We start from the raw sequence: 71,916 nt of genomic DNA, 5'->3' as shown, positions 1-71,916 counted from the left end.
CCTCTACAAGCAATGGCCACAGAGATGGCCTCTCTGAAGAGCAAGTTTGAATAGAGGCATTGCTCTGCCCTCACCTCGGGAAGCGAACAGACTTCTCAGACGGTCCAGAGCAAGTGAACCCAGGGGACCAGAAATAAACAGATAGTCCACCAGCTTCACTGCTCAGGTGTCAGGCAGGATGACTAGTTCTCATTTATCTTGGCTTCTTGAAGACGCCCCAGGAATTTACAGCTTATGTTTGTTTGTTTATTTGTTTTTCTTTTTTTTAATTTATTTATCTTATTTATTTATTTTTGGCTGGGTTTGGTCTTCATTGCTGCACGCAGGCTTTCTCCAGTTACGGCGAGCAGGGGCTACTCTTCGTTGCAGTGTGCGGCCCTCTCATTGCGGTGGCTTCTCTTGTTGCGGAGCACAGGCTCCAGGCTCACAGGCTTCAGTAGTTGCGGCATGTGGGTTTCAGTAGTTGTGGCTCGCGGGCTCCAGAGCGCAGGCTCAGTAGTTGTGGCGTACAGGCTTAACTGCTCCACAGCATGTGGGATCTTCCCGGACCAGGGTTCGAACTCGTGTCCCCTGCATTGGCAGGCGGATTCCTAACCACTGTGCCACTAGGGAAGCCCCTGTTTGTTTATTTCTTAACCTCTTCTAAGGAAAAGGAACACTTTTTTCCTCATGGAAATCTGAGGGCCCGGTGGCATCTGATTATTTTGACTAAACTCCTCTATCAGGATTCCTCAGGGTCTACATAGGAGCTTTAAGTCCCAGGCATTGTAAGGACACTGGTGTCACTGCCCAGATTTATGATAGGCCCGGGCTGGCCAACAGCGTCTAGAAGAAGCCAGCTATGGGAAGGAGAGGCTTTTCGTTCCACTCTTGCCAGCATCCACTGTAGGTACCACTTGGCATTTTCACTCTCAAGTCTGAGTCCCAAGGCAACCTAGTGTCTCCCTACCTCCTCACTCCACAGAGAAGGAGCTCAGCTCAGAAGGGTTATGGAATCTCCTGAAGTCACATCGCAAGACAGCAGCAGAGCCCAAACTCTCCATCCAGCAATGGCAGAGGAAGAAGAGAAGGAGGTGTAGAATGAAGAAGCCTGGTTTTGGATCCTGGCTCCGCCACTTACATTAGCCAGGATTCCCTCACTCCTCCCCTCCCGTGTTTTTGAGACGCCCAAAGGGAGAGGGCGTGCTAACACACTTGCCAACTGTGATGTCTTTCCCGGAAGTGGGACATCGGTCCTCAGCCCAGAGGGAGCCCCCATCATTTAGGTCTAAAGTCGAAAACGACAGTAACATGACCATCTTCTCAGGTCTTGGGGTTGGGACTCTTGTTAAAGAAAATCCGTGTTGATTTGGCAGAAGCCTGGAAAGGAGGCGACCATGCCCGCCCATCATAAGGTGTGCTTGTACCGCCTCAGTGCCTGGCCAGCATCAGACCCAGGATGCGGGCTCGCTTGGGAACTGCCAGGCTGGCAGATCAGCCAGTAAGGACTGAAGAAGGGACACAGAGGAGATCAATAAACTCCACTGTCTTCTCCCAGCCCCACCACATTATTCCATCCCATGGCCCCTCCCCTGTCCCACCCACCCACAAAGCCAGGCTTATTGCTGTCCAGTCCAGCCCTTTCCCTGCTCCATGGAGGTTCATATTCGAGGGACTCTGGGGCACAAGAGGGACAGGACAGCAAGGGGCCTTGAGCCCAGAGGCTTGCTCCACGGTCTGGACTTGGGGAGAATGCCTGGGGGCCCTTCTCTCTTAGACTGTGTTCCCAAACTGTGGGGATCCCAGTTGAGTTTGAAGGTTAGATGATGGGCAGGACAGTTTCCTACCCCACATGCCTTACAGTCCTTGGGTCCCACCCAGAAGTGCTGCTTGCTAATGTCCTGACCACCTAGTCTCCCCAGACAGCCCATGAGTCGTCCCCTCTCCCACCACCCTCACCCCTCAGCTTCCAGACCCTCTAGCGCTAGATGGCAGAGTCCCAGAACCCGCGCTGGCTCCCCGTCTCACCACAGGCCCATTTGTAGCCAGAGGGGGAATGTGGGCTGTTTTAGGGCAGGTCTTGAAATGGCAACCAAGCAACCGAGTAAGGGAGAGGTGAGGGGGCTTTAGATGCTTAAGCCTGGAAAAGCAGGCAGGAAGGCGACCTCAGTAGCGCTCCATTACTGAGCCGTCTACAGTATCACCTGATTTAATGCTTACCACGGTCCTGAGGAGGTATCATTACCAACTTCATAGCTGAGAAAATGGAAGCTTGGTAATTATCCAAGTCAAACAGATGGCAAGTCACAGGGCTGGAATCTGACCCCAAGTCTGACTTTAAAGGCCTACTCCCGACCACCATGTTACACGACCTCTTACGTAGGAGAAAGGCTGCCAGAAGGAAGGTGGCTGAAGCTCACTCTGCGTTGCTTCAGAGGGCGAAAAGTGGGATGACAGTGTGGAAGTTACTGGGAGAAGTTTTGAGCCCGGGACAAGGAAGATGATTCCAGCAGGTAGAGATATGAGCTGTTCAGAGGCAGGGAGCCTCTTGTTTCCAGATGTGTTCAAAACAGGAACACGGCTTACCGTCTGGGAGAGAGGCAGAGACAATTCTTGCCTTTGGTAGCTTTTAAGATCTTAAGAGACTGAATACGCCAATGGGCAGTGGCCAGACCATATATAAAAAGAGAACTCTGACCGCCAATATCTGAAGCCACCAGCCCAGGAACTCACCCCTTAGCTAGAGTAACTGGCCCAGGAAGCCGGTTAGAAGTCAGGCTTGTAGGAAGCGTGCTTGCTGTCTCTAGCAATAGTCCAACGATAACCTGCGTAAACAATCAGCTCCAGATGCCCAGGATTGGATTAATAACGAACAGCTTCCCTAATTTTTGACCAACCAGAGAAAGTTAAATATACCCCCCTAGCCAATCACACAGGATGCCCCCTGTCGGCTCACCTACAGCTTCCCTCAGCCAGCGGTCTCCAAACAGGGCACACCTGAAGCCTTCTTTTTCCCACTATAGAGCTTTCCCACTCTTCTGCCTGCCTTTGTGTCCCTGCCAAAACCCAAGGCTGGTGGCTGACTCCCTTGCAATAGTAAGCTCAGAATAAATAGTCTCTGTTTTCCTCCTTTGGTCTTTGTTCATTTCCATAGTCCTTGCGAATGCTAAGGGTCAAATGTCTGAGTGTGTGTATGAGACAGGGAGAGAGATGTGTCTGTGATTTTATGTCTGTGTCCGATGGTGCACAGTCGGTTACATAGGCAGAAACCTCCTGTTATTCTTGCTTGGTGAGCCCTGCTCCTAGGCCCAGCTCACTGATTTTCTTGACCTTGGACAAGTCCCTCATAGCAGGCTCTGTTGGGGCCTCATGACGGATGTCACATCCCCTGGGCTTGTCTCTGATTTCAGGGTCAGCTGAGATGGAAAGTTCCACACAAGCTCAGATTTACCTGTGCTGACAGGGTCGGTCTCCGGAAGACCACTTCTTCCCATCTGAGACCCCAACATCTCCTCTGCCCTGCAGGAGCTCAGCCTGCAAGTACAGGGAGTTAATTTCCACCCAGTCCCAGGAAACCTTCAACCAGGAGGGTGGGAGCCAGTCGATAAATGCTCCGACCAACTTAGAAGACCCTGGAAGAATCCAGGCTGCATCAGAGAGAACACATTTTTCATTAGCATTCCCTCCTCGCCTACCTCCTTTCCCCTACTCCTCACTCCTATTTTCTAGAATCACCCCCCAAATAAACCACCAGCAACCACATGTCTCAGCCTCTGTTTCTGGGGAAACCCAAGCCAGGTTGCCACTCACCATGTTCAGACTTCACCTGCATCCTCCACAAAATAGGAGTTTGCAGACGCTGTGCCTCAGGGACTCTCCTGGGGGAGGGGGAGCTCCCACGGCTAGTGAGGTCCAGCCAAGGGCCCCTATCCTGTCCCGCAGAGCAGCTACCCTCAGCCGTCACATCCTGGAGTTCCATGTCAGTTCACTTTTTCAAAGGACTTGTGCTTTGACTTGTTAAAAGACCACTGGGCAACTGGTCTTGAATTGTCCCTTAAAGCCCTAGAGGCAGTTCTAGAAAGGAGAGCCCAGTCCCCCAGGACACCTGCTGAGGTGGAGCCCCCCTCATCTGGGTGGCATTACTGAAGCCTCCTCTCCGTGGACATGCTCAGAGCCCTCTGCCTGTCTCGTCATGAGGTTACATCAGAAATACTGTATGCTAACACATATATATGGAATCTAAAAAAAAAAAAAAAGGAAAAATATGCAGACGTAGACAATGAACTTGAGGAGGAAGGGTAAGCTGGGACGAAGTGAGAGAGTGGCACGGACATATATACACTACCAAATGTAAAATAGCTAGTAGGAAGCAGCTGCATAGCACAGGGAGATCAGCTAATGTTTTCCCTGTGGGGCGATCAGCCCACCGCATAGAGGGGTGGGATAGGGAGTGTGGGAGGGAGATGCAAGAGGGAGGGGATATGGGGGTATACGTATACATATAGCTGATTCACTTTGTTATACAGCAGAAACTAACACACCACTGTAAAGCAATTATACTCCAATAAAGACGTTAAAAAAAAAAAAAAAAAAGAGGAAGCATGGGGTTAGTATGTGCCCTTGGCTGGGCATTTCCAACAAATTTCTGAACATTCCTATCTGGGATGGATTTCTTCTTCCCATAAGAGTATCTCCCAGGCACCAGAAATCTCTCTGGTTCATGAACTGGTTGGTTCCCCTATGTCAAAGCCACCCGTCTATGGGAGCCTAGCAATGTCTTTGAAGTGGCAGCAGCCATAAACAGGCTTGAGCTGCCTTGCTAACAGCAGGGCAGGGAGGTCTGGGGGACAGTTGTGCGACTTCAGCCTGCTTGCCCTCTAATTACTCCCAACTCAGCAAGAGGATGGCCCAGAGGTGGAGGACAAGGAAGGCAATTGCTAACAGCCAGAGGCCCAGAAACAGGGAAACCTGTGGTGGGCCAGACCCCCTTTCCTGGGCAGCTGGAGAGATTTCCTCCCCTTTGTGCAGGTCAGAGCAGGGACCTCTGGAGAGGAAAACCCGGCGATCAGTACTCCCAGACAGTTCCCATCTGGTCCGGTCCACACAAGCAAATTCCTAGGCATAGATGGAGCTTGAGCCAAAGAAAACTCAGGGTCAGGAGGAAGGTGGGTAGAAAGCCCCTGAGTGGCTAGAGCCCCTAATCCTGCCCCTGAGTTCTCAGAGGGGGGTCTCCTCTGGTCCTTGGTTTTCCATCCATGGAAAGAGGTGGACGTCCCTCTGAAAGTCACAGACTGTTAGGATAGCAGCAGCTCAGAGGTCTTCCTTCACTTTGACAAGAGGCAGGGGACTTGCTGGGCTGGGCTGTGCTGGAAACTACAGTGAGGGCCGGGACTCCTGCCCCAGCCCGGCATGCCTCCGCCTCCCAGCATGGACTTTCCTGAGTCTGACTCTGCCGGCCAGCTTTCTTCTTGCCAGACTCCTGCTCAGCCGGCACTCCCAGGTCACTACCAAAAACCGGTTTCATGGCCCTTCTTGTTAACTCAAGGCATCTGCCCTAGCCTCTCATCACCTAGCCTCTCAGGTAGGTAGGTGACACCCAAACCAAGGGACAGCACTATTACAAACAGACCTCCTTAAAAAGCTATTTCGGAGGGCTTCCCTGGTGGCGCAGTGGTTGAGAGTCTGCCTGCCGATGCAGGGGACACGGGCTTGTGCCCCAGTCCGGGAAGATCCCACATGCCACAGAGTGGCTAGGCCCGTGAGCCATGGCCGCTGAGCCTGCGCGTCGGGAGCCTGTGCTCCGCGACAGGAGAGGCCACAACAGTGAGAGGCCCGCGTACCGCAAAAAAAAAAAAAAAAAAAAAAAAAAAGAAGCTATTTCTATGTGAAAAATGAATGGTGCTTTTATTTCACAATGTATACAAACATCAAATCATTACATGGTACACTTGAAACTAATATAATGTTATATGTCAATTATACCTTGAGAAAAAGAAGAAAGAAAGAAAGAAACAAAGAAAGAAACAAGAAAGAAAGGAAGAAAGAAAGAAAAAAGGAAAATGATCAGTGCTCTAGAGCAGTTTTTCAAACTGTTTTACCATGATCTACCTTAAGAAATAAATTATAGCCCAGCACCCACAACTATGGATGTATGTTTATATAAAATTGAAAGCTTTCATTCAGTAATACTCATTCTTGTCACATGCAATGCACTCTGATATTTTCTGATACTCTAGTCTGTTTCATCCTTTAATGCTTGTTGCAACTCTCTAGTCAGGGATCAGCAAACTTTTTCTGTAAAGGTCTAGTTAGTAACTGTTTAAGGCTTTGAGGACCATATAATCTCTGCTGCAAGTACTCAAGGTTTCCATTGTGGTGGGAAAGCTGCCATAGACGACAGAAAAGAAATGGACCCTGCTGTGCTCCAGTAAAACTTTATTTACAAAAATAGGTGGTGGGCTGAATTTGGCCTGTGGGCCATAATCTAACCTGATTTCATGACCACCAATGGGTTAAACCATAGTTTGAAAAACACTGCTCTAGGAGACCATTTCCCACATCTTTCCTCCTAACAGAAACCAAATTTCGTTCAGTGTGTACCTCTTCTCCACGTAGCACAACCCCCAGGGAGCTTATAAACTGTGACTCAGGAAACTGACGGTTACTCCTCGTACCAGCGCTGGGTATACATAGGTCAAATCAGCCCATCACGTCACTCATCCAGTAACCACTGTGGTTCCAGGGTGGATGCAGGACTTAAGATGGCCCAATCAGCCTAAAGAGAAGGACGTAAAGTCTGTGCTTGGAGAGTGTTTTCTTTCTCCCAGATGATACCCAGGAGCATGGTGCCTGTTTCTCCCGTCATTGAGATTGGAGGATTGGGCCTATCGGGGTAACCAGTCTTCAGAAAAACCCGGTGCTGAGGAAGACAGAGCGGAAAGATGAAAAGACTCTGGATCCCTGATTTGACCACATGTTAAGTTGCTTTAAGTCAGTGCTTTCTATTTCTGGTGGCCAAAATTACCCTGACACCAGGGGGCTTGGGCCTCCATCCACAGATGGAACCTTGCTCCATTCCAAACAGGTTCAAGCTTCCTGCGAAAGATCCATCCTCGCTCTAAGCAGCTGAGGCCTCAAGCCTCCACATGCACGGGCCAGTGCCCCTCTCCCCCGGCGGTACCCGCGCTACAGAAACCAGTGGCCTTCAGGGCGTTGTGGGTTCTGAGTCTTCCCTTACACATGCTGGGAAGAGTAGGTTGGCACACTCTGAAATCAGGACCAACTCACTTCAACTTTTTATTTGAAAAAATAAAAAGGCCTCCCATTAGCCTTCAGCTGATGAAAGACAGGCTCAGCAGGAAATTTACATCTATCAAATGGGCTATTATTGGGTAATTAGACAAGGAGGCCATTAGATTGGGGTGGTTCTGATGCCTTGGTAGCTACATAAACACCCCCAAGCCTAAGTCAGAATCGATGTACTCGAACCTGAGAAAATGACACTTAGGGACAACCGATCACAAACAGCCAATTGAGCTTTCCCAAGTGAGGCAACTGCTTCAGCTACAGCCAAGCAAATAATTCCTTCATTTTGCTTCAGCATCTTCTCTATAAAAAGTTTGCCCCTAGCTCCTGTCAGGGGTGTGCTCTGAACCACCTTTGGTCTTGTGCTGCCTGATTCGGATGGATATATGTTCAAATACGCTCGAAAATTTTTAATGTGCCTCAGCTTCTTTTTAACACGGAACGGAAACTCTTAGTTTAAATGGGAGACATGGGACATCCAAGCTGACTCTCCCCTTTGACCCAGGAAAGAGTTTCTCATTCAGGCTGCTAAGAGCAAGGATAAAACAGAGTATTTAACACCACTGAGTTGTGCATTCAAAAGTTAATCAAAATGATAAATTTTATGTTATGTATATTTTACCACCAAAAAGGAAAAGGAGAAGCAGGGAAAAGAGATAAGTGAGGGGCTCTGAGGGCAGCAGGGCAGGGGGCAGCAGGGCAGGGAGAGAGCATGTTGACATCCTACATAACCTCCTTAGAAAGGCAGCCATGAAATACTCCTGTGAGTCTGTTGATGTGACTTCATTTCCAGGAAGGCCTGGGTGGGGACTGGCTCTGGGGACATTAGGCTGATGAACTGGAAATACGGGGAAAGGCCTGGGACTGAGTCAGTAGCAGCAACCAAAGCCAGACCCTTCCAGTAGGCCTCTTGCTCCCACGCCCCAGGCTTCCACATCACACCCCTACCCCTACCAACACTGCCATGAACTGGGAGGCCAGGAGGAGCATCCTTTTATTTATTCATGTATGTAGGTATGTATGTATTTTTATTGAAGTATAGTTGATTTTCTATGTTGTGTTAGATTCAGGTATACAACAAAGTGATTCAGACAGATAGATACATACATACATACATACTCTTTTTTCATATTCTTTTCCATTATAGTTTATTGCATGCTATTGAATATAGTTCCCTGTGCTATGCAGTAAGTCCTTGGTGAGTATCTGTTTTATATACAGTAGTGTGTATCTGTTACTAATCCCAAACTCTTAATTTATCCCTTCTCCCTCTTTCCCCTTTAGTAACTATAAATTTGCTTTCTATGTCAGCGCCTCTATTTCTGTTTTGTGAATAAGTTCATTTGTTTTGTTTTGTTTTGTTTTTTACATCTTTATTGGAGTATAATTGCTTTACAATGGTGTGTTAGTTTCTGCTTTATAACAAAGTGAATCAGTTATACATATACATATGTCCCCATGTCTCTTCCCTCTTGCGTCTCCCTCCCTCCCACCCTCCCTATCCCACCCCTCCAGGCGGTCACAAAGCACCGAGCTGATCTCACCATGTATGCGGTGACTTCCCACTAGCTATCTATTTTACATTTGGTAGTGTATATATGTCCATGCTTCTCTCTTGCTTTGTCACAGCTTACCATATTTTAGATTCCATCTATAAGTGGTATCATATGATTTTTGTGTTTCTCTTTCTGACTTACTTTACTTAGTATGATAATCTCTAGGTCCAGCCATGTTGCTGCAAATGGTATTATTTCATTCTTTTTTATGACTGAGTAGTATTCCATTGTATATGTATACCACATCTTCTTTATCCAGGAGAAACAATCTATTGGGAAATTACTGTCAGCAGGCGCCATGACAGGAAGGGCAGGGAGGATGGAGAGGACTAAGAAAAATGCCAGGCTCACCAAAGCCCTTGACTTGTTTCCACCTCTAACTTGCAGGTTCCTACTAGGGCCAGGAGGAGGGAAAGGAGGAAAAGGACGCTCAGGTCCCAGCCATCTGAGGCAGGGGCTCTCTGGTTTCACTCAGATACTGATGCTTGTGAGGGACATCAGAAAAAAGGCACAATCTCCCCTCACTCCACCCAACAGCCCAGCCTGGCAAATGCGGGTCTCTAAGGGGATGGGCTCTGGTGTGCGAGCAGCGAGGCTGAGCTCAGGAAGCAGCTCCTCTCTGTTCTTGGTATTTGGGAGGAGGGAGGAGATGAGGTTAATAGCAGTTATCCCTTTCATCAGCTACATCCACACTAAGCAGGAGAAGGAGCCCTGTAATTCCCTATGTCCCCATAATGACCGGCTATCTGCTCCTTCCCTCAGCTTCTACAGGCTGAACTATAGGGGTTTTCCCTAAAAATGAAATTCCACCACGTATTACAAAATATGGGAGGTGGTCGAGGTCTCTCAATGCTAGGCAAGTAGAGTCATGGAATTAAGGTGCCCTATTTCAGAAAGAAAGAAAAATAATTTTTCTGGTTCTGGGAAGGACCCATGTGGGATTTCCAAAGAAAGTAGGAATTTAGAGATAGAGTCGAGTGAGGCCAGCAGCTAGGCAAGACTGCTGGGGGGCAAGATCCATCTTCCTGCCCCTGATGGATAGCATCTCCTCAGCACGTTGACGCAAACACACACACACACACACACACACACACACACACACACACAGACTCACCTGAAGTGCTGCCCGTCACTAACATTTTCAATTTCGGACCTGACAAGCCAGGCTTCCTGACAGCTGGCCCAGTATCCAATCTTCCTGACGGAGCTTCATCTCCGACTAGAGGCTCAGCAGTTTGTCCAGAAACGTACTTTAGGTGTGGGAGGCAGGAGACCAGAAGGACCAGGAGATGCACAGAAAATAAGAGATGAGATAGGGGGACTCCCAGCCTGGTCTCTCATTCATAACAGTATGTATTGAGCTCCTGCTGTGTTTCAGGCATTATCCCCAATAACCCCATGAAGTAGCTATTCTTGTGGGGAGCAGGGTACCGGGTGGTGGAAGGGGCGTAAGCTTGGGAATCAGCTCTTGGATTCAACTCCTGCTCTGCCATACATCAGGTGGAGAAGCTGGTGAGCAAACAGACGATCCATTCTAGGAAATGGACAGGCTATCATCAAAGCACTAGGTTCAGCGGCGGCCAAATGAACAGGCCCCTTGGAGGAGGGGGTGCTGGAGCCAGAGGCTGAGTGGAGTTCACTCAACAGACGTGGAGAGAAGAAGCTCCAGCCAGCACGAGTCATGTGTATGAAGGCAGAAAGACAGACAGAGCCCAGTGCATTTGGGGGCAGTGCACAGGGATACAGATTGGAAGTGACGAGCAGCAGGGGTGAGACTGGAGTCTGGTCAGGCATGCTGATACAGGTAGATTTCTTCTTGTGGATGATGAAGAACTATTATATTTGAAGGAATCTTCAGCAAGGACGAGATGGATGAGTGGAGTCAAGTGTGGAGATGCTCTGTCAACCAGTGAGGCTATGTCAATAGGTGGGGTGAGAGTGGAGAGAGCCCAGCCTTAGGTGACAGAGGTGGGGTGGGACCATGGGACAGACTTGAGAAACTTGTGGGTGTGAGAGTAGGGTGAAGGGGGAGGAAGAGTAGCAGATGATGGACGTTTGGAGAAATGTGTAGGAGTCGATGTAATTCACCAGTTCAGGATGTGCAGGAGAAGGAACACGCATCTGTCAGGGTCCCCACAAGAAATGGGGAGGGACTCAAATTAGGACAGGCCAGAAGACAAGGGAGAAGACAGTTGCATAGACCAGAAGGAGAGAGCCACGTAGAGGAGTTCTCCTGAGAGGTTCTGCGACCTTCTGGCCAAGGGACTGCCAACCCAGGTGACCTCACCGGGAGCATGCCAGAGGAGTAAATGCCTAGTTCCATTTTCTTCCTTTCCTCCAGTGATGTGAGGGACCTACTAGCCAAAGCCAACTGGAGACCAGCCAGCACAGGACCCCACGGATGCCATTCCCCAGGTCAGCCTCCAGGAGGCAAAGCAAGGCAAAGAAGTGGGAGAGTGGACCTGAGGAGCAAAGAGCAGATTAGAGGGGTGCAGCACTCTGCCTGAGAGCAAGCCCCATCTCTGCTGCTCGTCACTGTGTGGCCTCGGCCAAGTCACTGAACCTCTCTGATCCTCACACAGAGGTTGGGCCTGAATACTTAGGAGTCATCAGTGGAAAGGTAGACACCTTGGCGTGGCCGCCATTTCCTAGAGAATGTGTAGTAGGGGCAGAGAGACTGGGGACCTGGGGGAGGTTGAGGAAGGAGCCCAGGGAAGGACACTGGGAAGGAGCAATCAGAGAGTGGGCAGCGTCCTCCTCTGGCCTCCTCAGCACTTCCCCTCAACCTCTCTCACTGGATTTTGTTGTCACTGTTTCCATGTGGCTCCAGTCAAAGTGTGAGCACCTTTGTCCCCACCCCCTGCCCAGCTAGGCTGACACCTACTCAGTCCTCGTGGGTTGAGTGGCTAAGTCAAAACACTGAAGAATCTGCTTCTGAGAACTGGGGGACTGGTCAGTGGGCTCCAGCAGAAGGTAGAAGACAACCTGGGGTTGGAGTCAGGATCTCAGGCTGAGGAATGACCCCAAGACCTTGCGTCCACTCGATGGACACCTACTAGGGATTGTGAAAAGGAAATCAAAATGGAGTCGGTTTTGGTAAGTGAGCTCTCTAAAACAGAGCCAGGAGGCCTCTGAGGAAGTGTGACTTATGCACGTCCCAGCCTGGGTGGAAGCTGAACTTTTGACCACTTAGTGTCCTGACAAAGACATCCAGAACTTCTGCCAGAAACTCAAGATGCTTATCGGACCCTAACCCTAAAACAACCCGTGATGGTCTATCCCTGAAGGACAAATATTTCCTTTCTTGTGTCAGAAGGCAGCCTCATGGCTCTTGCCTTTATAAGCCCCTGATTGTTATTTTTCCCCAGAACACTTTTTCAGTTTTACCCAAATCTTTCTCCCAAACTGCAATTCTTAAGACCCCAAATAAAGTTCTTTGTTCTTTGCAGCCTTGATACTGGTTATCGTGCAATAGGATTACCGCGTGACCGGCGCCGTGCTCAAGACTAGAGGCTCTGGCCTGTGCTCGGAGAGACGGCCACCAGGGTAAGTGTGACAGTTCCCCACAGCAGAGCCATCCACGTGGCCTCACTGAGCGCAGACCGCTGTTAGTGGGATGTGGGCCGGGGCCGGGTGGGGGGCGGGGGGTGGTATTAGGCAGGTTGGAAGGTGAGGGAAGTTGAAAAGCATCCTGGGAATGAGCAGAGCCTGATTTTGGAGGGAGGGGGGAGCGTGTGTGGGAATGTGCAGAAATGAACTCAGTTTAGTGTTGTTTAAAGTTTTTTTTAATTTAGTTAAAAATTCAATGCAAGAAGGAGGGAGAGACCAGATTCGGTGGGTAAGCAGGCAGGAGCTCATGAAGGAACTGAGTGCCCAAACTTGGACTTTTAATCAAGTTCAAGACAGTGGGGACCCCTGAAGGGTTTTGAGAGGAGAAGAACATAGTCAGGTGTGCTCTGGAGTGGCCTGCTGCAGGGGGAAGGTTAGCAAGCATCACCCAGATGGTCGTTATAACAACACGTACTGTGAAAAGCTTCTCTGAGTGCAGCTTTTGCACTTGCAGACGCTAGCAAGGTCCCAACCCACCTGGCTGGGATGCAAAGTCCAGGTCCCTGGTGAGGGCGAAAACACAAGGAAGAAAACATGAAACAGTTCGTCTTCTCCTACTAGGAACCCATCCACCTGGAAGAGCTAATATAAGTGCAAGACCCAACACAGCCCTCCTGCCCGCTCTGGGCTGTGCCATTAAAAACCCAAAAGGCTGTGGTCTGTGAGCTGCCGTGAGGAAGCAAATGGTTGTTTCCCAGTCCCCGGAAAAGAGTGAGCTCCACAGTCCCTCACACAGGATGAGCCATGGAAACATGTGGAAAGTAAAAACTCAGGGGGGTCCGAACACGGCGATGATGGAGCATCAGAGCAGACAGCTGCAGGAGCCACCTGCCCGCGCAGCCCGTGAGGACACAGAGGCAGGGCCTCACAGAAAGGAAGCAGGTATCATTTCCAGCCGGTGCTGACTGAACAATACAATAAATGGAAGCTGCTCTATATTGGGTCATAAATCTGAGCTGGCCAATTTCCCACTGAAATAAGTCAGCTGCATCCTCCTGGAGCACCCCGGGGGGCCCCTGGCCCAGTTCAGGCCCTGCATTACTCTCTTCTTCTCATGAAAGAATAATCCTTCAATTTCTCAAGCCGCAGAGAGTATGTGGGTGATTGCTTTAATATTATTCTTCAACCCATGTTGAAATATTTCATTAAATAAAAGCAGTTAAATTAAAAACAAATAATTCTCTTGGTGGCATATTGGGGACCCTCTTCAGCCGAGGGACATTTTCTACTTTCTTCTATTTTTTTTTCTCATGTAAGAGTTAGCAACTGGGGCTTCCCTGGTGGCGAGTGGTTGAGAGTCCGCCTGCTAATGCAGGGGACGTGGGTTCGTGTCCCGGTCCACGAAGATCCCACGTGCCGCGGAGCGGCTAGGCCCGTGAGCCATGGCCGCTAAGCCTGCGCGTCCAGAGCCTGTGCTCCACAACGGGAGAGGCCACAACAGTGAGAGGCCCGCATACCGCAAAAAATTAATAATAATAATAAGAGTTAGCAAATGAACATAACTTTTCTTGAGAACATCTTGAGATCAGCAGGGTATGGAGTGGCACAGTTGAATCCTTTAAAGTAGGGGGTCTTGGGAAGCACAGCCAGCCAGGGGTCACTACTCGACCCGAGGGCATGGGCCAGCTGCAAATCACCAGGGACAGAGCTCTGCCCCTTGCCTACCCTCAGGAAGAAGGAAACCCCAGCCCCGCTTCAAGCTGCCCTGCCTAGAGATGGAAAAAGTCCTAGGGCTGGATGAGGAGCAGGCAGGAGCAGAGGCTGCCTGTGGCAACGTGAGAAGAGTCATATCAAGTCTTAAATCAGAAAATGGTAGGAGCAGAAAAAGACGCGTGGCTCTCCTTAACCCAACTTCCTCCATCTCCCTCCACCTTTCTGGGTTAGTTTCTGATGTACAGCAAGGTGTATACATATTCTTTTTCGTATCCTTTTCCATTATGGTTTACTACAGGATAGTGAATATAGTTCCCTGTGCTATACGGTAGGACCCTGTTGTTTATCTATTTTATATATAGTAGTGTGTATCTGTTAATCCCAAACTCCTAATTTATCCCTCCCCACTCTTTCCCCTTTGATAACCATAAATTTGTTTTCTATGTCTGTGCATCCGTTTCTGTTTTGTAAGTTCATTTGTATCATATGTTAGATTCCACATATAAGTGACATGTGATATTTGTCTTTCTCTTTCTGATTTTCTTCACTTAGCATGATCATCTCTAGGTCCATTCATGTCACCTCAAATGGCATTTTTCATTCTTTTTTTTAATGGCTAATAGTCCATTGTATACATGTCTAACATCTTCTTTATCCATTCATCTGTCGATGGACATTTAGGTTGCTTCCATGTCCTGGCTATTGTAAATAGTGCTGCTATGAACATTGGGGTACATGTACCTTTTTGAATTAGACTTTTCTCTGGATACCTACCCAGGAGTGGGATTGCTGTATCATATGGCAAATCTATTTTTAGTTTTTTAAGGAACCTCTATACTCTGCCCTCATTCTTATTGGGAAAAACAAACAGACAAACAAAAAAGGAAATCCTGCCTATGATTATAAACTAATTCAGGAAAGTCAAATGATTTCATTCCATACGCCAATGCTGATTGATTATAATGGCTGCCTAGAGGAATGTGTTGAGACTGGGTCTGAAGTCATCTCTGGGCTCCGTGGGAGAGAGCGCCAGCACTGACTGGTGATGTCTGTCATGCGTACAGGATGGGAAACTGTTGGCACACGTGCCATGTATTTTCTAATCACGGGACTGTGCTCAGAAATAATCCATTTATACTGGATTTATCCTTGAAAATATCAATGAGATAACAGCCGAAGGCTCAGGATCAAGGGAGTTTCAACTCCTAGTAGGAGGCCCCAGTTACGTTTTTGTCTCTAATCACAGAAGTGAATTCTATTCTAGCAGTGCATTTAGCCTCCTGGTTCAGGTCAACGAGTTGGAATTACGGTTCTTCCTTTGAGAGCTATAGGTTGTTGGTGCGGGGAATGGGGTTATGACTCATCAACGTTTTCCCCAGCTCTAGTGGTTCATGAAATAAACTGCTTAAAACAAACAAACAGGGCTTCCCTGGTGGCGCAGTGGTTGAGAGTCCGCCTGTCGATGCAGGGGATGCGGGTTCGTGCCCCGGTCTGGGAAGATCCCACACGCCACGGAGCGGCTGGGCCCGTGAGCCATGGCCGCTGAGCCTGCGCGTCCGGAGCCTGTGCTCCGCAATGGGAGAGGCCACGACAGCGAGAGGCCCGCGTACCGCAAACAAACAAACAAACGAACAAAAACACCTTTTGGCAAAGAGGTCAGGGCTGAACCTTGGAAAGGCTGCCCAGGAACATTGCCTCCTGGACTGCCAATCCTTTCTAAGGACGTGGCCCCCCTGGGTGGCCACCCTGGGCGGAGGCCAGGTGACACATAAACATGGGCCAGGATAATTCCCGTAGGCTCAGAGGATTCACCACAAAGTGAAATACTCTTCTTTTCCCTCAGTTAATGGTTCATTTCAGCTGAAAATAAGACCTAGCATGTGCAGGTCTCATGGTCAACAGTTCCTACCATGTCCATGCAACAGTCCTTTGAGAATTCTTTCCCCGAGGCCAACAATTAATTCCCTTTAGGAAACAGGACTGGAGTGGCTGGAAGGGGGTCAGCCATCCTAACAGGGGTGGGCCCCATTCTCTGCTCTTGCTGTTCTGGTTCCAAATCCAGTATGGACAGAGGGGTGTGTGCACACAGTCTTGGAGCATCCTTGTGGGAAAGGCGCTCTCTCTCTCTCTCTCTCTCATAGGATTTGAACAAGATAACAGGCCCATCCTGAACACAGTTCGATAGATTTACAGACAAAAGGAGTATGGGTCACTTGCAAAGCAAGCCCCTCAGTACCAAAAAGCTCAGTCTGCTGGAAAAGGCTCCGTGTCCCCCTGGGGAGCAGCCCAGAGAGGAGGCATATGGCTGGACACAGAAGAAAACAAAGTTGGGCAGAACATGCCTTGGATGAGTTAATGAGCCCAGGACTGAAGCTCCTTTATTGATGTGGGGAAATGTTAACATTATATGGCTAAGTGGAAAAAGCCGGAAACAAAAAAGAATATACAATGTAATCCCCATTTTACACGTGTGTCTGTGTGTGTGTGTGTGTGTGTGTGTGTGTGTGTGTGAAGGCATGGACACACACAAAGAACAAGATGGAAAAGAGAGGAACTAAAATGTTCACATTTTATCTTGGCAAGGAGGAACTGCTAATGACCCTGGGTTTGGTTTATTTGTCTTGGTGGTTCTTTTGTCTTCATACGTTTCTACATTTTCTGTTTTCTATTTGCGCACACGTTCTTTCGGTAATAGAAAATGAAGTAAGTGTTACTTTAGAATAATTATAAAAGAGTGGGAAAGGGAATAATAAAAAAGAACATGAGTATTGGAATTATTTAGAACTAATAATAATCCTCATTCTGTCCCATCTTAGCTGGTATCCTTGGACAAATTATCCTCCCTGGCCTCTGGTGCTCTCCCTAAAGCACCTACACAGTACATGCTTAGACAGAGAAGGCAGACCTACTGTTTTTATGGTGGTTGGTTATTGTTTTCAGAGCAAGGGTGCTTAGCAGCCAGCAAAAGATGATTGTGGTGCTAGGGAGAGATTTTTGGTTTCCCCTGCTGAGACCGAGGGTCTAGAGTGGACGTGAGGCAGCCTGGTGGATGCCAGGAAATGGTGCAGCTGGGAGGTGCCCACACTCACCATCCAAACCCTCCGCAGTGCCTCCAACCCAAGCATGGGGAGTGCAGACCAGCAGAGACCTTTGGGACCTGGTCAGCAAGATTCCAGCCGCATCCGTGGCCATGACTAATGTGAGCTGACATTCAAGAGTCTGGGACACAGCCAGCAGACATTTTCTTTGTGAAATACTGTGTAAGTGCTTATGAGTAGGGGGCCAAGCCAGGCTGGGAGGGGGGATAGATGGATTCACCTGCAAGTTGTTGAGACCCACAGCCAAGTAAAGTGGCTGGATCTCCATGGCAGAGGCACGAGGGACACAGGGGATACCAGGATGGGGCTGAGCATGGCTCCAAGGGCTTTGGGGACATCGTGCAACGTGGGAAAGATCATCCACAGTGGCCCAGCAGCTTCTGCCAAAAGGAGCAGTCCCAGGTCCATTCTGCTGTGTAAATCTGGCTCCAAAACGCTCAATTTCAGCAAGAGCTCCCCAGAGTTCCCAACTGGGCACATAATTTCACCTTCTTAATAAATCACCGGGAGTCCTCCTGTCCTAAGAAAAACAAGAAGAGGAACAGCCAGAATCTGTCAAGAAATTAATTGAAAACAGCAAAATAAGACAATATAATTCCTTTCTCAAGGGCAGCCTTGGAAGTCGGGTACTGTCCCTCTGAGGCCTGCTAACCCAGGGGCCCCCAGCTGCTGGGAGGAGGTGCTCCGGCCTCCAGCAAACTGTAGCTCTTCCCTCTCTAGCAAAGCTACAAACAGCACATCTTTGTGCACCTCCCAACCCAGGAGCCAGGGCCACAGACATCACGTGGCATCAAGAATGGCTCTTCTAAGAAAAGCTAGAAAAAAATGCCTCTGTGTATTACGTGCACCTGAAAAAGGCGCTTGTGTGTGTTCATTATATGTTTCATTTATGTGTTTGCATCCTTTCTTGTGTGATGATGACCAAACTAGGATCCGAGCAACTTAGAGCTGGATGGAAACCCTGAGATTAGACAGCACCCCCAGTGCCCAGCATTGCACCCAGGACTCAGGTGCCATGTCCTCATTTGATGGGTGAGACTATGGTCATGGTCACAGACACAGTTAAATGCAGGTCTTCTGCTCCCAAGTGGCTCTATCCCATTGGTCCTTCTTCAGTTCCATTCAGCAAACCAGAGCACACAGTGAGAAGACAAAGCTGAATAAGACAGAGCCCCTACCCTCGAGGGGCTGGTGGGCAAAGCAAGGATGTACATGACTGTGATGATAAGAAATAATACTAATAATTCAAAACCTGGAAATAAGGCCACAAGAGGACAGTAAGTCCTTCCAATGTCATTTGGTCATTGTTTCGCAAGTCCACCCAAGGATTATTTAATCACCCAGGGGAAGGTATCTTTGTTTAATGGCTAGTTACCATAAATTAAGGGCTCAGACTCTGTGAAGTTACATGTTAACTTGTAGATCATGTCCAGTAAAGATATAAATAATGTCTATTCAATAGAAAGCATAACATTAAAGACTGATTTTTTTAACTGCCTTGTAAGACATTAACCAGTTGTTTTGTTTTAAATTGGGGTAAAATACACATAACATAAAATTTTACCATCTTAACCATTTCTAAGTGTACAGCTGTGTCATTAACTATATTCACATTGTGACCATCACCGCCGTCCATCTCAAGCACCCTTTTCATCCTGCAACACTGACACTCTACACCCATTAAACATAACTCCCCATTCTCCCCTCCCACCAGCACCTGGCAACCAAAGTCTACTTTCGGTCTCTATGAATTTGACTATGCTACGTATCTCATATTAGTGGAATCGTGCAGTACTTGTCCATGAGACTGGTTTATTTCACTTAGTATAATGTCCTTAAGTTTCATTCACATTGTAGCATGTGTCAGAGTTTCTTTCCTTTTTAAGGCTGAATCATATCTCATTGTACATATACACCACATTTTGCTCATCCATTCGTCTGTCCATGGACACTTGGGCTGCTTCCACCTTTTGGCTGTTGTGAATAATACTCCTATAAACTTGGGTGTTCAAACATCTGTTGAGACTCTGCTTTCCGTTCTTATGTGGATATATATCCAGAAGTGGAATTGATGGATCATATAATAACTCGACGTCTAATTTTTTGTGGAACTACCATACTGTTTTCCACAGTGGCTGTCCTGTTTTACATTCCCACCAACAGTGCACAAAGGTTCCGATTTCTCCGGATCCTTCCCAACACTTGCTACTTTTTGGTTTTTTTATTCTAATGGGTATATGGTATCTCATTGTGGTTTTGATTTGTACTTCCCCAGTGATTAGTGATGTTGAGTATCTTTTCATGTGCTTATTGGGCATTTGTATATCTTCTTTGGAGAAATGTCAATTCAAGTCCTAGGCCCATTTTTTAAACCAGGTTGTTTGGGTTTTTTGTTGTTGAGTTGCAGGAGTTCTTTTATATAGTCTGGATATTAACCCCTTATCTGATACATGATTTGCGAATGTTTTCTCCCATTCCATGGGCTGTCTTTTCACTCTGTTGATAGTGTGTTTCCATGCACAAAAGTTTTTAATTTTGATATAGTCCAACTTATCCATTTTTTTCTTTTGCTTCCTGTGCTTTTGGTGTCATATCCAAGAAATCATTGCCAAATCCAACGTCATCAAGTTTTTCCCTTATGCTTTCTTCTGAGTTTGATAGCTTTCGCTTTTCCATTTAGGTCTTTTGATCTGCTTAGAGTTAACTTTAGTACATGGTATGAGGTAAGAATTCAACTTCATTCTTTTACACATTGGTGTTCCACTTTCCCAGCACCAGTTGTTAAAAAAGACCATCTTTTCCCCATTGAATGGTCTTGGCGTGCTTGCCAAAAATCATTTGACCATACATGTGAGGGCAACCAGTTTTGTTCTCAACCTAGATATTTTACTTGAACATTTCCTTTTAAGTGCTTGTAAATACCCAGTTCCTCAAAATGCTCTTTGAACCAGCTTTGCCAACTTATTGGTTCCCTCATTCATGAATTACTAAATCTTTGACACCTGCCCATTCCACATTTTATGAGAGCCATGTTTTTAAATGTGTGAACATTATGCTTTGCCAGTAACATACAAAGTGCTGTGGGTGTCGGGGTGAAGATCGTCTCTAATCGAGGGATCCAGACACCTTTTCACTTTTGAAATCAGCCTGATGATTAATGGGTAGACTTTTGCCAGATAGACATGGTGGTTTGGAGCGAACATTAAAGACCGCGGAAACAGCAGGAAGAGTGTTTTCCTTCCTGTTTGCTTCCTTTCTTGTGTGTCTTAGCCAACAAAGTCTATTGGCCAACACAGATGTGACACTTCCCATGAGAAAGCCTTAGGGGAAAAAAAGCCTCTTGCCTCTTTCATATGTCATTTCTCTTCAGGACAGCTCCCTGCTACAGCTCCAAGTCCTCTCAAGCCTCCACCTCCACCGCACCCCCTTCCCCTACCTGACAAGAGGCTAGAAAGGGCCTAGGCCTTTCCATCCATACTTTAGATTCATCTCTGATTCTGCCTTAACTAGGGAATTGCATTTCCTGGCTGTCTCCATCCCACCACATGGGGCCTCCATGAAATATCTCCCTGACAGACTCTAAAGGTTACCAGCATCAATCACAGGGATAAACAGCAAACAAGCCCGAGACAGAGCAGCCACCTCTGTCTGATCCAAAGTGGTATTAATTAGAAACCTTAACTTCTGGCCACAGAGGATAAGAACTGCCGCCCTCAAGTGACCTTTGCCTTGGCAGAGTGTCCCCAGCCACGGCTGGCGGCAAAGCCCCTCTCTGTGGGGATCTTTACTCTGCAGGGTGCTTCGGTCCCGCTTGAACTTAACGCTGAGACTTGTGTTCCCTGAGGATCTCAGGTGTGCACATCCCTCCTTGGGTTTTTTTTTTTTTTTGCGTTACGCGGGCCTCTCACTGTTGTGGCCTCTCCCGTAGCGGAGCACAGGCTCCAGACACGCAGGCTCAGCGGCCATGGCTTATGGGCCCAGACGCTCCGTGGCATGTGGGATCCCTCCCAGACCGGGGCACTAACCCGTGTCCCCTGCATCGGCAGGCGGACTCCCAACCACTGTGCCACCAGGGAAGCCCCCTCCTTGGGTTTTTGAGATCACATTGTTGTGGCCCCCAGGCCATTCCCACCTGAGCTTCCTAGCCCATGGCCGTGGCATTTCCTCAGGCTCTCGGCGGCCACAGCAGCCTGTACGGTGGCTTGACACTGGATGTCCCAGCTTCTGGCTTGCTGAGAGGCTGTCGCTGACCTCCCCCTCCTCCACGGGAACCCATGCACAGCGGTAACCCAGAGGAGCCTCAGCAGAGCCTGTGCCTTGCGTGCTGCTGAGACCCATGGCCTTGGGCCTGCCCACTCCTCGACCGCTCCCAGAGCCTCAGCTGTCCAGACACCCTGACTGAGGCCTCCAGGCATCCCAGCCCCTCAGACTTGGCTCAGCCTCTACCACTGGTAAAGACACCTCCCCGCTGGGGTCAGCAGGGCTCCCTAAGGGGCTGACCAAGGAAGGAGTGAGTGGAGTGAAGACTCAGTGATCTCGAAGCAGGGCTGCTGGGCTACTTTCCTGGCTGGGTAACCAGTGTGTTCTCTGAGTGGTTGAGGGCAGACTCAGGGTGAGCCAGCCTCCACCCTTTCACCCTTCACTAGCTCAGCAACCTTGGGCAAATCACTCAACCTCTCTGAGCCTCAGTTTCCACATCCGTAAAAGGGTGCTCATAATAACACCTCAGAAAGCTGCTCGATAGTAAATATAAAACACTTAGTACAGCACCTGGCACTAATCAATCCTCAACAAATGTTAACTATTTCTTGGGGGTCGGGGTGGGTTTTGTCCCACTTGTGCAGTTGTGTGTACACAAAGAACACGAAGTCCTAGGGGAAGGACAAGTGGAACAAAGGCCAGAGATCGTGCAATTCATTTCTCCAGGCCTTCTCTTTGCTGACCAATGTTTCTACCAACTCATAGAGAAGGCTGTCCTACTTTCATATTTGCTTGTCCAGAGAGTGATAAACTGTTATCTCCTTAAAGTCATCCAGCCTGCGTTCAGACGGGCCCTTCTCCACCTTGACAGATGGGATTACATTCATCTCCCTTCCCCTTTGGCAACTGGAAAGATCAATGAGACATTAATCTCCCTGACTCTGATTTTCTCCTGGGGGAAATGCTGACAGTCCAGAATTAATGTGTCAATTGATTTACTCCTGGTGTCTAAAGGAGTAGACAAGACAAGTCCTCCCACTGCTGGGAGGGGAGATGGGGAGAGAGCAGCCTCTGGCCACTTTCTGGGTCCGGCTCACAGGCCTGTGCTGTCTGGACAGGTTGAGGAGACAGTTGCAGAGAGACTGATTCACCTGGGATCTACATCCTGGAGACTGGCCGGCCCTAGCTCTGGAGTCCCAAAGCCATGGACACTCTCAAGTTCTACAGCCTTGACAAGCTATAGACCCCTCCAGACCTCAGTTACTTCATCCACAAAATAAGGATGGAGATCCCTGATGGGATGACTGTGGAATTAACAAGAGATAATGTGTGTGAAGAGATGTGCTTTGTAAATGTTAATTTTTTATCTTTAAGTACAAGAGTAAGTGCAATGTTCTTGAGTGAGAAACCAACCAAGTTTACAGATATTAAAACTGAGGCCTAGAGAGATGAAATCCATTTTCTTTTTTTTTTTTGCGGTACGTGGGCCTCTCATCGTTGTGGCCTCTCCCGTCGCGGAGCACAGGCTCCGGACGCGCAGGCTCAGTGGCCATGGCTCACAGGCCCAGCCGCTCCACAGCATGTGGGATCTTCCCGGACCGGGGCACGAACCCGTGTCTCCTGCAACGGCAGGTGGACTCTCAACCACTCCACCACCAGGGAAGCCCTGAAATCCATTTTCAGTCAGGTAAGTTATGAAGACTGTCCACTGCCTTCACTGCTTTTGACACTGTGATTGCGTCCCTGCCCCCACTTTCTACTGGTTCCTTGGGAGCTAGAATAATGGACAGATGAAGGGTTGGAGAGGGTCACTTTCCTGAGATTTTCAAAGGGATTCCCCGCCTAACAGAACATTTGCCGGACACTTTCTGTGTGCTAGATGCTTTCCTAGGGACCGTGGAGGGCAAAGACAACACACTCAAGTTCTGATAAGCCCTTGACCTTGAGGGTTTGGTGTTTCTCTTTTCATCCTTCTCTCTCTCACTCACTCGTTCGTGTGTCTTCTCCCTCCCAGAAGCAGCCCTGCCTGCCCCACTGAGTCCTTTCCTTACAATGTGGCCCCAGACTCGGGTCTGGGCCAGACACTCAGGTAATGATCATTGGTTCGAACAGCTTCTCTTACCCAAAATAAAACTTGGGTTTTGTTTTGTTTTTTCCATGATCTCTAGCTTATTTACTGTATAGAACATAAACTCCTTGAGTGAGGAAGCTCTGCCTGGTTTATTACTACTACCCACATAGAATTTGGCAAACTAGGAGTGAGAAATCAATTTTAAAAAATGAAACTACAGATCTACAGTGAGGACATGGCACGAAACTGGCGGACATACATACTCTGAGATGCATTTCATGGCCCTTATCTCTAGAAGCACAAAGCAAAATGACCAACCTCTCGAATTCCATATTCTTATACTCACGCAGAAGAAAGGGCAGATAGCTCTCCCCTCCCCTTGCCAGGGCGTGGAACTTTGCCCGGTAAAGTTGCTCTCTGAGGTATGGAAGGAGCCGTGCGTGCCTCACCTAAGAGCTCTCCCTCACGCAAAGAAGGAAGCCCCCTCCCTGTAGGAGACACTTGAAATGCTCTCTCGCCGCCCGGCCCCAGGTGAATACCTTTGCTTTCCTCAGGCACTTGCAGAACAGATATAGAAAGCAGACATTTCCTCTTCAGCCTCCTTTGCAACTAAAGCCAGGGATGTGATCCAGGCTGCATTGCTTAAACTTACCCACACAAGACTTCAATTCAGAGGCTCTGGGAAAATTCCACTTTGCTGGCAAGGGCAGCAGCAGGGGGGGTCTGGCCTCGGGGGCGTAGCGGGCATAGGGTTAGGTTCCTGCCACAGTAATGGCCTTGGTGCCGCAAGCTGTTGTGGGCTGCCGCAAGACCAGTGGCAGGGGTGGCATGGTGGGCTTGGAGCTTTGTCACTGGAAGCTTAGACTGAGCTCTCCAGCCCTCCCAACAATTGGGTAACCGTGAGCTACCCAGTGTCATTTTAAAATTTCCTTTCCTACTCTATAAGCCAAAGTCAGCTTCTGTTGCTTGCAACTAAGAGCCCTGAATGACGGTCTAGTTCAACTTTGCCTCAGCTGTCATTTCCTGAGGTCCTGGCAACAATAGCAGCTCTCACCTGTTCACCGTCTGCGGTGGCCCCAGAGACTGTGTGAGGGCCTTCACATGCATCGTCTCATGGAGTTCCCACACCACTGCTATGAGGTGGATACTATTCTTATCTTCAGGGAGAATTGAAAAAAATCTGAGATATCAAGGCATTAGAGGACTTGTCCAAGGTCTTACAAGAGGGTAATTCAGTGTTGTAACAATAGGTAAGCTCCCGAAGCTAAATTGAGATTCCAAGAGAGATGGTGGCAGCCAACAAAAAAGCTTCTCGCTCCGCTCTTCATGGCAGGATGTGCAGAACTAGATGGGTCATCTTGTCTTCACGACATTCTCTACTCTGAAGTAAGGACCAGTAACACTTCACTAAGTTCGTAGACGCTGAAATAAAGACACGAAGATATTTCACTGCCCAAGAAGGATTTTTCCGGGACAGTGGCAGACATGATTGACAAGGGAACACATTGTTACCCCACAAGCATGTTTTCTGAAACTCCCCAGGGGCTAAGGGAGTCCATGCTGGGTAGACAGTGAGGGGTAGCCAAAGAAGCTGAAAGCCTGCATTTAACTAAAAGCATCAGTGTGCAGGTCGGCACTGCAAATACATTTTAATACAAGTAATTTCTTTCCCATTCATTTTCAAGCACTTATTTCATTTACACAATCCCAAGGGCCAATAAATCTTGGCATTAAGGCTGATTTGATGTGTGATGCAGACAGTCTAATTAAGGATAGGGTATTTTATCAGCTCCTCTAAATTTCCTTTTCTCTAGTCTACAATTTTTTATACTGGGCTGATCTTTTTTTTATTCATAAGGGTCTCATTCCCATTTGTCATCGCTGCATCAACTGGGCATCTAATGAAGACTTGGATATGGAAGTCTGCATCTCATCTGTCCTCAGTAGCAAAATTAATAAAGCAGCAGGAAAACAGCTTCCTGAACTGAAATGTCCTTGGCCCACCCTGAGTCATCTAAAATATATTTTGCTTGGGGCAGAATTGGGGCTTAGCTATAAACTTTAGGAGGCAGTGCTCAATTTCAACTTCCATCCACTGATAGCCTGTACCCTACTCCCCTGCCCAACCCATTGCTTGGAGAGGCTTGGACCAGAGTGGCCAGAAGCCTATTTTCCCACTATCCCCTCTGCACACATTTATTGAGCACCTTTTATAGGCCAGGCTCAGGGAGATATAAAACAGGCTCTAGAAGGCCACAGTCAAATGGGTCATGCCACCACTGTTGGCCAATGCAAGAAAAACATCTTAGTTAGCCAAGTATCAAGGCTGGGAGCAAGCTGGAATGATTATCTGCCCTACCCTTTTGCCTCTGAGAGGGTGAGCCTCCCAACCAGTTTCTCTATAATTAAGGGCTGCCAAACGCCTGTGATCACAGACATTGACTTGTAGACTTTATGGATATATGAGTATATTGGTTTCCCAGGGCTGTCATAACACAGTACCACAAACTGAATGGCTTAAACAACAGAAAGTTATTGCCTCACAGTTGTGGAGTCTAGATGTTCAAATTCAAGGTGTCCTTCTGAGGGCTGTGAGGGAGGGATCTGCTCCAGGCCTCTCTCATTGGCTTGGAGATGGCTGTCTTCTCCCTCTGTCTTTTTACATTGTCTTCCCTCTATGAATGTCTGTGTCCAAATTTCTTTTTTTTTTTTTTTTTTTTTTTTTTTTTTGCGGTACGAGGTCACTGTTGTGGCCTCTCCCGTTGCGGAGCACAGGCTCCGGATGCGCAGGCTCAGCGGCCATGGCTCACGGGCCCAGCCGCTCTGCGGCATGTGGGATCTTCCTGGACCAGGGCACGAACCTGTGTCCCCTGCATCGGCAGGTGGACTCTCAACCACTGCGCCACCGGGGAAGCCCCAAATTTCTTTTTATAAGGACATCAGTCATAGCGAATTAGGGCCCACCCTTATGACCTCATTTTACCTTGATTACCTCTGTAAAGACCCTGTTTCCAAATAAGGTGACATTCTGAAGTACTGGGGGCTAGGACTTCAACATATGAATTTTGGGGAGACACAATTCAACACGAGTGTCTCTAAAATTGGTTTAACTGGGCTTCCCTGGTGGCGCAGTGGTTGAGAGTCCGCCTGCCGATGCAGGGGACGCGGGTTCGTGCCCCGGTCTGGGAAGATCCCACGTGCCGCGGAGCGGCTGGGCCCGTGAGCCATGGCCGCTGAGCCTGCGCGTCCGGAGCCTGTGCTCCGCAACGGGAGAGGCCACAACAGTGAGAGGCCCGCGTACTGCAAAAAAAAAAAAAAAAAGAAAAAAAAAAAAAAAAGAAAATTGGTTTAACTAAAGCTCTAAAACAACCTGTAGCAACACAATATAGTTAGAACACTGCATGGAGGGTTAAGAATTCCATGTTCAAGTTCTAAATTAGCCACTTCCCCTCTCTGAGCCTCAGATTTCTTCTCTAGAGAATAAGAGAGCTGGACTGGGCCTCCAGAACCCTCTCACGTCGCCGGGATTGTGTTGCTGATGACGTAAGAGAAGTTGAGGCAGCACAGGGGGCAGGTTAATGGTGAGGCTCCACCACTCACAAGCAGGCTGGTCCTGAGCAAGGATGGATCTTCTGAGTCTCAGGGAGTTTTTTTAACTCTTAAATGAGGACAGCGACAATAGCTACTTCAAAAAGGTTCTCGGGACTAATGAGGCCTGTGAAACGCCCGGCACGCAGCTGTCCCTCCATGTGTACGAACTGCTAAGGGTATTACTGCTCTTATTACTATCAGGAGTTAGGCTTTGGATCTAGCACTCAGCTCTCAGGCAGTGTCCACGATCGGAAGACAGGGGTCTGCACCCCAGTGTCCTATCCAGTAGCTCATGTGGAGTGAGAGGCTTTAGCTGGCAGGACCCTTGTGAACCTTGTGACATGCCTTTCGCCATCTCCACCTTCCAAATCCCATCCCATTCCATTTGGCTTTTCACATTCATGTCATTAGGGTTAGGGCTAGGATTTCAGGTGATTTTTTTTTTCTCACTGTTTTATTAACTTTACACACCCTAGAAAAGTATAATAACACATATTTCATCATCTCATTTAAATGCAGCCCTGCGACCTCACACCCATATGAACACTAGATTGCTTGAGGTCTGTAGTGGTCATTCGGCTCTTATCGTCTTTGAACTGTTAGTTATTTGCTCATGTGTGTCCTCGCCTAGACTGTAAGCAACTTGAGGAGACATATGGGTCTTCTTACTGAGATTTAGCAAACCTTATTGATTGGCTCCCACAAGGCACCGGCCCTCTTACATGAAAAATCTCATATCAACCTCCCCACAACCTGATGAGGCAGGTAATGGTGTTACCATGTCACAGATGAGCCCCTGAGGTTTGGGGGTCACATGTGTAGGCAGTGGCTAAGCCAGGATCCAATTCTACATCGCCTGACTCCAAGGCCACCAATCTAGCCTAGTGCTGTCCTCAGCAAGCTGTACCAGCTCAGGAGGCTCGTGGGTCCCTGTAACTCACTTAGGATGCTCCAGCCTGAGCAGAGTTTTCCATGGCCTTGGTGCCCCCTGGTGGCATGTGAGGGCTCGTTCCCAGCCCGGCTTCAGGCTCATTCCACTGCAGGCCTGCGACCCCTAAGCACTTGAAAGAGTGACCAAGGGGGCTGGCCCTGGCACAGCAGGGCCCTCTGCACCCAGGGAAGGGCTAGTGACACTAGAGTGTCACTTTTTAAATGGACTGCCCCCGCCCTGAGGATTCTGCTCCTGATAGGTCAAAGAAGAGCGCTTAGGGTCTCAGGCCAACAGCCGTGAGATGACCTACAAGGTTTGGTTCACACCACCCAGCTTCTCATCTCCCCTTTCCCAGTCAGGACATGTGGGCATGGGCAATCTCTGCAGCACCCTCCTGGGATTTCCATTTTCCAAGAGCTTGCTTATGGAGTGGGGGAGGGAGAAGAGGATAAAGGTGGTTAAAGCTGAGGACTTAAACGCTTCTTTACATAACACAGTCTTTTTCTCAAAAAACCCATCAAGATTCTTCGGTAAATATTACTGGAGTCCTATTGTGCTCCACAGCGCTCAGGATGCAGAAATGGAGAAAACACCCCTTCTGTCTTGAAAAGTAAACATATAAAAAATTACAATGCAATGAGGCAAGTACTCTGATATGGGTGTCCTGGGACTTCTCCTGTCACACCCAAGATGGTTATCAGTACTCAAAACTGAGAATAAAGAATCATCAAATACCTCACAAGCTGAAGTAGAAAACAATTAGGGGTCAGACACCTTGTCCAACTAACCATCACTCCAGCCAACAGCACTTCCCCAGCTTATATAAGCCACCGCTCCTTCTGCAGGGACAAAACAGCAAGAAGACACAGAAAGAGGGGGTGGTGTGGAATAGCCTGCCTTCCCACCTCCGGAGCAACAAGGATGTTTGAGCCAGCGGTCATCCTCTTCCTACGTGCTCATTTTCCCCTTGGAGGCCTTCCTTAGCGCGTAAAAAGTGATCACCAAGCTTTTCCGGGAATCCTATAATCACTGATCTGGCTTTGAGATAATCACAGATATCCTAGAGCTGCATTAACCAATGGTAGCCACCCATCACACACACAGCTATTGAGCACTTGAAATGTGGCTAGTCTGAATTGAAACACGCTGCTAGTGTGAAATATACACCGGATTTTGAAGACTTAGTCCGGGGTGGGGCAGGGGAATGCAAAACATCTCTGTATTTTAAAACTTGATTACATGTTGAAATGATAATATTTTGGACATAGTATTTGGATAAATAAAATATATTATTAAAATTAATTTCACCTGTTTTACTTTTTTTAGCGTGGCTACCAGGCCATTTAAAATTACAGCTGTGGGTGGCTCACATTCCGTTGCTATTGGACGTCGCTGCCCTGAGGGTTAGAAAGCCCGAGCTGAGATGCCCCAGTCCAGCAAAGCTTACACCACATTGGGACCACAAGGGGGCGGTACTGTGGTGCCGAGCTGCCTGGGGCAGGACTTCAGCAGCAAGCAGGCCGGCTCCTCACATTTTCTGATGCTACCTTTTAAGGGTAGTTTTAAACAGCTTTTTCTAAAATTTAAATGGCCCATATTATGTGACCCCGAGGTTAATATAAATCATTTCTCTAGGGCAGGAGTCTAAAACTCCTGAATTACAATATTCAAGACTGGAATTTTAAGGCAGCTGCAAGTTTCTCACCATCACAGCTAGGGAATGAAGAGGGACTGTGAATTCAAGTCGAGAGAAGCCTTAAAGCTGGGCCCCAGAACAGAAGGTGGACTGTGAGTAAAAGCTGGAGGTAAGAGGGTTGGAGAAAAGAAAGGTAGCTCCAGGAGTGATGTTAGGAGGACTTAAGCACAAGGAGTGGGTATTGGCTTATGGGCGATGGGTGACCTCTGGACATACTCCCATTTTCATCAAAATGCTACCAATCTGAGTGTAAATTGTTACCACCTTTCTTCGGGGCAATTTGTAAGTGTATTTTAAAAGCCTTAAAAATGTCAATATCCTTTGACCCAATAATTCCATTCTAGTAACTCATAAGGAAAATTTTGAACTGCACAAATATTTGGCTATAAGGATATTCATCCAGCATTTGTAATAGCCAAAGAACCCAAAATAACGATAAAACTATAAGCAACCTAACTACACATTGATATGGGTTGGTTAAATCAATTAACAGTTATAATATGGACTATTTTGTAAGCGTTACAGAGGTTGTGTAAATGAATACTTACTGACATGAAAAGACATTTATGCTAAATTCTGTGAAAAGGGTCAGCTACAGAATTGTATGTCCAGTATGTGTGTCAATTTTGCTTAAAAAAGAAACAACAACATTAAAAGCATACAGCTGCAAAGACAATTGGCTGAAAGAATATTCTCCAAGGGATTAATAGTCATCTCTGGACAGAGGCTATGGGTGGGCTTTCTTTCCTTATTTTTTAAAACTGCTTTTATAATTAACTTTTTAAAAGATTATTTATTTATCACAAGTGACACGTTCTTTCCCAAGCCCTCCCCAAAGGGGAAAAACCAACGTTTTCGTTAAAATCCCGACACTTTCCCCATACCTATTAGCATTGTTCCATCTCGTCCTCTAGTCCCTGTGTCCAGTCTTTTCCCCTATAAGCCTGGGGACCCTTCACCGGGGTCCTGTGTCTCTCTTGTCTCTCTCTGCCCCACCGCCTGTATGAGACCCCGTCGGACCGCCCGGGTTGTTGTAAAACTTCAACAGGGTCTGGCCCGACTTCTTGGAGTCGGTGGAATTGTAATCCAAAGGTCTGTATGGAGGAGACAAAGGGACAGGCCAGGAGGGCGGCTCCGAGGGACGACTGCAGACCTCCCTCCCACGGCGGCATTCCGCGCCGTCCCCTCGCCTGTTGCACAGGCAGCAGAACCTCCGCCCGGCTCGCGGTGGCGGGCGCGTAAAGATGTCATCCTGGACACAACGCGAAGGCTGAGCCACGAAGTTTGTCCCTTTGGAGGCACCGTTCCTGCCCACGGCCCGCTCGCGTCATGTGAACGACCGAGGGGCACCCGAGACCAGCGGCGGAGAAGGAGGCGACTCGCGGCGGGATGGAGGCAACTTTAGAGCAGCACTTGGAGGATACGTGAGTAGTATTCTCGTCGGCGTGTCCTGGGGTCGCGGCTGGGGGATTTGAACGGGACAGAGGGCGCGAGCTGCGAGCGCCGGCCGGGCGTCTTGGGGACGCCCTGTCCCGGGGCCTCCGGTGTGGGTGCGGAATGACCCGGAATTAAATCCCGCCGGGGCTCCGCACACTCCCTCCAGAGCGGGTCTCTGCGGCCCGAGCCCAAACCCGACTCTCGTGCTGAAATTGCCCGGACAGGGTCGTTCTTCGGGAATTTTAGGAACCGGGTTCGTTTGGGAGAAGGAAGTACCACTTGTGCAGAGCCCTGCCTTATAAACATAAACACACACAGAGTATTTCCTTCCGGGTGTAACCAGTTACTTGCTGAAAAGCATCCGTTAAATTTTTCGAATGAGTAATATCTACGGAAAATCCAAAGTTGGAAAAATAGAAGGCGTACAGGGAAACACCTCCCTCGCATCAGTGCCCCTCAGCTTCCCACTACCCCTCCAGGAGGCAGCCCGTGTTACTTAAGAGTTTTTCAACAGTTGTTTAAAGTGAGTTAGTATGTTAACATATGCATTTTAACGAAGGCAACAAAATCCCGACTGTTGCAATGTTTGTGGCCCTCCAGAGCTCAACAGTACCTGGGCACGGTCTTTATTCTCATGAGAGAGAAACTGGTTTAACTATTTAAATCAGTTAATTGTAATTTAATTTTTCTTGGGACGTGGGGGGGGGGGCGATAGTGAAAAAAGATTAACACATTTCAAGCACTACAACAATGCCTGGTACAGAGAAAGCATATTTGTGTTATAATTATTTAAATTCATTTTCCCACATCATTTGCTTTCTTCTTCCTGCGTTCCTGGAATTAGAATGAAGAATCCATCCATTGTTGGAGTCCTGTGCACAGATTCACAAGGACTCAATTTGGGCTGTAAGTATCTCACATCAACCCTTTGGTGGATTGCACAGCATTTGATGTTGACTGGGAGCCTAGTGTGCTGTTATTCTCTAGTTTTTATTTCCTGTTACGCTGCCACTTTCTGGGGACTTCTGCAAGCGTAGAGATCAAAATTAGGAAATTGAAACTTCTCTATAAAGGGAGAAATGTTCCTTGCAGTTCTAGCACTACAGAGTCGTTTCTACTAAAGTAGTATTTAAATCATTTTAAATTGGGTCTAGAAAGGACTTCAGACAATGACAGAAGTTACCATTTATTGAATTTATGCCATATGCTGGGACTGTGAAGCTTTGTATACATTATCTCTAATTTTCACAATAACCCTGCTAGATGGGTGGTGTTACTTTTTAGTCCGACGTCACTTAAGAGTAAGTGAGTAGGTAGTAAAAATGGGGCCTGCAGGGTTGGACACACCTAGCTTCAACCCCTTGCTCTTCCACTTACTAGTGGTGTCAGCTTGGACCAAAAAGAACCTTTCTGAGCCTCAGTTTCTTTACTGAGTTGTTGCCTAATAAGAATTATTATTATGGAATTGCATTTATTGAGCTCTTACTATGTGCCAGGCACCGTTCTAAGTGCTTTGTGTATACTAAGTCATTTAATCCTCATGACAACCCTGTTAGGCAGATAAAGAAATGGAGGCACAGAGGTTCACTAACTTGCCTAAGGCCATACAGCTACTAAGTAGTTGAGCTAGGATTTGAGTCTGGCTCAGAAGCCTCCTAATCAGAATACTATAAAATTATATATGTAAAGCACTCAGCACAGAACCCAGACATAATGCTCAATAAATGGTAACAATTACTGATGAGAAAATAAATCCAGAAAGGTAACAATGGAAGCCTTCAGCTAAGTAATGTCAGAACTAGTAAACCCAGGACACCTTGCTCCTTACTCCTCTGTACTGCAGGACTTTTTAAAGCTCTCAATTTTTGCTGGGAGGGTAATTGAAGGAAGTAGTCTGTAACTCAGGTTTTACACACAAATCAGTTTAGTTGGAAGAAAAAAGGCAGATTTTTTTTGAGGCACTTGCCAGGCTCACAAAGGAAAGGCTGAAATTCAAGTGCAGAAATGTAAAACTAAATGTACTCCTTCAAGAAAACTTCGCCCAAAAGACTGCACTGTGTGTCCAGTTAATGTTTTATGTAACAACAGTAAATGCACCAACTCTGCCATACTGGCATGTCTATTACCTGAGTTAGTTTCAGGCAGATGGGCTTGTGTTGCCTTTATATACAGAAAGATATTGTAAACTTAGTAATTACGTTTTGTACCTGACATCCAAGATTTAGTTCTTATCTACAGGCTAAAACAAACATTAGTAAAAAGCCAATTCTGTTGCTATTTGAAAAACCAGTTTATTCTAGTGGAAATAATTGCTCACAGAATATTTATACATGCTGTTAAGGTGATCTTACAGCCAAACTCCTGAGTAAAGATCTTTATATCCTTTGAGGTTGATCTCAGTAAAAGGAAATCAGATTTTCCATGAGGAATTAATTAGTTTCAACAAGTCTCTTGCCCTTACTGGTTTTTGTCAGTCTCACCTATGAATTTCTTCGTTTCAGTTTGCTTTCAGATTGACTTGAATTACAGCTTCCTTATATGCTTGAGAAGGTGTTTAGAGATGGTGATGGGAATGACTTGGAAAATTGAGTGTTATGGCCTTTTACTGACTTAAAAGCTGTTATTGGCTTTCTCACTGATGTAACCACTGAGTATCAGGGCAGAATCATTTTATGTCAGTACCTAACCTAAGAGACCATGAGCTGAACCTTCTTTCTGTGAATAATTCAATTCAGTTCTACTATACGTCTATACTCATTTTTGGACAGTCAGGCAACGTGATATCATCTCTGTCTTCCAGGCCGCGGAACCCTGTCAGATGAGCATGCTGGGGTGATATCTGTTTTAGCCCAGCAAGCAGCTAAGCTAACCTCAGACCCCACTGATATTCCTGTGGTGTGTCTAGAATCAGATAATGGGTGAGTAGATGGCAGCAAATCCCTTCCTTTCCTTTTCATTCAGAAAAATCAATCCCTGGGAAACTTGACTGGGGCTTGCCCTGTGTTCATCAGTGATTTCTCAAAGTACGTGGAGGAAGGTTCCACCCTTTGGACCACAGGAGCAGATGGATTGATCTCTAAAGCTAATGTGCTTTCACACCACAAAGACATTTAAACGAAGAGTAAGAGTCGTCACGAACTATCAATAAAAGAAGCAATAAATAACACAGAGGAAGACTAAACAAAGAACAGAAACAATGTCTGTAGTAATAGAAATACCAAAGACATTCCAAGTGAGGGTCCACAGAATAATAGTAAATGAAAAAAGCAGAACTATGCACAGGGACTTCCCTGGTGGTCCAGTGGTTAAGAATCCGCCTTCCAATGCAGGGGATGCGGTTCGATCCCTGGTCAGGAAACTAAGATCCCACATGCCACGGAGCAACTAAGCCTGCACGCTGCAACTACTGAGCCCACGTGCCACAACCAGAGAGCCTGTGTGCCGCAATGAAGAACCTTCGTGCTGCCATGAAAGATCCCACTGTGCTGCAACTAAGACCTGACACAGCCAAAAATAAATAAAAATTTTAAATAAATAAACTATGCACATTATGATCACAGTTCTGTAAAGAGAAAAAATGTATATATGGTATACGTGCATATTAAAAAAGGAAAATATTAATAGTGGTTTCTTTGAATGATAGGATTATAGAATTAATTTCGTTTTTATATTTTATACTTTTCTGTATTTCCCAAATGTTTTATTGTATTTAGATATTGCTTTCATACATAGAAAAGTAAGTATTATTTATTTAGTTGTGTCCTAAACCAAACAGCATCTTTAATCTTACGTCGACTCCCACTTGCAACACTTTACTGAATATCTTCCACTTTGCCTTTCAGGAACATTATGATCCAGAAACACGATGGCATCACAGTGGCAGTGCACAAAATGGCCTCTTGACATCTTGTATCAGTTCTCCAGCAGCTTGTCACGGGGACTCAATCGTACCTTATGTTAATTATCTTATAGAGCTATTAGAGTTCCAGTAATTAGGCCATTCATGTAATGTGCATTAGGCACTTTTCTATTAATTTTAGAGTAAGCTGCTTTTTGACACTCTGACTTATCAAAATTGACTTATCAAAATACTAGTTAAGGGAAGTATGTTTTGAAGCAAGTGTAGGTCACTTTGTATACAGAATTTTGTTATGTTTAATAAAACTGGTTGGAGGAAAGCTTGGATCTTTTCTGAATTCTTTAAACTCTTATCAAATGTTTATTTTTTCAATTATCAAATTGTAATTTTTCTTAAAAAGGTAACTGCTCCAAACCATTCTGTTTCGGAAGCTCCTGAAATACATAGATTCTCACAGAAACATCCATGGATATATAAAACAAGTCAAGCATACTCCTACCCCATAATAAAAACATAATAGTAGATATCATAAGTACTTACTATATGCCAGGAACACATTCAGTTCTCGTTAACAACCCTATATGGGTTCTCAATAGCAGAGAGGTGGAAGCAACTCAAATGTCTGTTGATGGGTGAATGAATAAACAAAATGTATATACATACCATGGAATATTATTCAGTGTTAAAAAAGGAAAGAGATTTTGACACGTGCTATAGCATGGAGGACTCTATATGCTAAGTAAAATAAGCCAGTCACAAAAAGACAAATCCTGTATGATTCCACCTATATGAGGTACCTAGAGCAGTCAAATTCATAGAGATAGTAGAATGGTGGTTGCTAGGGTGAGGGGAAAAAATGGGGAGCTACTGTTTAATGGGTACAGAGTTTCAGTTTTACAAGATGAAAAGAGTTCTAGAGATGGATGGTGGTGATGGTGGCAACAATAATATCAATGTATTTAATACCTCTAAACTGTACACTTAAAAATGGTTAAGATAAAAAAATGGTTAAGATTGTAAATTTTGTTTTATATATTTTACCACAATAAAAGTTTTAATTAAAAAACATGAACTAATAAAAACACCACCTGAACTAATAAAAAATTCAGCAGAATTACAAGATGAAGATCAACTTACAAAAAGTGAAAAAGCTTCTTCTATACCTCAAAATAGAAAATAAGAAAACATTTGCAACAGCGACAAAAACAATAATGCATTTAGGAATTAATAAAGGATGAAAAAAACCTGTATGGAGAAAAAGTTTAAACTCTTAAGGATTAAAAATTGAGCAGAACTAAATAAATACAAAATATTGAATACAATGTAACAAAAGGATATCAAATCTGCAAAGAATTTTTCCTGAATTCAACGTATTGTAATAAAGATGGCAGTAGGAATTTTTTTTTGTAAACTTGACAAACTTTTCTAATATTACAGGGAAGCATAAAAGTTTCATAAATAGTTGTCAAAAAAAACCCTATATGGTAGGTACTCTAATTTGACCCATTTTGCATTTGTGTAACTAAGGCTAAGGAATTAGCAGAGTCACCATTTGGACCCAAGCCTCCAAGTCAGAGCCTTACTTTTAACAGCCAGACTACTACAGAAGTAGGCATGTTTGGCCAGAAGAAAATCTACCAGTTTGAAAGTATAGGACATTGTCTTGTCTTCAGACTTTATCATTCTCAACAGAATGGTGCATTACAAAAGACTTCATTTTGTTGAATTTGAATGCAGCTCATATTGCTGTCTAGCAATTTAATATTTGACAGTATACAAAGAATATATATCATTTATTCAAAAATATCAAGCAACTACAAATATATAAAGTGCTAGTTTAAGCACAGTGATCTCTTATAATTTAAGGAATGGTGGGAACCCTCCCCAAATCTTAACTCATTTCTTCACAAAGAGTGAGGACAGGAAAAATAAAATCTTGGTAGTGCTTGTATTATACTCTAAGTCCCTAAGTGCCAAAAAGTTTCATGGACTGAATTTATCAGTGGGGTGAGGGTAATAGTGGTGACAGGAAAATCATGCTGCATCCTTGCTGAATAACTTTAGGGCCAAGAGTTAGAAAGAGGTTGAGGGAATTATTTTAGTTAAAAATCGTATAAGCTTTATTAAGTCGATTGGGTACAGATGTCAAAATTTAACTAATATCCCAATGGTGGCTTAAGAACTCTTTGCTCTTGATATAAAGCCCCACATGATTAATAAGAACCATTTTTAATAAACTAAGTACCAATAGCAGGTCTGTTAATGTGCAGTTACTGTATATACATAGTCCTCACAACAAACTTGTAAATAATATTAGCCACATTTTACAGGTTTGGAAACAGATTCAGAGAGGGTAACTTGCCCAGAGTGTGCAGGCTTAAATAATGGCAAAGTTGAGATTCTAACAAAGTCTGCATTTCCCACTATACCTCAAAGCTTTCTGTATGAAAGACATGTTTCAAGGGGTTCATCTCTGACAGCATCTTTCTTTGCAGCTTTCCTAGCCTCTGGAAATGACTCATTGTTCTGCCACATTTCAAATCTGACCCAGCCCTCAACATCAGAGCTCTCTAGCAATACAAAGCTAGCCTCATGTCATCCTGTGATCAGAATCAGATAGCCCTGCTTTAAAAGAGCAACAAGTACCTACCAAAAACAAAGTCTTACAGATGTTTACTAAAAAATGTTTTCTAGATTACGTTAGTAACTACATATAACTCTCTGAAAAACACTCACCTTCCCTCTTTTGGGTTTTGTCTTCTGCTGAAGGTTTGTTTGATCCTTACCACCAGACCCACATAATTGCATAATCTTTTCCATTGTTAACTTAGAGGCCATCTTCCCAAACCACTAAGCTGTGCTTCTGCTAGCGCTTGAATCAAAAATATTATAGAGTTGGTTTAAAGAGCCTGAGAAGCCCCTTACCTTTTAAGGAACATGCATAATAAATATGTGCAGATTTTCCAGATAAAACCAGAAAAACACACATCAGCCTAAAATACACTCTGGTTTAAAACCTGGAACGTTGGTGCTGGGAAGATGAAAGGCAATTTCCTGTTGACTTCTTTTCTTTTTTCTTTTTTGATGTGGAGGGTGGAGCAGAGGAAGGAAATGGGATAAGAAAACTGAATTGTCCCAGTAATGTTCTAGGAGACTCAGCCTTAACCATTTCCAAAATGCAATAGAAAAAAAAGTTTCATTAAAATTAAATATAAGTATACACCTTTCACGGGAGGTGTTTGGAGTTAAGGTAACATGTATAGAAAAGTAATTAAAAGAGGGCTTGGAACTCCAAAGTACTAACCAGAATCTTCAGTCATTACACAGAAGGTACACAAATATGCTGCAGATTGCCATTTATGGCCCAGGAAACGTATTGCCCAACTCTGGGGCCCCACTCCCTGCCTTGAGCATAATGTTAAAACATAAACTGAGGCATATTAAAAGTGATAAGAGCTTATCTGAGCAAAAATCGATGTGAAGCTGGTGCTGACAAACCAGAGGAGGTTAGGAGCGCTCTTCCATTCAGGAGCTCAAGGAGAAGCTTTTGCAGAGAAAATGCAGAAGCAAAGCAAGGAAATTATTGATTGGCTACAGCTTAAAGCCTAGTTGGCTGTATGTGACTGGTTGTCCTTAGGTTTTCATTTCATAACCTTCAGGCATTTACAGGCTTAGGTTTTGGTTTGCTTATGTAGGCCACACAGCACTAGAGCCACCTTAGTCTAATGGCCTCCTGTTGCCTCAGCCAAGTGGCTTGTTAATTTCTTGCATTTGCTACACTACCAGAGGTGTTGATCCAGCTACAGCAAGAGGTATTTGCTATGGCACAGACTCTTCCTTGTTTAGCCAACAAGTAATCTAAAGCAATTCTACTATCTCAAATTATTTTACCAAGAAAACCTAGGGACTTCTGTAGGTATGGCCTTAGCAAGATTCAGCGATAGTTGCCAGAGAAGCATTGTCTTGCCGTGCATTAACAGAGAGAAAAAAGCAAGTAGTGAAAAGGCAAAAGGAATAAAGGTTTCAAATAGGAAATAAAGATCTTGATCCGTGACCTCGGGAGAGCTGTCCATCTCAAGATGCTCTCTGCTTCTGGAGAGGAACCTCCATAAGCCAATTTTAATTTTAGGTCTCCAGTTGTACAGTTCCAAGAGTCTGGAGGAGCCCTTTTTAACTGGGAGATATGGACCCAAGGTTTAAGGCCCTGAAGTTTGACTGCTGACTTGGTACGGTCCCTTCTAAGGAGGTTCAAGGGTAGTCTTTGTTCTTAGTGATTTCAAATCAGAAGGGTAGGAGAAAACTGGAAATCTTAGTTTGGAGAGTAGCCAGATATTGGAGAAAACTAGAACAATTCAGGATCCAGTCCGGTTTACAGGTATATAACAAAAGCTCAAAGACAGTGAATAGGACTAGAATCTGATATCCACAAGATCGTATTATAATTTTCTACTGCAACATAATTTTTTTTATAATCACCCCCATTTCTATCAAAGATAATCACAGTAAGACTAATTTGTTTGCAGAATAAGTCTAGTCTCATAAAACTTGGGCTGGTTATTTACAGAGGTGCAGTAGGAAGAGTAATTGACCATATAGGCTCTTTTTAAATCTGTTTTGCTAGGACTTTTCATAAGGAATCTTAGATTGAACTTTTAAAGGCTCTCCAGATTAAGAAGTCAAGTCAAGGATTTGTCATTTCAGACTTCATCTGGAATACCTATAGATTTGGGTGAATTCCTCTCTTCTCAAGGTCCCTAAGATACCCTGAGGTTCTCGGGCCTGCCAGGAAGTGACCTTCCTTACTCACCTGGTAAGGTTTCTTGGAACCCTATAAACAAGATGCCAGGCCAGTTTTTCTTAGGAGCTTTATTGCCTCCATAAAGTCAGCCTTAGTTCCTTAAAACTGTCTGGTCATATCTGATTTTATGCATATTCTCAAATGTGACATTCTAGTCAAAGCCTTGGTAATATAACCAAGGCTTCCAATTGTGTCCTGTTATAAGAACATATTCTTATTGGGCTTATGTAAATCACTATATTGCCATGAAAATAAGACTACACAACAAATTTCCAAATTCTGGAGGGATCAGGTAGGGAAAAAAACGTTTCACTTTTGTTTACAAAGGTATAATTTACCAAACTGCCTTAAGTCATAAACAGCTTAAGAGAGAAAGGTTTCCTTAAATTTGGAAAACAAAACATTAAGGAATCAGCAGTGTTTCAAAGAAAAAGTTGTAAAAATCATTATAATCATCCTCATCAGTTCATTTAATCATATGTTATTAATTCTTGTTCAGGATGAATCCAGTTTTTTCATTAGCTCTGAAAATTCTTACCCAGTTCACTTTTATGCTCTTAAACTTATCAGAAACCTGTATTCTAGATCTTTCCATGAAACTCTAAAGACAAAGAAGCATTTCTGTGAAAGCATCAGAGTAAAACAATAACTCTGCAAATGACAAAAAGACTTTTAATAAAGTCCTTCCATACCTTTTCTTACCCCCTAGACACATTCTACTTTCCTTCCTACTTTTCACAGTTGTTTCCTTTCATCCCTGTATTTTAGTAGTTTTAAATTACATATAACGGTTAGAATTCGTAACCCTTAGAATCCTTACTTCCTAGTGAAAACTAAGAAGCAAGCAACTGTGGACTGTTACACTAGCATTCTGTGGATTGGCACATTTATAAACACATTTCATAATTTCCAGAAGTAAATTCTCCCTCACAGTAAGTTTTTCGATATGGCATAAAACACGTTTACCAATAAACCCAAATATCTTTAGTTCCTCTGTAATAAGAAGCCAAAGTAGATAAATTTGTGTTCGGTAATTAATGTTTCAGTATTTTATCTTACTTGGAAATGATCTAGTCAATGAATATCCATAATTTAACTCAGTAGAACTTTCACCTAGTTTCCAAATCGCCCCCCACATACTTTTGTTTTTGTCCTTCTAATAAGAATCACCTCCCTGAAATCCACATTTCAAAGAAATGGCTCTAAATACTTGAGATGCAGAATGCTTACAGCTCAAAGCTCAAAGGCACAGAAAAAGGATGTAAGTTCCACCAAGAAGGACTCTTATTCCCTAAATCCAGATGTTTTATAATATCTGTAAGCCTTCTGAGCTGAATAGGGGAGGTTTTGAGATTGGTAAAAAGGACAGACTTTTCATTGTTTCTAGAGCTGCATTTCTGTTCTTGTCAAAACTCGATTTGTAAGACAAGTAGTTGTTCTTTATTCCTCAAAGAACTGGGTTGCCACCTGAGGCCCAGTGAACCCACCCATCCAACTACATTATCTTCAATTTGCTTCTTTATGTCAGGGAGATTTCCAACTAAGATGAAAATTAAAAGATTCCTATGTTCCAGATTTGGAGCTGTGCATCTTTTGAATGTTTTAGTAAATTCTTCCACAGTGGCCTCAGAATGTTTTTCTTTCCCTCTGGGTACATAATTTCATTTCAGCTTGGTGGAGAAGCCCTTAAAAACAGTTCCTATCAGGCTCTGAATATCAGCTTCCAAAGTAACCAACTTTTTTTTTTTTTTTTTTGCTACGCAGCAAGCAGGATGGCATGTGGAATGGTTCCTCGACCAGGGATCAAGCCCCGCCTCCACAGTGAAAGCACCAAATCCTAACCACTAGGCCATCAAGGAACTCCCCAGAGTGGCCAACTTCTAACCACAAAGATCACTAAAAAAATCCTTTTAAATATTTTATTAACACGTTTTAGGTGGGACAAACAGTAACTATTCCTGGCAATACTAAACAAACTTTTCTCTTACTTTTAAACCAAAGGTATCCCTATCAAATGACTCAAAAACAAAACCATGGTTTAACCATGGATGCAAGACGCATCCCCAAAGAAAGTACAAAAGATACTACTCCCCCAGCCCCAAGATCCAGAGCCACTCCCAAAGATAATCAAAGAAAGAAAGACTTAGGGCTTCCCTGGTGGCGCAGTGGTTGAGAGCCTGCCTGCCGATGCAGGGGACACGGGTTCGTGCCCTGGTCCGGGAAGATCCCACATGCCGCAGAGCGGCTAGGCCCGTGAGCCATGGCCACTGGGGCTGCGCATCCGGAGCCTGTGCTCCGCAACGGGAGAGGCCACAACAGTGAGAGGCCCGTGTACCGCAAAAAAAAAAGAAAGAAAGAAAGACAATTCCCCTGGTAGCTGGTGACCCACATTTCTGTCCAGCCACATTTTGGGGGTCCCCAATGTGACAGTTGAGCTGCCTGAACACATAAGAACTGCCAACCTGTGTGCCCTGATGGGCAGAAAGCCAAGCCAAGTTCTCAGGACATAACAAGATAAATGAGAAAGCTATAGCTGTCCCTGGGAGTAAAAAGACCAAGAACCAGTGGGGACTTAAATGAAAGTTCACAAACCACCATTCAAAGATCTAATTCTTTTTTTTTTTTAATAAATTTTATTTATTTTTGGCTTCATTGGGTCTTCAATGCTACACGCGGGCTTTCTCTAGTTGCAGTGAGTGGGGACTACTCTTCATTGCGGTGCGCGGGCTTCTCATTGTGGTGGCTTCTCTTGTTGTGGAACACGGGTTCTAGGCACATAGGCTCAGTAGCTGTGGCTCGAGGGCTCTAGAGCACAGGCTCAGTAGTTGTGGCACACGGGCTTGGTTGCTCTGCGGTATGTGGGATCTTCCTGGACCAGGGATCGAACCCATGTCTCCTGCATTGGCAGGCAGATTCTTAACCACTATGCCACCAGGGAAGCCCCCAAAGATCTAATTCTTACAAACATTTTTCTCCTGCCAATCTGAATCTAGAATGGAAGGAACACTGTGAAATTGTACCTTCCTCTCTCAACCAGGCACCACAGGTGGAGGTCCAGGAGAACTGACTTTGGTAAGAATTCTCACCCTTTATGGGCTTCTGCCAGCTTTCCCGGGATCCCATCAGCAGGCTCTAAAGCAAGTGGAGTGTCCCAGCAGGTGTCATCCTGGTCACCAGAAACTGTAGAGGAGGAAGAATAATTTTCCCTCTACCCTTATTGTAAGGGTTGGCTGGGATCCCTTTTTCTCTAGGGCACCTCGTAAGTGGATAAACTGTGGCTACTGTAGTACGAGATTATCTTTGGTAAGAATAGCCTACTTGCTCACCCTTAAAACAAAATTTCATTCACCTGAGACCTCACACAGGACCAGCCCAGTTTAAGTCCAACCCAGTCTGACCCCGGACCCAGGCTGTCTCCAACCAGTTTCTGGACCCAGTTTGGAAGAAGAAAGGCTCAACTAAAGTCTGACAGTTCATACTGCAAAAGCTTGTGGAGCTGGGGTGGGAGAGGGACTTACCCACACCTCCAGAGGCAGCTAGAAACCAGCAAGCCAATAGGCTCAGCAGATACCTATCTGTGGCTGCTCGGGGTCTCCTTCCTTTGTTCCCTCTTCTGACACCAGAACTGTTAAAAGACAAACTGAGGCATATTAAAAATTTTAAGAGTTTATTTGAACAAAAATGGATTCAAACCAGGCAGTGTCAAACTGGAAGATGTCAGGAGCGCTCCACCAACGGGAGCTCAGGGAAAGGCTTTTATAGAGAGGGCAGAAGCGAAGCAAGGAAGTCATTAATGGGCCACAGCTTAATTCCTGACTGGCTGTTTGTGACTGGTCATCCTTAGGTTCCATTTCATAACCTGTTTTGATTTTGGTTTGCTAACATAGGCCAACTTGGCATTAGAGCCACCTTAGTGTGAGGGCCTCCAGGTTTAATCAACAACAGTTACCCAAAGGATTTTCTACTTGGTTTACTTTGATGCTTGCTTTTGGGTGGAGGGAGGGCCTAGGATGATGTCAAATTACAGTCTTTCCTCCTCCCCTCAGGAAGTAAAGTCCACTGGCAGGAGTGCCTAAATTGGCTCTAACCCTGGGCTCTCACAATGCTTGCTTGTTTTCACAGGGCAGAAGAATGAAACGCCTTAGAAAAAGAGCAACATTCTGGAAAATTGTATAGTTTCTTTTTCTTCCCAGATTGTCTCAAGTCTGTGGAGGATTCCCTTGCTACACAGCACATCAAAGGTAGGATGAAAATGGGACTGTGTGTTGGGGTTGGTCCTCTATAGTGTTTTGAACAACTGGCATCTCTCCCTGCGCGGCCTGCTCACCAGACAGACGGCCGTACCACACGCCGTGCCGGCAGATTCTCCTTCCCAGGAAGAAAGAGCCTGCCTGCCTACCTGCCGGTGGCAAATAAAGAATGCCGCCCTCTCTCTCAGAATATCTACGTTTTCTCTTTGCTTTTTCTCTCTCTATATTTATTTTACTGAACCACTTGTGAGAAGGTAGCAGACTCTATGACACTTCACTCCTGGGCTTCTTAGCACATGCCTCCTAAGAACAAGCACATTCTTCGGCAGAACCACGAGACCACCGTCACCCCTAAGAGATCCAACCTGGTCTGCTATACAGTCCTCATTCCAATTTCCCCAACGCAGCTCCTAAAGTCCTTTTCAACTTTTTTCTGGCCTGGGATCCATTCGAGGAACAGTCATTGCATGTTGTTGTCATGTCTATTTAGTCCATTAGAATATTTTCATTTTAGCAAGTGCTGTGAAAGGGAATTTCCAAACCTGAAGTTCCCCATCCCTTTTTTTATTTCTCTAAAGTCAAGAGCTTACCCAGAGGACGGTGCACAGCTTGCCCTAGGATATGGTTTGCAGACCTGGGAGGAGAATAGTGCAAGGAATGGCCACTCCACAGTCAGTGAGGTCAGGCTTTGCGATCAACTCCTTTGCTATTCCTGCCTGAAGTGAACTGAGTGGTCATCTTTCAGAGGCCATTCAAATTGGTGGAAGAGAGATTTATGTGGTGGCTTTGATGTCCCTCACATCACAGCCTTTTGTTATCTTTTTCTCATTTCTCCCATGGTTCTGCCTGGATCATGATTATGGAATAAACGAGGATAACGGGACAGTCTAGTCGGGCAGACTTTATATGTAACTAAGGACATACTCCAAGAGAACTGTCAGCTCCCTGTGGACTTCCAGGGGAAGCCAGGCAGCAGACCTCCACAAAAATCCCCCAAATGGTACAAAGCCCTGCTTGTATTTTTTTTTTTTTTTTTTTTTTTTTGGTGATACCCAGGCCTCTCCCACCTCGGAGCACAGGCTCCAGATGCGCAGGCCCAGCGGCCATGGCTCACGGGCCCAGCCACTCCGCGGCATGCGGGATCCTCCCAGACAGGGGCACGAACCCGCGACCCCTACATCGGCAGGTGGACTCTCAACCACTGCGCCACCAGGGAAGCCCCCCTGCTTGTATTTTTGAGGTTGAGATCAGAGAGTCTATAAACTCCAGAGTCTGTAAACTTTAGAAATGAGGAGAAATCATCTAGTTTCAGAGGTGGGCTGAAAAAAAATTACAGTACAAGTGGTTTTATACCACAGAGGAAATAAAAGTTAAGATCATTTTGTCAACTGAGTCAACTCTGTCTTGGATTCGTCACAGGGATCTTCTGCATTTAAAACAAACGAAGCATCATGCTGAAGAGGGAGGGGAAGGTCCGACCCTACAAGAAAACCCTGGATGGAGGCTGGGGATGGATGGTTGTGTTTCATTTCTTCCTGGTAAGAATTTACTTTCCCCTTTGCTACTGCCTGAAAGAAGGCTCCCTGAGAAAGGCTCAGAGCAGACTAAGATCACTTACGAAATCCTTGACATTTGAATGGAAAGGGGGTTAGAGCAAGGCCAGGAACTGCCAATGAACCCAAGAGAAAGGTGAAAATGTTCTCCTTGAGTGAAAGCAGAAGCATTCCATCCTGTCTCCTACCCCTCCTTAAACTTACAGAGTGCTCCAGTTACCATCAGCAGCTCTGCCCTCGCTGCATGGCAATTAGGATTTGCGGACAATCGTACATTTAACCATCCCAGAAGTAGCACTGGAAACCGCTAAAAAGTGCTTTTGCAGGGGTGGGTGGGAAGGGGGTTCCCCAGCTCAGCCCAGCATAGACGTAACCCTGCTGGAAGCAACCTCCGTCTCTCCTAGGGGGCAGGGACTTTTCTTCTGTTCTGCCTGCTGTCCACTTCCCAACCCATCCCCGCCAACCATACCTTATGCTAGAGTTAGGCCCAATGTATATTTCTGACATGTCTGGAAAGGGAGAGAATGATGTGGATTCTGAAACTGGAGCCTGATTTTTCTCCTTCATCCATAAGCAGCTGGACTCCGCACTCTGTTTTTTAATTAACTTCTTTCCTTCGTCCTCCCAGAAGCTCTTGGGGTCGTTATGTGAGACAGTGGTGATGTGACTCAGCATGCTCATTCTGAGGGACTGGTGAACCCCATCACAGCTATATCCCAAACCACCCTGAGAATGGCACCAGCTCCCCAATTCCTCTTAAGTGTTCCCAAGTAAGTTAACTTTGAGATGTATTCACAAAGACACCCATCCCTCCTGATCCTCCTCCCCGGCCCAGCCCTACAGTAAGAAGCTCCCAGGGAAGGGAGTGCAGGTCCTGGTGACTACTAACTACCCTGAAGCCCACAATGTAGAAATACCACACCTCCTCCCTTATGACAGAGAAGGGGAAAGGAGGGGAAGAAGTCCTCAGCCAGGATATACATAATACAAAACTCCGAACCACAGGACTATTTGTTAAACATTAGCTTCATTACCAAAGAATGTGGAATCTTTTTTTCCCTCCCAGAAGTGTTACTAAAAAGGAAACTAAGGACACCCTAAGTCTGAGAGCCTTCCTGTGACTGGGGCCACCTCCCCACATCACAGGCTTTGCAGAACTGGCATTGTTGGTGAGGATCTCTAATTCTCCCACCTTTCTCCCCAATAACCACCCTTCCTTTTCCTGTATTATCCTCTGAGGATAGGAAGTTATTTGATCAATTTAGTTGCTGGTAAGAAAAGTTGTCTAACAACCAGATTAATAAACAATGTCCCACTTTTTTGGGTGTGATGCTACTTATAAAAGCACACACACAAAACAAACATTTTGGGTCCTCAAAATGTTAACAGTTAACTCAGGCCAATCACCCACAGTGGTAATGTGGGTACTTAAGATGACGATGCTTTTGTGTCTGCATAAGTTACAAGTCTACTTTTCTATAATAGATGAGCTCCTGAAAAGATGAGTGAAATACTCAATAACATGTTCTTCAAGAGCTCCCTACTTTAAAAAAAAAAATGACTCATATTCTAACTTACCATACTTTATAACTACATATTTGCATGATTGTTTTCTGTATTCAGCCTGTGTCCCAGGACTGAATGTTCCATGAGCACAGGGGCCAAGTCTGTTTGCTCACCACTGTAAGCCCTAGTAAATAGCCTGGAACACAGTAGGCACTCAATATACACCTGTTGACAGATGGGAGGATGGATGGATGGATGATGCGGTAAGCCCATGTACAGTGTCTGATGTGGACTCTGGAACAGGACTGAAACCCATCAACCTTGGTCCAAAACATGAGATGAAATAGTATAATATAGATTTATCTAGTCTGCTTAGTTAACTAAGGGAACATCTGGACCTTGGGGAAAAGATTTTTAATAGCTCTGAGTCAAAACAGAAACAAAGTTGGAAGGTTACAAGTTAAGGGAGGGAGGCAGGGTGGCTACAAAGGCTATGTCCTTGGCCTTCTTGATATACACAGTGGAAGGCACAGACCCAGTTGTTAGAGACAAGTCATATCCACTTACAGCTGCTATGCCCAGACACCAAGGAAAGACCAGAGAGGAAAGGTGCTAAATTGGGGGGACCAGTAGCTAGCCAAACTCAGATGGCTAAGAACATAGAGGCCAGCATCGTGTAGATGCCAGCACAGAACCCATGTCCACAGAAAAAGAGGAAGGGTAATTTTACAGAATGACGCCTCATTGTCACATTCCCTGCTCATGAGAGGAGGCAATCACCGCCCTGTATTTTAAACTGAAAGAAACAAGTCTGGGTCATTTAAGGTTCATGTATATTCTCTAGCCTCATTTCCTGATAGAGGTGCCTTTAAGGCACGTTATGATTACAAAGTGCTTGATAAAATGTTTTTTTCATTTCTGCATATATAGCCCTGGTGTCCATAGCATTGTTCACTCTAAATAAGGAAAGTCTTGTAGCTTCTATCAAATCAGAATGGGAAAAAATACATTAAGAGACTTCCTCCTCACCACCCCATCTTTTGCAACCTTGGATCACCACCACTGACTCCTAGTCCCTTACTCCAGACAAGAAATAATACTAGTCTGAAGTAAGAGTCTAGCAGAGAGGATGGAGGGGAAGGCCTTGGTTATTTTATTCAGTAGGTAGAGGCTGAGGGAAGGAGGTTCCTAAGTGGAGGCAGGTCTCTGATTTGGGTGAGTGGGTGGATGGTACCAATCAAGAGAAATGAAAAGGAAGAGTAGGCATGGGATAAGAGAAAGATGAGTTTAGTTTTGGATAAGTTAACCTGAGTTAGAAAGATATGGTAGACATTAACATGAGTCTCGAGCTCTTGAGAGAGCAGAATGGTTACACAAGGTAACAAAAACATAGTTAATAGTTTGAGTATTAAGTGCTAAGTATTACTTTACCAGAATTTTCTCAGTCTTCACAGTCCTATGAGCTAGGTGACATTTACTTTTCCTCTACTTTATAAAAGAGGACGCTTAACTTCCGTAGTTTGCCCAAGGTCACACCCCTAATAGGAAGCAGAGCCAGGATTCTGGCCGAGGCAGGCTGACTGCAGATGGAACACAGTATTCACAACTACACCATGAGTTCAAGGGTGGTAATTAAAACCTTGAGACTGAATGGTTGTCTATGCGGCAGGTATAAAGTGAGATGACTGCAGAACCACAGGGGGAAATATTTACCAGGTGAACAGAGAAAGAATCAGTGAAAAGGAACCCAGGATCTGTGGTCCTTCCACAATGCCTAGCCAGCTTGACAGCAGAGAAAGTGGCCTTGAAACACCAAGGCCAATGAAAAAAAGCAAAGGAAAGGGGCCACTAAGAAGCCCCTGGAGACAAGAGTGAGTACATGTAGCTCCTGGGCTTTGACTGACTGCTGAGCCTGGCTAGGCCACCCTTCTAGTTCCCCTCAGAACCTTGCTCCTCACTGCCCCCCTTCTAATCAGAATTCCAAGAAACAAATGCTGCTACTCCACTGAAAGAAAACCTGACCTCAAAAGAGGAGCTCTCCCTAGTGGAAGGAAGGAGGGTGGTGCGGGCAAAAGGGTTAGATGGGACAGAAAAAAAGGGTGGGGCACATGACCCAACCGTAAGGTGACCATACATCCTCATTACCCTTGCTGTCCAGGCATCAATTAATAGCACTACTTTTCACTCTCAAAGAGCTTCAAATGGGTGATAAAGTATTATGGTTGCCGTATTTATATACCAGGTGAGGGAGGGTACTCAGCTCAAAAGCAGAGTTAAAGCAAAGCTAACCTAAGGACTGACAACAATTCTTTTGGATCAACACACATCTCTCACAAAGGTAACTGGAATCAGCTGTTTTTAACAGATGCTACTGTAACAGGATGGTATAGTGGTTGGTCTGGAGTCAGTCTCTCTGGGTTCAAGTCTTAGCTCCAGCATCCCCATCTTGAGCAACTTTTAAGCTAAATCTCAATTTCCTGAATTTCTAATACAATATTGACACACCTATTCCATGCCTTTGTAATGAGAATTAAATGAGATGCTTTCATGTAAAGTGATTAGACACTCTAAGTGGACAACCCGCCCCTAAAATTTTAAATGTTACAAAGAGGAACTGGCAAACAAACTGGTAAAATACAGGTGACACAGAGAATCAGAGCCTCCAGCAGTTCCAACCTCCCCTGTAATGGCTTACTCACCACCTGACTTGGACTCTTTGGTCTGCTTTGATTTAGGTAAATGTATTCGTGATGGGGATGACCAAGACTTTTGCAATTTTCTTTGTGGTTTTTCAAGAAGAGTTTGAAGGCACCTCAGAGCAAACTGGTTGGATTGGATCCATCATGTCATCGCTTCGTTTTTCTGCAGGTATAAAGCCATCAATAAGCTTGCTGTCCAAGGAAAAGGACCACCAAAGGGCAATCCCAAGAAGACTCACCTGTCACAGTCAATCAAGACTGAAGCTTTGCTAAAACTCAGGTTCATTTATCAACATTTAAAGCTGAGAAAAGGACTTGCAGTGTTTAGCCTCCGCTTGACTTGGAAAAACTAGAAAAATTAGTGCTTAAACAAAGAAAGGTGAAGAATCCAACTATTTAATTCCATGATTCAATTTTCATGCCTTGTTTCTTTCAACAGTGTCTTAATAGAGGTCCAGTGAGCCAGTCTCTCAACTGGAATGTCGACCATAAAGCTCTAAAAGACAGAACCAATTCCTCTTCCTTTAGTTCTAGTTGGAGCTAGAACATGGTGTAGATAAATAATTGAACTTTGTTCTAGTCATAGGTCACTAGAGGCAACCGTTTTTTGCAGAGGTTTCATAATGCATTTTCAGCAAGCTTCCTTTCCAAACCTGCTTATTTACAATCTTTTCTTTAAAACAAACAAAAAACAACAAAACTTCTTCCTAAAAGCAAAATAGTGTGGGGCTGGGAATATTAAGAAACTCAACACAGACACCTTTTCGAAGGATACACAAATGTAGAGTCCTCTTATTTCCCTTCAGTCGCCCATTTAAACTGCACACCAGAAGATAAGGGATGCCAGCGCACATTAACTAGCATTTGTTTCTTTTCCCCAAGGTCCCCTAGTTGCTGTTATTTGTGACACAATTGGAGAGAAAACTGCCTCCATTCTTGGGGCTTTCCTTGTTACTGGTGGATATCTGATCAGCAGCTGGGCTACAAGCATTCCCTTTCTTTGTGTGACTATGGGATTTTTACCTGGTGAGTCCATTGTAAAAGTTAAGACTTAAAAAAAAAAAATGGAACCAGGAACCTTCCCTTTTACTCTCCATGAGTTCAAAAGGCCTACTTATATTATCTCAGGTCCAGGAGAATATCTTGTCCAGTACCAAGCCACTTAATGTGAAAGTGATTCCAAGCTATTATGTTTTTCTTTTAGGTTTGGGTTCTGCTTTCCTGTACCAAGTCGCTGCTGTGGTCACTACCAAATACTTCAAAAAACGATTAGCTCTTTCTACAGCTATTGCCCGTTCAGGGATGGGACTGACATTTCTGTTGGCGCCTTTTACAAAAGTCCTGATAGATCTATATGACTGGACAGGTGAGTCATTCTAAGTTTCTGAACCATCAACTCTGTAAGATTTAATGTTGAGCCCTCTCTATGATGACTACAGAGGAAGTGAGCATGATTCTAAAGTAAAGTATTCTTCCTTGGAGAATATATGGCAAAAGAGACTCTGAACTACTTGCAGGCTTTGCCCGCCATGCAGGCAACTCAGAGTTCACCATAGAGTTCAAGTCTGAGGGGATGGAGGGCAATCTATGCGGCTGGGGAAACACACCTTTGCAGGGAAAGCGGTACTCCTGCGGAAACAAGGATCCTCTACTCAAAGCATTCTCTTCAAATTTTCTCTTTAAGAAAAAAATCTGCATTTAAAAAAGTCTCCTCCATCAGATTCACTAAAATAGATGGAAAAAAATTGAGTGAAAAGAAGATTATGTTCCTTAATACTTAATCTTTTATATACTGTCAACTACAAATTTTCACAAATGAATAAAAACCGTTCACTCCACAATTTTCTTCATACCTGAGATAAAACATTTGGATTAAAATAACCTCAAAGTATTGGGGGAAAAAATCTATGTATATGTACATATATGTGAATATATAAGCCTATTCCTATCTACAGAGCAGTTTTGTTGAACTTTTCCTTTCCTGATTAAAAAAACCACCAGTAGTCTCATGGTGAACAAGACCAGCTGACAAATCCATAATACAGGATAGCAGAACCTACAGCTAATTCTACCTCTAGAAGCAACACACCCAAGTCACAGCTTTGGTCAGGACACGCTGAAGTCAAGCAACTACTCAGCTTCAAAGGCAACACTGGCATGTCTTCTTTCGAGGACATTTAAAACATCACCAGATGACAGGCTATCTCCTCTTCTAAGGCAGTTTCCAAATGATTCCCATTACCTAATTCTGTATTTTCTGTACCTAAATCTTCACCCTCCCTTCAGGATATTTAAAACACACTGTAATTTTCTAACATTTGAAATGACTTCCCCCCACCCCAAACCATTTTTTTTCCTTTAGCACAAATAACTCTCCTTCCATGCCCCCTAGTGGCACAGCTTTCCCCTTTTCTATCTGCAAGGACTCCCTGTTTTCACAAGGATACAGCAGTATGTACGGCTAACAGTTAAGTCAATGGATTTAAATGCTTTCAGCTAAATACAAGGACAAAGCAGTGTTTTCAGGAATTACTGCACTATGACTGAATATTTAGTGGTGGTCTTCTGAGCCTAAGCATTACAGAGTATTGTGAAATGAGAGAGGTAATTTTTAGCTTAACTTCTCAATTTCTCTCTCCTGTTTAGGTGCTCTTATATTATTTGGAGCAATCACATTGCATTTGGTGCCTTCTAGTATGCTCTTGAGACCCACCCATATCAAAAGCGAGAGCAATTCCGATATTAAAGATAAAAGTAGCAGCTTTTCTGCAAGTGGTCCAGAGGCAGCATGTGGGACAGAAACATCACGCCGCAATGAGATACAAGAGTCTGCCATCAGGGACAATACTATGCAGGATGGACAACCTGGTATAAGTTTAACAGTCTCACAAAATCAAAATGAAGAGTTCAACAATGAACCTGACAGGAACAGACTCTTCCAAAAAACTAATGAAGAAAGTTATGGGAATAAGACTATTTTGTGGAGCTGCAAACAAAAACTCTTTGATTTTTCTCTTCTTAAGAATCCTTTTTTCTACATATTTACGTGGTCTTTTCTCCTCAGTCAGTTGGCATATTTCATCCCTACCTTTCACCTGGTAGCCAGAGCCAAAACACTGGGGATTAATATCATGGACGCCTCCTACCTCGTTTCTGTAGCTGGTAAGAAAATCTACTTCAACCTCACCCTCAAAAGGAGAAACGAACTTAATTTTACAAAAATTTATTAAATTTAATTTTTAAAAAGCTTAAGAATAATAATTTTTTTAAAAAAGGAGTTGTGGGAAGGCCAGAAAAGCAAGTTTTTTGAGGCTGGCGGGAGCAGCAGGACTTTCCCTCCAACCTGTCACTGCATCTTGCACACAGGCTCATCCCTACCAGACAACGGACCCCAAAGCAAGTCTTATTTTCATATGTCAGTATCTAAGTATTTGTTGGATACCAAACTTTAGAAAGCTGGTGCTCAGTGACAACAGCCATTTTAGCAAGCAAAAACAATCCTAGGTAGGCTGCACAGTGCAGTGGTTGAAAGGATTGGTTCTGGAGCTAGACTTTCCAGGTTCAAGTTTTTGCAGTGTATGACAGTGTGACCTTGGGCAAGATACTTGCCTTCTCTGTGTCTCAATTTCCTTGTAATATATGAATAGTAGCATCTACTCTCAGAAGGTTATTAGGATTAAGCAAGCAATGCATGTAGAGTTCAGAATAGTACATGAACCACTGTAAGCATTCAATAATGTTCTAGTAGTATTTGTAGCTAAGAATTTTTCCCCCTTTAACTCAAAGTAAGAGGATAAGATAAATAAGCATACTAAGGCTAGTCATTAATGGGTAGGCTGACATTTAAAATGAACTAGAATGAAAAAAAAATCATTTTAGTTCAGTACTTATAAAAATGTATGGGGCTTCCCTGGTGGCGCAGTGGATGGGGGTCCGCCTGCCGATGGAGGGGACACGGGTTCATGCCCCGGTCCGGGGGGATCCCACATGCCGCGGAGCGGCTGGGCCCGTGAGCCATGGCCGCTGAGCCTGCGCGTCCGGAGCCTGTGCTCCGCAACGGGAGAGAGACCACTACAGCTAGAGGCCCACGTACTGCAAAAAAAAAAAAAAAAAAAAAAATGTATGGAAACAGAATGCTTGATCTAGAAGATATGGATTCTTTCAACTGACAAAATAGGGAGTCTAAAAAAATGAAAATGAATGAAATGGAACTGGTTTGCTCTATCTGGAAATTCTCAGTAGCTCAACATTAACTTTTCTCTTGCTAATTTCTGGAGAAGGCTATTTACCAAGCCCTTGCAAAACTGACTGCACCCCATTTCCAACTGCTTCAGTCAAATAAAACTTGTGTACACAAGAAAAAGATACATAGCTAAACTGACTTTTTTTCCACTAAAGCGTCTGGTAGTATCAATTTATATCAGATTAGGGCTTCACAGCAGGACCAAAGAACATAATAAAGTTTCAATATGTATCCTAGGAAATAACTGTAAAAATAGATATAGAGATGGCAGTATGAATTTTTAATTCCTTTTCGTGGAGCAATTTATGTTTGAACCATAGGAAGAATTTTAAGTATAAAACAACTGCAGCTCATGCTCCTCTTGGTGAAAATCTTTCCGTATTTAACTGCTACATTAACATATAATAGGATAAAGGATAAGAATGTTCTGTTATCATAAAACTAAGTGAAAAATGTTATTCTTAAATTTTATTCAAGTTACACCATAGTTCCAGTGTTCAAGAGATGATCTCCCATTTCCAGACCTTCTACATATTTTCAAGTTAAACGTAATAGCCTTTGGAGAATGACTTAATTATCAAAACCTCATATACAATTATGAGTCTCAACATCTGTTTTTTTCTTCACCGTAAGACTTTATTATTTATACTCCAGTCGTCCACCATATGACTTCCCCAGGACACTAACCTGTGGGTTTACTAATCTTTAAGAAATCTCACTTGCTCACCACTTCAAGGGAGGCCTACTGAGCCCAGCGTTCTCTATAACCTGGTATTCCCAGTTTGGCGGTATGAGTTTCCCAAACACAGTCAGAAAAAATACCTGGTGAGTCCTCTACCCAACTCTGAAGGAGCCTTTCTGGTATTTTATTGATGTGTCTGGAATAGGTAAGTAAATGACAGAATCTATTGATAGACAAATGGAACCGTTTTTTTTTCCTCTCATGTCCCAGCCTCAGGATGAAGTCATATTACTTAGGAAAAGATGCCTTATGCATTTACAGTTTTCAAAGGGGCTAGGAAAATGGAATTAGGATTTCATAAGACCTTTTCAATATTGTTCCAGGTATCATTGAGACAGTCAGTCAGATTATCTCCGGATGGGTTGCTGATCAAAACTGGATCAAGAAGTATCATTACCACAAGTCTTACCTCATCCTCTGCGGCATCACTAACCTGCTTGCTCCTTTTGCCACCACATTTCCACTACTTATGACCTATACCATCTTCTTTGCCATTTTCTCCGGTGGCTACCTGGCATTGATACTTCCTGTACTGGTGAGTAGATGTACTCATTAATGTTCTTACACCATTTAGTGAAAGTGTTAACAATCACCTCCCCAAAAGAGAAAACATATTTTGTATTAATTTTATAATTAAAAACAAACATACTCAGAAACCTTGTAGCTGTATCTTATCCAGCTATTCATCTTACCTTGGGGGGGTGAGGCCGGGGGGGTGAGAGGACTATCCCCCCGTGGGAAGTGGGACAGGAAAGAAGAGCAAAATAGGGATCAGAAGGATTCCATTTTGCTTATCAGTCTCCCAGGTTAGACTTCTGTTCACTTCTTTCCTTCAGGTCCAGAAATTTCTTTGGTTCTAAGACACATCTTGGAAGAGTTCCTTAAAAGAAAAAAGGGCTTCCTGACCAGCACTGGCTTCTCTTTTGTTGAGAGAAGTTCTGTACACTTTAATAAGGACATTGTGTTTTTAACTCCTCTCCATCTTTACCCCAAATTTACATAAAGTCCTAGACCTGAACGGAACTGAGTAATACAAATACTTCTGGGTTTTTCTTGGAACCCCATGGGTTCTTAGAACTAGGCCCCCAGTGTGCTGCAACAGAATCCCCCGGAATCTTCTGACCTGATATCAATATTAGCAGAAGTGCTGCAGGATCTTATATGAGGCTTAAGCAAAAATCAAACTTTCTAAAGCTGAAATCCACTCCTGAGATATCTGATTTCTTATAAACCAATGGTTGGTATTCAGCCATAGGTGGATTCAGTAATACCACTGTCAGCTCCAACTGTAAATACCATTTCCTAACAGAGAAGAGCAGTGAGGTTCAAGGGAAAAAAGTATCCCTGAACCAATTAAAAGATTTTTAAAAAGAAACAAAAACCAACGTTCCTTACTAATAAAATGAAAACACTGTCTGCCTACTGAAATTACTATTCCCTATCTGCCTCAGCTCTTTCATAATATCAGGGTAAAATGCCATCCAAATCACCTCAGAAGTCAACTGTTCACAGTTTCAGATGACATACACAGTATTTGCCCCTCTGTAGGCAAAGGTCTCCACAGAATTTCACCCTCAATATGGCTAACATTGGATTCTAATCCCTACAGGTTGATCTGTCTGGGAATTCTATGGTACACAGGTTCTTGGGGCTTGCCAGTTTCTTTGCTGGGATGGCTGTCCTTTCTGGACCACCTTTAGCAGGTAACAGCTTACCCACATTCTAAGTAAACTTCAAAAGCAATGAAACAAAATGCTGATCCAGGATTAATGGTAACACGGAACGACGTTATCAGGTTAAAAGAAACTGATGATTATCTCTGCTGTTCCTATACCAACTCTCACAACTCCATCACTAATCCAGGAGAATCTCAGGGTTAATTCAACAGATGTGCACTAGGCAGATTCTTACATTCTCTTGGGAGTCTTAGAGCAGGGATTGTGTATATATCTACTTCTCTGGGGAGACAATCCAGAGTTTTATCAGATGCCCAAAGACCTATGATGGTTAAAAACAAAAACAAACAAAAGCTGTCTTGGATTAAGGCCAGAATCTGTGGAGAGGATATGTGGGGCCACTGGAGAACATTAAATACAAGTAGAGTAAAACTTGGGGGAGTTCTGTTTTTAAGTCAACTTTAAGACTGAAGCATTGTTTTACATTCACTTTTTACCTATTGGGACATTTTGTGCTTGCTGAACATTTAATCTAAGACTATTAAAAGACTGCCTACTCACAAATTTCTTTAAGAAACAGACTTAAGCTTTAGTATCTTACACTATAGGTTCTCAATATAGTTGAATTACAAATTAGTACAGCATTTCCAATCATCCACAAAAAGGAATTCAGCCTAAAACTTACTTCTGCTTCCCTCAGTCCTGAAGACAGAAAAAGGGTCTGATCTTGTCCCACTATCATTTTTTTTAAACTAAGTTTTATAATGACATTAGATTTACACCTCTATGAACTTAAGACTTAAAGGCAAATATCAAAAGTATAAAAACTTAATAAAAGAAATTATTACTGAAGGTAAAACAATGTACCACTATCTGAGTTTCAATTTAGGTATACCCATCTAAAGGAAAAAATTACACAAATACACAACTAAGTCCTTATTTGCATTTATGAACACACCTCTTCCCATGAGCTCTAACTCAGCCAATACTTCGTAACTGGAAAACAGGCTAGAATTTTATAGCCCAGAATTGTTATACAGGGAGTGGTAAAAGACCAAGCACCAGAGGTGGCTAGCAGAGCTACTCTATGGCTAGTATCCAGGTCAGTGAAATACAGAGTTCAAATACAGTTTGCTGATGAATTTTTTCAATTTTGACCCTTCTTCACTGGCTGTCCTAATGATGTCTTGGAACTCTTCAAGCCTATTAGGCCAAAAGTGTAGGGAAGTAACAAATACCAGGGCACAGAATATCTTATTCAAATGATGAAGGCAAATAACAAAACTACAACATGTTTAGAGATAACTGTTTTTGTATACATTTAAAAATATTTAAAGAGTTCAATGTATGAGAAGACAAAGCAACTTTTGTGAGGAGTATTACTTAAAAGGAAAAAGCTATAGATGTATGTGTGGGTCTTGAAACCAATCTGTTGGTCATGATCTTTAAAAAAATTTTTTTTTAATAAAAAAGGACCACGAGCAGATTAGAAATCAGAGTGCATCACTTTATTGTGAAACTTATTTCACACGCACACACACCTATGTAACAGAAAACATATGTGATGTAAAACACATTTCTTACTATTAGTGAGTCAAAAAAAAAAAGTTACAAGCCTTTTATTACCCAATGTCCATGATACCCTAGCACTGTATGTGAGGATAAAGACAGAGCTCATGGTAGAATTTTTACCTGCTAACTCTGAAAATGTTATTTAGGCAATCATAAATTTTTTAAGTTCTACAAAAACGTCAAAGGAAGTGATAAGGCTATTGCTGAAAGCTTAAGTACAGGTTTTTAGTCTGGGAGTTGCTCAGAGTATCTTAAACAAGATTATGATAATAATATATAATTCAGTTTATAATTAGTTTCCTGCTCTGTACCACGGTTTCTCATTGACTACAATGTAGTGCTAGGCTTCTTGCTGAAGGGAGACTTCGGGAGAGCCCTTGCTGTAGGTCCTTGCTCTGTGAAGTGACAAGAGGGTTTTACAAAGGCCATTAGATTTGTTACTAACTTCTGACTCCAGCAGCAACTACTAAAGAACATCAGAAATACTGAGTTACAGATCCACTCAACCCTCAACGGGTACAGGCAAGTTACGTTACTGTCGTTAGCTTTAACTAAATCAAAAGGCTTATTGGTTATAAAATATTAAATTCTAAACCAAACTTAGATCTTCCGAACTGTATGAGATGCTCATTTTTTACTTACCTAGACTTGTCATTACAAAAGGTGAAATTCCTATAAAAGATTACAGGCATTTAAAATAAGGAATCTAGCAAACAGTAAAATGTTTCACAATAATCCTCAGTCAAAAGACTAGTTAAAAATGGTACATGAATAATAATTTTCTCCTTCCTGTATGGAAATAAAAAAGAAAAACAAGTTAGTTCTATACAGCATATTTTAAAAATTCAAGGAAAGGGGAATATAAAGCATAGGAAACCCAAGGAATCATATAACTGAGATTTTTTAAAGTTACATTTTCTTTAAAAAAACGTAAATAGAGCATATGGGCAAGAAAATTATTTATACATCTTTTGTAATGGTGATTATGATAAGAAATACAGTGGCAACAAAATTCTCCATCAGATCTTGGTTAAAATTGACAGGGATTGAAATAAATAATAGTTTAAAAATTATACCCCCCCACTCCCCACAAGCGACCACCCTGCCCACTCCACCCCACAGCTCTCCCTATTCTTGCCAATACTCAGCAACAAATTCAATTTTAGTTAATAATATGGCCTGCTTCAGACTGGACCAGTTTCGGGGTTTTTCTAGTTTCCTGACCTAGGCGGTCAGTAGACCCAAGGATAGACCAAATGTCACTGTTCATCCAAACCCAAATGCTGTTTTTTGCTGGTAGATGGCATCCAGAACTATACACTGACACCAAGATGGAAGCCTTGGAAGGTTGTGGAAAAATAAAAAGTATTAATATTTTTAAAACTTAATATACATTTCTAATAGACCCCTGTTAACAAAAGTACACCTGCAGAAAGCAATCTAAATACAAAAATAGTGCCTTCGGCAAAAAAAAACAAGTATACAGTCATATTCTCCAATGTACAAGACAGATATAAATTACTTATGTTAAATTCCTAGTCTTGTACCTGAGGTATTTGACGTATGAGCTCAAAATGCTAACGGCTGTTCAGTTTCATTTAAAAATAAAACCACTTGGGCTTCCCTGGTGGCACAGTGGTTGAGAGTCCACCTGCCAATGCAGGGGACATGGGTTCGTGCCCCGGTCCGGGAAGATCCCACATGCCACGGAGCAGCTAGGCCCGTGAGCCATGGCCGCTGAGCCTGCACGTCTGGAGCTTGTGCTCCGCAACGGGAGAGGCCACGACAGTGAGAGGCCCACGTACCGCAAACAAACAAACAAATAAATAAATAAATAAAAATAAAACCACCAACAGCCCATATCAGCTGCCTATAAAACAAAACCACCGAATGTAGTTCCTCTCTCTTCCACATACACCCCCCTTTCCCAACTGATGAGTGCATATATTATGCTAATATTTATTTTAATATAAAAAATTTAAATCACAAATCTCTGAAAACTCCCTTAAAATGCCATAAATGATTTTGTTTTTGTTTTCACCACCAAAAATTTATTTTCCATCCATACAGGTGATTTCCCTTACCCATTTAGCCCTCCCTCCTGCCCCTTCCCCTCTGATAACAACTACTCTATTCTCTGTATCTACATGTTTGTTTGGTTTGGTTTGTTCATTTATTTTGTTTTTGTTTGGTTCACAAATAATTATTTGATTATAACTCAGTACTCATTCAATAATTATTAAGCAACTTATTAGCACAGAACTCTACTAGCTGCCACATGGACAAAGAGAAGACAAAATTATTTGTTCAATGTTCTTTCATACCTTATTGGATCATACCTTATTGGATAGCATTCACTCTGTCAGCCACATACACTGCTTAACATTAGGACTTAGTCTAAAATGTCTAAAACTGAGAATTGTTAGAACTTGCATTCTTCTTCCACTTCATTAATTGAAAATTCGGTTGAGCCACTGTAACCCATGTCTCCATTTTCTTACCTTTAAATGAAGGCACCCTAAGCTTTGGTATAATAAAAATGACCTTAAAATATAGTAAAGCTTCACTCAATCAAGCAGATATTTCACAAAAATAATTTTTTTCAATAAATTCAAGGAGAGTTATTTCTAATGCCAAATAACTATAAGTTGATTGTACTCCAGAATAAGCTAAAGGTAACTCGTTCCTAAAGAAGAAATACATCTCTCTCTTGCTATTATTATTATTATTTTTTTTTTTTTTCGCTATGTGGGCCTCTCACTGTTGTGGCCTCTCCCGTTGCGGAGCACAGGCTCTGGACGCACAGGCTCAGCGGTCATGGCTCACGGGCCCAGCCGCTCCGCGGCATGTAGGATCTTCCCAGACCGGGGCATGAACCCACGTCCCCTGCATCGGCAGGCAGACTCTCAACCACTGCGCCACCAGGGAAGCCCTCTTGCTATTATTATTCAACCTCACAATTCATCAGAAACACCATGGAGCAAAACTGGTAATTTTGCATTAACTTTTTCCAAGTTTTTTTCTTTTTTATAAATTTATTTATGTAGTTTTATTTATTTTTGGCTGAGTGGGGTCTTCATTGCTGCACATGGGCTTTCTCTAGTTGCAGCAAGCAGGGGCTACTCTTAGTTGCAGTGCGTGGGCTTCTCATTCTCTTATTGTGGAGCATGGGCTCTGGGCACGCGGGCTTCAGTAGTTGTGGCATGCGGGCACAGTAGTTGTGGCGCATGGGCTTAGTTGCTCCGCGGCATGAGGGATCTTCCAGGACCAGGGCTCGAACCCGTGTCCCCTGCATTGGCAGGCGGATTCTTAACCACTGCGCCACCAGGGAAGTCCTGCATTAACTCTTTATCTGCGTTTTACAAGAAAAGACAATGGCTAAAATGGAAATTCATCCATCTAAGCTTGTCTCTCTGTCCCATGAACACAGACAAGTTCATCTCCTCATGAAATGACAGGTCATTTCCTATCTCTATTACATCCTCATTTCAGATACAATGTTAAACAGATATTCCACCCAGTCCTCACTCCACCTTTTATCAACCATGCCCTCTAGAGTTTTATCAGTCATCTTGGCCTATCAGTTGAGAATTTCTCTACAGCCTGAAATTTTATTTGGAAAACAAACACACAAGCAACTCAACCTTTTGGTCTGCTATAAGTCCATTTTGGAGATTGGGGATACGGGGGACAAGTGAGAAGGCAGAACAAAGTTCTCTGTCCTTTAAATCCTGAGAAATATATTATACCCTGAAGAGGCAAAAGGAAACAATGTAAATCATTTCTTTATCCAGTGGTTATTTTCCCCATAAGCAACAAAACACACAGAATTTTACTTTGATACAGCATTCCTAGGATTAATGAATCCCTACAAAAGCATCAAAAATAAATTCCAAATAGCTCTCTATTGTGGTTTAAAAAGGAGAGGGGGGAGGTAGTCCTTTCCTTGCAAGGCCAAGGAATCAAGTTTCAAAATCCTAACACAGACCACAATCTTCTTAATAAAACTTACAACACAGAGCCAATACTTATAGCACTACCAGTAAATCTTATGGCAAATTTCTATCATGAGACCTTCAGAGAGCTCCTGTCTTAAAAGGCACTGAGGTTTATATTTGCTAAACCATGTTTCCCAAGATTTTTCCCTTCATGGCACATACAGGAAATATTTGTACAGCACACCCTAAGTAAAATGACAAGGCTGCTAACAGCCAGTGGGCAGCTCCAGTGACCCCAAGAATGTGAGAAGTTCATTGTCTCTGCACACCTTGGAAGTCTGCCACTATTCTACAGCCTAACAGCTAGAAGCTCTGGTTCAACACCGGCCAGTCACTTACAGAATCCTCAACAACTAATTTGAACTACCATCAAGGAACTTTGGAATTAAGGGCCTTCTAGGGGTATTTCAAATCTTAACAAGATGACCAATAATAAACTTACAGTAGTAATCCTATTGAAAAGGATTCATAAATCAGCTAAAAATCAACTTCTGAGATATCAGATATGAATACTTTTTAGACAAGATGTTAAACTCATTTTTAAACGTGTATGGCTTAACCCATAAAATGATATAGAGTATCATTTTTAAAATGTTGACATTTAAAAAAATGAATTTAGATTCTATATTAAACATCAAACTTAAAAGATTATTCCAATCCCTTTTTTGTTGACTGTAAGAAAACTGGTTTGCAAAACTGTTTAAGGAAGTTGAGGCCTATCTTCTTAGTTGTTTTAAATTATCACGGGAAACATTATTAGATATTCCTACCCAGAACAAGGGTTACAGCTATAAAGAAGTAATTTGGACAACAACTTTATTGTATGTAAGAATCAACTGGGTGCCACCTAGGAGGAAGTATGCTTAGGAAGCCAATGAATTTGCACAATTGACATGCATCTTAAGTGAATCTGATGCAGGCAGTCTGGAGACACCAAGGAAATGCTTAGAGGGGACTTCAGCTTAGGAAGTCTGCACCAGTAGGCAGCGTACTCCTCAGAATGCTGGCTACATACAGTATTCCTTAGCATGGAGTGGAGGCTCAGATCCATTGCACGCTTTCCTGGACTGTGGCTGGTATTCTCTGCCACTCACAATGCTTTTGCTATGACCACAAAGAAACCCAGTCTTTTGAATGTCAATTTATGTGTGTATTTCCATTTGAAAATGATTAGAAGGCAGTGGTTTCTGAACTACCAACAATAACCCTGAAACTGTTTAGGGTTGAAAGTGCATTTGTATACATCTATTTCGTGCTATTATAAAAAAAGTACAAAGACCTAATAAAATCAGATCAAATATACAGTCTTCTTCTTCTTTTTTTTTTTTTTGGCTGCACCACGTCGCGTGTAGGATCTTAGCTCCCTGACCAGGGATCGAACCCGCGTTCCGTGCAGTGGAAGTGAGGAGTCCTAACCACAGGACTGCCAGCCAATTCCCTATACAGTCTTATTTTACTTTCAATGGTGGGGAAAGGCTAATTATTCCAACCAAACAGAGATGTTTGGTTAGAGCAGCAAAGCTATGAATTTAACTTACCTAGTAGCCACTTAAATTTAAGCTTGATTATGAAGCTAATATTTTCATAGGACAATTAATTAATAATAGTACAATATAGTCCTGCATCTTACATTTCACCTCATATTTGCTATTATAAATAACATCTTAAAACCAAATACTCAACTGCACATTATTATCGTATGGAATGGTAATTAGATCTTAGAGGCAGAATTTTAAAATATACTAATCTCTCAATAATCAAGCATAAATGGGAGAAACAGATTTAAAACAAATTATTTCATTAAACTTTGCATTGGTTATTCCCTGGCAGTCCAGTGGTTAGGATTCAGCGCTCTCACTGCCAGGGGCCCAGGTACAATCCCTGGTTGGGGAACTACGATTCTGTAAGCTGTGCGACACGACATAAATAAATAAATAAATAGAAACTTTGCATGGAAATACATGGAAACAGTTCTAAAGCATGCTAAGTAATTCCCTGCCCTGGTAAGAAAATACACTAAATATCTTAATCTTTCACATGTCAGAAACAACATTCTGACTTCAAATGTGTGTGAAATGAAAGGCTTATAAGCAGTTTCCTCTTAAACTGTTTTAGTCCCTCCAGGATTTATAAAACAACTCAGTTTCACTATTTTTAGCTTTACCCTCCTGACCTTTTAGCAGCACTATCTACCTCCCTCTCCAAGAATTTGTAGTCTTTTCCTAGAGTGTTACTTCAAATACCCCTGTCTTAAAATTCACAGGTTATATATAAACTGGTAAATTGCTATACTAAGGGACGAAGGCAAGAATGACAAAGGAAAAGAGGGGGTGGGGTGCTGCTGCTTTCCACAGTTCCTCCTTCATAGAAATTTCTAGAAAAACTGACAGATTGGTCAACCATTTCTTAGATATCTAAAGGTCAATCAACATAATACAAAGACTTGTCCCAGTCGGTTTCACTATTTTGCTTAACTCCAGGAAACATTTAATTGAGGTCACTGATCAAACAGTAAAAGCAAGTTAAAGTTAGCTGAATTTAAATAAAACATTCCATTCATTCATTACATTAAGAAAAGGAAACAAAAAGCTAATGAAGCAAACAAACAAAAATTGAAAGTCTCTATCAGAGCCAAGTAAGAGAATAAAAAGGAGAGGAGATAGAGACACACAATCATAGACAAAAAAATAAAAAAAGGGTATACTCTACACATCCAGTGAGAAATCATGTTCCAAGACATAAGTGAAAATCAAAAGATACAATGTAAGCTCCATGCAGACAGATACTTTCATCCATTTTTGTCCATGGGTTTATCCCTAGTAACCAGAACTGTGCTGGCATAGAGTACCAAAATTTTTTGAATAAATGATCAGAATAACAGCCTTGACTTAAGGTTTTTCAAGATTTTAAATATAAAAACTTATAAAAGCCGTATTTTAAGTTTGCATCTACAAACATAATATGCATACAATAATCTAGAAAAGACTGTGACTCCCCGAGAGGTCCTGAGCCCTTTTTAGGGAGCCTGAGGTCAAAACTATTTTCATAATAATATTGAGACATTATTTGCCTTTTTCACAGGGTTGACTTTTGCAATAATGTATAAACATTGGTGCCTTGCACAAATATTCTTTGCCACCACAAGCTCACACTTTTTTTAAAAAAAAGCATTTCACCTAAGAAGTTCTAGTATGTGCCATTAGCCAAATGATTTTGAGGACCCTCCCAATTCTTGCTTTTAAAAGAGCACTTTGAGATTTCAGGGGGAATTATCGTTATTGTTTAACCCACTTGGCCAAGTAAGTCAGTTCCTTTTCATTTGTTCTCATAACCTCCTGAACCATCCATCCCCTCACAGCCTTTATCGCAGGTGTAATTTATGTGGTTAATACCAAATCCCCACTAAACTATATGGTCTATGAGGGCAGGGACCATGTCTGTTTTGGCTCATTATCATATCCTCAACACCTAGCACGTTGCTGGGAACACAGTAAGAATTCAAATGTCTGTTCAGTGAAGGAAAAAAAGATAATAATCAGTTCTCATTTTTTTCTTTGGAAAATAGTAATTCACAATACTTTTCTTCATAAGAATAGCGGTCTTCTAATAAAATTCATTGTAAAATGAAATGGTACGTGTTCCTAATTTTCTCCAACTTCCAAAACAAGACTGGAGATGGGCTCTGGGTTCACAATTACTTTTAACCCAACGTTTAAACCCCTAACTCAGATGGAATTGATTTAACTTCCTCAATAGAAAATAAGACAGGTAAGCAGCTTGACTAACTTTCTAATGGGTCACAATACAGACTAGTAAGTACAGGAGGCTCCTTCCTTCAAGGAACGGTTCATGGCTGAGAACTACTAATGGAAAGGTTTGCATCACTAACAGAAATCCTTCCTTCCATATAGGCTGGTTATATGATTATACCCAGACATACACCGGCTCCTTCTACCTCTCGGGCATATGCTATCTCCTCTCTTCAGTTTCCCTTTTCTTTGTACCATTGGCTGAGAGATGGAAAAACAGTCTGACCAGAAAGAGAGAGGACTGCAATCAAGTGAGAGCTTAACAAAAGAAAGTCTAAACTAAAAGTCACTGGAAACAAAAGCATGGAAGAAAAGTACCCGCATTTGTAAACTAAGAAGGTGAACCACGTAATTTTTTAAGGTTCCTTTTTGCTTTAGCACTCTGAAGAATGTCTAACTGGTGGTAAGAAAAGAGTAATAGCAACTTAAATTAAACTCTGTTAGTATTTAATCAAATAGGCTAAAATTTTAATCAGTTGAAGCAGTTACTTTAGATATTAAATGAAAATCAGAATGTACTGTAATAATAAATTAACCAAACTCTCAGTTGTGCCATGGTAATTCAGTCGCAAAAATATGTAAAGACAGAAAACCATTTTCCTTCATATAAAGCAGTATTAAACAGAGCCATTGAACTCTGGAATGTGAATGAACATTGAAACATTGTTTAGTGACTGGAAGAGTATACACCCCCCAAATAGTTTATCTTTGCTTCTTAACTAGAGATAATCTTTGTTTTCTTTCATTATTTTGTTTCTTAAATTTTCTATAATAAACATGTATTGTTATGTAATAAAAAATAAATAAGAACTGCTAAAAAAAGAAAAAACCCCACGAACAACAAACCTTTATTGCAAGATCATTTGAATAGTATTCCTACTCATCCAAACAATGTTACTTTTTCACTATATCTAATTATCTGGAATGTTCAAGCTAAATATCTAGACATATCTTTAGAACAAGTTTTATATGAAAGTTGAATAGGTGGCTCTTAACGGGAGATAAACCAAAAGATGTTTCTTAAATATGGAATAATTATGTTAACTAATTAATGTCACTTAGACTAAGCAACTGCATGTGGATAGAGAGCTCTTCATTATCCGGGTGATTTTAAAAGGAAAAAAAGATCACCCTAGAGTTCTCTGCAATACCAACCTCCTCTAGAATCTCCTTCTGAATGGTCCTCAAGACTATTATTACCATTATTATTCCATCTTTCCATTCCTCTCTGCTTTGAAATATCTCTTAATTGCCTATAGAGAAAAATCCTAAACTGAAAGCCTGGTTTTAGCTCCAAAATGCCACACCCTCTCACTCTCTACGTGTGCCTTTGTACAAGCTGTGCCACCAGTTACAATCCCAATGGCTTGCCATTCTCCACCAGGCACGGTCTCACTTATCCTTCACAATCTGACTCACCAAAAGCCTCTGAAAAACCTCCCCCAGCACTGTCATTCTCTCCTCTGTAATCTCATCTAACTTTTTTTTAATTAATTAATATATTTATTTTTGGCTGCGTTGGGTCTTCATTTCTGTGCGTGGGCTTTCTCTAGCTGTGGCAAGTGGGGGCCACTCTTCATAGCGCTGCGCGGGCCTCTCACTATCGAGGCCTCTCTTGGTGCGGAGCACAAGCTCCAGACGCGCAGGCTCAGTAGTTGTGGCTCACGGGACTAGTTGCTCCGCGGCATGTGGGATCCTCCCAGACCAGGGCTCGAACCCGTGTCCCCTGCATTAGCAGGCAGATTCTCAACCACTGCGCCACCAGGGAAGCCCTAACTTTTTTTTTTTTTTTAATCTTTATTGGAGTATAATTGCTTTACAATGGTGTGTTAGTTTCTGCTTTATAACAAAGTGAATCAGTTATACATATACATATGTTCCCATATCTCTTCCCTCTTGCGTCTCCCTCCCTCCCACCCTCCCTATCCCACAAAGCACTGAGCTGATCTCCCTGTGCTATGCGGCTGCTTCCCACTAGCTATCTATTTTACGTTTGGTAGTGTATATATGTCCATGCCTCTCTCTCACTTTGTCGCAGCTTACCCTTCCCCCATCTAACTTTTAACAGAGCACTATATGAGCTGACATGTCAATCTTTTCCATCAGTCTGCAAGATCAACAAGATGGATCTATTTCCCAAGGGCCAGCACCAATTCTGGAACCAAATTAATCTGGGTCCACATCTGGGTTATCTTAAAAACGGCAGTTGGTCCTATTTAAAATGTATAGGTTTTACACTTAAATGTAAATGTCTAACATTCCTTTTACATTTCAGATGTAAGACAATATGAATAGAGCAGAAACAGTACCGCCTCACACAAACAGCAAAAATAATAATAAATCCAAGCTCTGCTACCTGTTACTATGTAACCTCGTGAAAGTTAGCCTCTCTGAGTCCCAATTTCCTCCTCTGTAAAATGAGGATACCACCAAGCTACCTCACAGCTATACTATGAGGATTAAATGAAAACATACTTGTACCAAGCAAAATACCCTTCATACACAGTAGCTGATAATTTCCTTTCTTCTTCTTTCTACATCAAAGCACAAGATTAAGAAAATCAATGATTTACTAGGAACCACTCTCATCCGTCCCCCCTTCCCTCTTGAGCAATAACTGTTCTCAAAAGACGTTAACTACCTAGGGCAACTAGTTTCTTCCCTCCTATGAAAGCAAACTATACATTTTAAGCAGAACCAACTACAGCGAGTTCCCTGGTGGCCTAGTGCTTAGCATTCAGGGCTTTCACTGCCATGGCCTGGGTTCGATCCCTGGTTGGGGAACTGAGATCCCGCAAGCCGCGCGGCCAAAAAAAAAATAAAATAAAATAACCCACAAAACAGTAAAAGTAGAACCAACTAAAGAACTCCAAGTTGAATTCTGATTTACATAGGCTTTATGACTCTTACACAACAGAGCAGTTCTTCATCCTACTCCATGCTAATAGCCCCTCTAAACCTGGGCGGTGTGGATCAAGAAAGACTGACTCCCTAGACTACAGGAAGCTAAAGACTTCATAACTAATGTATTCACTATATTAACAATCAACTTTAAATGTTCCTATTCATTTACTCCTGCCCTTGAACAATATTATAAGATGTTAACACATTTCTAAGTAACCATAATCTAGAAATACTATCTCGGACAGATACAGGGTTTCAAGAAAAGCAAGAGTACACCGATTTTCTATCTCCTTCCCCCTCAAGATATCCCATGGGACAAAGAGGAAACAAAGAGGCTTAGCATGTGTTTGGAGAAGTAGGCTGGTGAAGAACTTTATTTCAACATCTAATACATACTAGTCACTGAGGCAGACACATTTTATATTTAATCTTAATTTAATATTCACAAACTTCGGAATAAAATACTATGATGACTATTTTACAAATGTATAAACTTAAGGTCAAAGTAATTAAACACCCAGTAAGTAGAGGAGTCATAACTCAAACTCAAAGTGACAAAAAACCCTACACTTTCCCCCTCAGAAAACCCTGGCTTCTTAGCAGTGTCACAAGATTACGAAGCTAATTTAATTGTAAGCAGTTATCTTATAATAAATTCGTTCTAACTCAAATTGGCATAAACTTTTAATATCTAGATTGAAATGAAAATGAGGATGCAAAATACCTAAGAACCAAAACGAACAAATTAAAGTCACAAAACACATCTGCTACAATGCAATAATAATGTAGTTGTTAAAGATAATGAACTTTTTTAGGTCTTCCAATATTCACCAACCCAGACCAAAGGAGGTAATGCCTAAGTATGTGCCACTTATAATTCCTCAATACTAAAATATTAGTTGAAATGTTTATAAAGTATTATCTATAAATATACATATTTAGTAGAGCATGATAATTTGAACATAAAAGTTCAATAATACTTTCTTCACAGTTACTTGCTGAGATATTTAAAACTATTAAGATACCATTTCTTGCTGTTCTTACTCTAAGAAAATGTCATACCACCACTGTAAAAGGAATTTTCTATATACGTTGTTCATGAAATACTATTTCTGATACTAAAACTCTACCCACATGGAGCAACTAAGCCCGTGTGCCACAACTACTGAGCCTGCTCTCTAGAGCCCGTGAGCCACAACTACTGAGCCCGCGCACCACAACTACTGAAGCCTGCACGCCTAGAGCCAGTGCTCTGCAACAACAGAAGCCACCGCAGTGAGAAGCCCACGCACAATGAAGAGTAGCCCCGGCTCGCGGCAACTAGAGAAAGCCTGCGCGCAGCAATGAAGACCCAATACAGCCAAAAATAAATAAAATAAATTTATAAATAAATAAAACTCCACCTTACAGTACTTTTAAGTTTTTAAAGTTCTTTCCCACCTATTACCTCATCAGCATCATGCTAATCCTGTGAGGAAGATGGATAGGTATTAATATTCCTGTCTTACACCTAAGGACAAAAGCAAATTAAGACCAAGTTATTCGCCTAAAGTTACAAAGCTAGTCCTAATGGAACCAATTCTGAAAACTAATTAACAACGCTGATTAGATCACAGCCCCTGGCTTTTCTTCTTTAATGATTTTCTAAAAGTATAATAAAAGCAACAATTACTTAAATGGACTGAAATAATTTGTGATATTTTTCAAGTAATCTAGGCATATTAACATATGTGATGCTATGTTTTTTGCAAAAAATTAGCTCCTTAGCACATAAACTTGCCTAATTGTAAAACTGGCTTTTTCCATGAGAAAAAAAAAAAGCACACCGTGTATTAATATTTGATTTTAGATGTAATTTTTTTTTTTCTTTTTTTTTGCGGTACGCGGGCCTCTCACTGTTGTGGCCTCTCCCATTGCGGAGCACAGGCTCCGGACGCACAGGCTCAGCGGCCATGGCTCACGGGTCCAGCCGCTCTGCGGCATGTGGGATCTTCCCGGACCAGGGCACGAACCCGTGTCCCCTGCATCGGCAGGCAGACTCTCAACCACTGCGCCACCAGGGAAGCCCTTAGATGTAATTTTTAAAAATCCAAACCTAGTTCCTCTGAGGACCTCATTATAAAACCAAAGCCCAATACTTATTAAAAGCCTTGAGTGTTTCTCTTAAAACAGAATCAACTTGTATAAGGCTTTAAGACATATATACATATATATTTGCCTCATTTGGCTACTCATTCACCACAAATATCTACCTAAATGTCTCACATTTATCACCCATGGTCTTAACATGGGGACACAAATGAAAAACAACAAAAGTCCTTGTAATCACCTTTAAATCGATCAGTTTAAAATTCACGTTTTAGGGCTTCCCTGGTGGCCCAGTGGTTGAGAGTCCGCCTGCCGATGTAGGGGACACGGGTTCGTGCCCCGGTCCGGGAGGATCCCACGTGCCGTGAAGCGGCTGGGCCCGTGAGCCATGGCCGCTGAGCCTGCGCGTCCGGAGCCTGTGCTCCGCAACGGGAGAGGCCAAAACAGTGAGAGGCCCGCGTACCACAAAAAATAAATAAATAAAATAAAATTCATGTTTTATTTCTATGAGAGGGAAGCTGGCATTACCTAGGATCACTGAGACAAATAAGACTATCATTTCTTTAAAAAGAAGAACTTACCCTCTGGTACTTTCCAACAGAAGCTAACATATTGTAAAAATCTATTTCTATCCAAAACGATGATCAGTAACAACCTAGTGACATTGTTTCAGGCATGCAGAGAATAAGACAGGGTGACCAACTGTCTGGCTTGCCTGGAAATAAGTGAGTTCCTGCGACCTATGACTCTCCGTTTTAAAAACAGGACAAGTTGGCCACCCTTACTAAGGAGTAAAGACACATCTGGATGTCTGGATACTTGACAGCAGGCAGCTAGAGACTAAAGTTTTTTCTGTCCACATTTACCAACAGTCACAAATTCAATTTATTTTTACATCATTCAAGCTCCAGGGAGCAAATAGAAACAAATAGGATACACAGTAGTACTTAAGGAAGGGAGGCATACAGTTTTAATGAAAATCTACTTTCAGGCATTAACTGACCAAAGACTTGTGAAGTGAAATTTTTAAAACTGAATTAACTTTCCCTATTGAAAAATTTCCAACTTTCGCTTTTACACTATTTTTACAAAA

General features: G+C 43.4%; 2 protein-coding genes across 2 annotated transcripts; both read left to right on the top strand.

The window, feature by feature from the left end:
- Window positions 1-31,057: 31,057 nt before the first annotated feature.
- Window positions 31,058-35,309, top strand: LAMTOR5 (late endosomal/lysosomal adaptor, MAPK and MTOR activator 5). The gene is made up of 4 exons (XM_065890870.1): window positions 31,058-31,113; window positions 31,971-32,032; window positions 33,927-34,044; window positions 34,969-35,309. Exons 1-4 carry the CDS (start codon window positions 31,079-31,081, stop codon window positions 35,027-35,029), a joined length of 276 nt encoding a protein of 91 aa, XP_065746942.1. The 5' UTR covers window positions 31,058-31,078; the 3' UTR covers window positions 35,030-35,309.
- A 10,175-nt stretch (window positions 35,310-45,484) lies between these two features.
- SLC16A4 (solute carrier family 16 member 4) lies at window positions 45,485-66,094 on the top strand. The gene is made up of 8 exons (XM_065886610.1): window positions 45,485-45,571; window positions 49,828-49,960; window positions 50,674-50,817; window positions 50,996-51,157; window positions 52,438-52,953; window positions 55,100-55,311; window positions 56,386-56,479; window positions 65,934-66,094. The coding sequence occupies exons 1-8, from the start codon at window positions 45,485-45,487 to the stop codon at window positions 66,092-66,094; spliced, it is 1,509 nt and encodes a 502-aa protein (XP_065742682.1).
- The last annotated feature ends 5,822 nt before the right edge of the window (window positions 66,095-71,916 follow it).

This window comes from Phocoena phocoena, chromosome 1 (genome assembly GCF_963924675.1).
Source record: "Phocoena phocoena chromosome 1, mPhoPho1.1, whole genome shotgun sequence".
NCBI lineage: Eukaryota > Metazoa > Chordata > Mammalia > Artiodactyla > Phocoenidae > Phocoena > Phocoena phocoena.
This window is presented reverse-complemented; position numbering and strand designations above follow the sequence as displayed.

Excerpts from the sequence above, each read along its gene's own strand:
- LAMTOR5 (XM_065890870.1), top strand. The coding sequence starts at position 31,079 with ATGGAGGCAACTTTAGAGCAGCACTTGGAGGATAC. Across the intron at positions 31,114-31,970 it reads GAGCAGCACTTGGAGGATAC|AATGAAGAATCCATCCATTG; the intron begins GTGAGTAGTATT and ends TCCTGGAATTAG. Across the intron at positions 34,045-34,968 it reads TGTCTAGAATCAGATAATGG|GAACATTATGATCCAGAAAC; the intron begins GTGAGTAGATGG and ends TTTGCCTTTCAG.
- SLC16A4 (XM_065886610.1), top strand. The coding sequence starts at position 45,485 with ATGCTGAAGAGGGAGGGGAAGGTCCGACCCTACAAGAAAACCCTGGAT. Across the intron at positions 45,572-49,827 it reads TTGTGTTTCATTTCTTCCTG|GTAAATGTATTCGTGATGGG; the intron begins GTAAGAATTTAC and ends GCTTTGATTTAG. Across the intron at positions 51,158-52,437 it reads AGATCTATATGACTGGACAG|GTGCTCTTATATTATTTGGA; the intron begins GTGAGTCATTCT and ends TCTCCTGTTTAG.